The following is a 60,675-nucleotide window of genomic DNA, read 5'->3' as shown; positions in this document are numbered from 1 at the left end:
CTGTCCTGTATGACCTGAAAAATACTGAACAGAAGAGTCAACAGAAACAAAACTGCAGACAGCAAAACGATCCAAACCAGAGAAAGAGCATCTTATGAACTCGATGCGTAGCAAGAGAACAGAGCATCATATTAACTTATGATGTTGTGAACTTTTCGTGGAAACCATTCGATATTTAAAAAAAAAAACCTCTTTGTTTGGTGGAGGGGTGTGCCATCTTTCATCACCAAACTGAGCAAGTGTTCCCTGCCTCTCAACAAGAGCTCTACTCTCTCTGTCCATTACAAAGCACCCAGAGGAGCTATGTATCCCTTGGCACGGGGATTGCGGCTGTTCAGGATGTCAAACAACCTGTCAATCATCTTAAAAAAAAGCATAAGGCTCTGTTAACTGATATATCACCCATAACAGTGGTATCGTATCATGGAAATCAAATTATAATCTTTTATTTAGTACACAGCTCTGCTTGGATTTCCCTCTACAGTAAGTATAAACAGAGATGGCTTTCATGCAGAATATGCAGTGTTATATAACAATGTTTGCATGTTATGTTACCTCAATGAATTCTGCTGTTGCTTCACAGTTTTTAAACTGTGAATAACCAAGGTCCCTCAGTGTGTGCAGTGCTCCCACTACAGAGTGACTCAATGTTTGAGCAGCCAAGGACACCTTCATCTTCTGGCCATCAAATTGAACATGCTTGTTTGTTATCTTGTTGGCTGCATGCAGTCCATCTTTTGTTTGCACATTGTTGAGCTCAACGATGTATGACCAGCTGATTTCTCGAGTGGCGCTGGTTATCGGGCTGTAAGCCTGCAACATGTTGCGTGCCAGTTTCAACACGTGACAAGCGTCCATCAACACAAACACCCTGTCAGCGGTCACTGGATGTTCAAAGAAGGTTTTTAACGGCTCATGGGGGTTTCCCTTTAGCTGACACCCGAGCAGGTTGCACATGTTGACATTGGAGGCATGTCCATCCATTGTCATGCAGACCACTTTTATGCCACGTGCATGCAATTCCTCCAGAGCATGGACAACCAGGACCTTCTGTGTGTCTGGAGACAGAGACTTTGTGAGGTAGTAGGCAATTGGAGCTTTCCAATGACCCTGTATTCCTACCACCATAAAAACAAGCACCTCTGTGGCTAAATCAGTCTCATCCATGCCATTCCCCATATCCACATATCCAGACATTTTCTGGGTATGGGGATTGTACTGGACATGTTTTTTGATGGCCATGGCATCCAACATGAGGGTGTCACAGACACGTCAGGTTCCAACCTCCAATCACAATGCACGCCATCACCAGAATACTGATCACCGCCACCTGCACCTTATCATCGCACTCATCACCAGCACTATTTAACCCACACGCACACAGCACTCCATGTCCGGTCTCGTTCGCATATACCCATGTTATGCTTACCTCAAGGACTCCTCTTCGAATACTCACCTGTCTCCAGCATGTCTCCTTCCCTCTGTGTGCCTCGTCTGCTGTGTGGGTGTTTTTCCGTCAGCTCCTCAGTTCTCCAGCAATCTCCTCAGTGCTTCAGCGATCCCCAAGCTCTGACTTACATCAACCTGCAAAGAGAAAGGACAGTAACTATTCCTCATACTACCTGCTTAAAACTCCAATATAACCAGTTCACTCACCTGTGTGTGTTCACCTGCTCTACTGTGGTCAAATAAACATCCATTACCTGTGACATCTGTGTCTGTCTCCTGTATACCGTAACAGAAGACCGGACCAACACTGCAGACCCAGTATGAGCCAGCCAGACCCGTTCCAGGAACTCGTGGATGCGCTGCGGCGCACGTTATCCACTCATCATCCACCGCCATCTCCAGTTACTGTCCCTTCACCTGCACCAGCTAACACCACCAGCCATGTCAACACTCCTCCTTCACTGCCGCCGTACGCCAGTCCCATGGCCAAACCGGCGCCCTACTCAGGATCGGCGGAGGATTGCAGCGGCTTCCTGCTGCAATGCACACTGGTCCTGGAGATGCAGCCGCACCTGTACCCGAGTGACACCTCCAAAATAGCGTTCATCATATCTCAGCTCAGTGGCAAAGCATTAAAGTGGGCCGACTCCATCGGGTCCCAGCGGGGTGCTGTAACCCAATCCTACTCGGCGTTTATTTCCCACTTCCAGGAAGTGTTCGGGAAACCGATCACGGACTCTTCAGCTGGTGAGAAACCTTATAATTTGAAACAAGGATCTCTGTCTGTTTACGACTATGCTTTGCAATTCAGAACGCTTGCAGCTCTCAGCGGATGGAATGAACAAGCTCTAATAACAACGTATCGCCAAGGTTTGGAACCTCGGGTGCGGCTGCATCTCGCTGCATGCGAGGACTCCATCGGCCTCGAAAAGTTCATCCAGCTCTCCATTCGCTGCGCCACTCGCATGCAAGCGTGCATCCAAGAGCACCAGGACCAGTCCCACTCCAACATGCTCCTCTGCCGGTCCGAACCCGTCAGCACCCCAGAACCAGCCCAAACACCTATGGATGTTGAACACTCTCGTCTATCTTCTGAAGAACGCCGCCGCCGGCTGACCCTCCATCTCTGCCTCTATTGTGGTGAACCCGGGCACGCTATTGCTGCATGCCCCACACGACCGCCGCGACCACTGGTGAGTGCCATTATTCCTGCTACTCATAAATTGAAACCACTCACTACTGTCGTCAATCTTACTGCCGCCAATGTCTCCCTTTCAGTGGTCGCGCTCATCGACTCGGGGTCAGCCGGCAACTTCATCTCCGGAGCCATCTGCCGCCTCCTTCGTATCAAGACCACTCCGTCTCCTACCATCTTCACGCTCAACTCACTAACCGGCAGACCCCTGAGCCATAAGTGCGTCCGCACCGTGGCTGGACCAGTGACCATTCAAGTTGGTTTACTACACCGGGAAGAGGCTCATATGCTGGTTCTGGAGGACTCAACTGCTGACGTGGTTCTGGGGCGCCCCTGGTTGGAGCAGCATAATCCGATCATCTCCTGGAAAACGGGCGAAATCCTGAAGTGGGGCGACACTTGCTTCTCTCACTGCCTGACTGAACTTCCTGTTCCACCATCTTCCTCGCCTGACCTCGCTCTCTGCGCCACGTCCATCGAAAGTCCAGTCGAACAACGCTCCGTCGACATCCCCAAGTGTTACGCCCCCTTCAGTGATGTCTTCTGCCCGCAGCGGGCTTCCAAGCTGCCTCCACACCGGCCATGGGACTGTGCCATCGACCTGCTTCCGTCTGAACCAGTGCCAAAGGGTAAGATATACCCACTTTCCATCCCGGAGGAGAAGGCCATGGAGGATTACATCAAGGAGGCCCTCGCCCAGGGTTACATCAGGCCGTCTACTTCCCCTGCTGCTTCCAGTTTCTTCTTTGTGGCTAAAAAGGACGGAGGCTTGTGGCCCTCCATAGATTATCGCTCCCTCAACAAAATAACTGTCAAGTTCCGGTATCCCCTTCCTCTCGTCCCAGCGGCCCTGGAACATCTCCGTGGTGCCACTGTGTTTACTAAGCTGGACCTCCGCAGCGCGTACAACCTCATCCGGATACGTGAGGGGGACGAGTGGAAGACCGCCTTCATCACCCCTACTGGCCACTACGAGTACCTTGTAATGCCGTATGGACTGGTCAACGCCCCCTCCGTATTCCAGGATTTCATTCATGAGGTGCTCCGGGAGTTTCTCCACCGCTTTGTCCTAGTCTACATCGACGACATTCTCATATACTCCCGGAGCCAGGCCGAACATCGCCGACACGTTGCGGAGGTCCTCACCAAGCTTCGCCAGTACAACCTGTTCCTCAAGGCAGAGAAATGTTCATTTCACCAACCTTCCGTCTCATTCCTGGGCTACAACATCGACCACAGTGGCATCCGGATGGACGAGAGGAAGGTGGAATCCATTACCACCTGGCCAGAACCCACCACCATAAAAGAACTCCAGCGCTTCCTCGGATTCTCCAATTTCTACAGACGTTTCATCAAAGATTACAGTACCATAGCCCATCCACTCACCAGCCTGCTCCGTCATCAGCCCAAGTCTCTGTCCTGGACCCCGGCAGCCACCAACGCCTTCAACCAGCTCAAAGAAGCCTTCACCACCGCTCCTGTACTCGTACATCCAGACCCAGAGAAACAGTTCGTCGTAGAAGTGGACGCCTCGACAACTGGAGTGGGAGCGGTGTTGTCGCAGCAGCAGGGGACGCCAAGTAGACTCCATCCATGCGCCTTCTTCTCCCGCAAGCTCAGCCCGGCAGAAGTCAACTACTCCATCGGTGACAGGGAACTTCTTGCTGTTAAGCTTGCCTTGGAAGAGTGGAGTCATTGGCTGGAGGGAGCCAAACACGCGTTCTTGGTGCTGACTGACCATAAAAACCTTGAATATCTTCGATCAGCTAAGAGACTGAACCCCAGGCAAGCCCGTTGGGCGATGTTTTTCTCCCGCTTCAATTATACCCAGGCACCAAGAATGTAAAGGCCGACGCTCTCTCCCGTCTTCATGCTCCTGACGAACAAACCGAGGAACCAGAACCCATCATCCCGAGCTCTCTCATCGTAAGTCCTATTACCTGGTCAGAAGAGACCATACCCTCCTCCAATGCCTCCACGAACCCTCCGCCGGGCTGTCCACCCGGCTTGCTCTACATTCCACGGGCACGACGCACTCCCACCATCCACTCAGCTCACACGTCACTTGGCACTGGTCACCCGGGGGTCAATGAAACCCTCTCGTTACTTAAAGAACGCTTCTGGTGGCCAGGGATGGCATCGGATGTCAGAAGGTACGTGCAGGGCTGTAGGGAGTGTGCCATCTCCAAATCTCCTCGTCATCTGCCAGCTGGGAAACTCCTTCCGCTGCCCGTTCCAGATCGCCCATGGTCACACCTAGGACTCATCACTCATCACTCATCACCATGGTCATGACCACCAGGACTCTTGGAACCAGTTCCTGGGTTGGGCCGAGTACGCCCAAAACTCCCTCCGACAGTCTACAACAGGACTCACACCTTTCCAGTGCGTACTCGGCTACCAACCCCCACTGTTCCCCTGGGATGGGGAACCTTCCAACGTTCCGGCAGTGGATTACTGGTTCCGAGAGAGCGAGAGGGTCTGGGACTCAGCACACCATCAACTGCAACGAGCCCTGCGCAGACGCAGGATGGTAGCCGACCTCCGACGTTCCAACACCCCTGTCTTCCAGCCTGGTCAGTTGGTTTGGCTATCCACCCGGGACATCAGACTGCGTCTGCCCTGCAGAAAGCTGAGTCCCAGGTTCATTGGCCCATTCCCCATCGTCAAGCAGGTCAACCCAGTCACCTATCAACTCCGTCTTCCACAAGGGTATCATATACACCCCACTTTCCATGTGTCACTCCTGAAAGCTCACCACCCTTCTGTTCTTCCCACAGGACCTGACGTGGCTCCCGCCGAACCCCCCCTTCCACTCATCCTGGAGGACGGAGCTGCATATGAGGTTCGGGAAATCTTGGACTCCCGACGTCGTGGTGGTCAGCTGGAATACCTTGTGGATTGGGAAGGATACGGCCCCGAGGAACGCTCCTGGGTCCCAAGGAACGACATCTTAGACCCCAACTTACTCCAAACATTCCACGACAGTCACCCTGAAAGACCGGCACCGCGGGGAAGAGGACGACCACCACGGCGTCGGGGTCCTCGGCCCTCTGGAGCGGGCCGTGGAGGGGGGGTACTGTCACAGACACGTCAGGTTCCAACCTCCAATCACAACGCACGCCATCACCAGAATACTGATCACCGCCACCTGCACCTCATCATCGCACTCATCACCAGCACTATTTAACCCACACGCACACAGCACTCCATGTCCGGTCTCGTTCGCATATACCCATGTTATGCTTACCTCAAGGACTCCTCTTCGAATACTCACCTGTCTCCAGCGTGTCTCCTTCCCTCTGTGTGCCTCGTCTGCTGTGTGGGTGTGTTTCCGTCAGATCCTCAGTTCTCCAGCGATCTCCTCAGTGCTCCAGCGATCCCCAAGCTCCGACTTACATCAACCTGCAAAGAGAAAGGACAGTAACTATTCCTCATACTACCTGCTTAAAACTCCAATATAACCAGTTCACTCACCTGTGTGTGTTCACCTGCTCTACTGTGGTCAAATAAACATCCATTACCTGTGACATCTGTGTCTGTCTCCTGTATACCGTAACAGAGGGCCACAGAGCCATATTTAGCAGGGTCTTCTTCACGTCTTCTCTTCAACATGTCCAACATCATTGTGTTAAGCCCAGGCCTGGCATCCACTGATTGCATCCACCTTTACAAAAAGAAAATAAATAGCTATTTAAATGCTTCAACCCTTGGATCCCTATTTTGGGCACTTTTTCATTTTTTTCTATGATTGTTCTTTTTTCCAATACTTTGGAAGACATTTTCCAAAAAAAAAATAGTGAAAATAGCACATACACGCTCAAAACTTCTACATCAGTTCCCTGTTTGTTGTACATTATGTAGGGCTGAAGTGTTTTAAGTATTTTAACCAGTATGTTTAAAAAGTGTAATAAAAAAAAACATGTACTACACCGTTGCAATGTATGTGGATGTGGCAGGGGAAGATGAAGAGAATCCCTCAGGTAACTGTAGGCTTTCGGACCATGGAGGTGCAGTGTGAGGGCAAACTCTCTCTGGTCCTTGGTGTATTCATGGCCCCGCTTTGAAAAGAGGTCTACCTGAAGATCTGAAATTCAGTTAAACTAGTTAGACAAACTAGTTAGAAAGTTCCCTTGAAATAATACCTTTATAAAGTCTGACAAAGAGTGTAAACAACATACAATTCAAGGTTGTATTATCAATTTATTTTTACCAGAGTGGAAGCCAAGCCTTTCATTCAACTCTTCATTTATAAGGTCTTTTCCTTCAGATCTTCCAGAAGACTCTTTACGGTTTTCTTTGCTCTCCGTTCCCGGGTCTTTGCATTTTGCTTCTCCCGCTCTAGACTCTCCACTCTAGCCAAAGCTTCACTGAGTCTGGCCTTTAGACGAGTAGGAGAATTGGGCAATGCATAGAAGTGGTCCTAGTAGAAAGAAGGATGAAAATATTTTCAGTGATGTTTATATCATACCACTCACAGTTGTTTGGTGCATAGCACTGCATATGTGCAGGCACACATTCTTAATTTCTTACCCGTAATATCACTGCCAGCACCATGAGTATGGGAAAGAGAGAAAGGGTGCGTGTATGAGAGAATGTCAGTGAAAGAAAGTGTGTATTTATTTATAACATATACTCATACACATATAAGTGTATGAGTATTTCTGAAAAGAGTTGCAGAAAGCAAGGGAGAGATTTTGATATGACCACAGCCATGATACTCACAGCTGTATGGGACATATCAAATAGCCTACAAATACTCACATCATTGGGCTGAGGCTTACTTTCAGGAAAATGCTGAGAAAGGTCCACTGGTAGGCTCTCTTCAGCTTTCCTTGAAGTTTTTGTGTTCCTTGTCACTACAGGCTAAGATATAATAAACATAATACTTAAAAACAACTTCATTAAAAACACTTGAAAAGGTTTTAGTATCCCACAGTGTATTTTAATACACAATACATCACTAATTCCTATACATGGAGAAATATCTAACGGTTTTACCGTTTTTGTTTTACATATGAATCATAGACATCTCTGTTAGCATGTAGAGTAAAATACACCTACTCTTTGGAGATGACATGGGAAGTTGAAGACAGATGGGGTCGCACCATCTCTAAGCCTGACAATCTGACCCGTCCTGTCAAAATCATCAGGCTTGAAGTGCTCACTACAGAGCTTTGACGACTCAGTCACAACAAAACCCTCCCGTCTTATAGCAACTTCCCATTGCCTCCTCAAGCCTGTATCACTGAGAAAACCTTCAAAGTGTGAAGAGAAAAAAAACAGCAAGAGATGACATAATTTTATAAATGGTAAAATAACCTAAATCATTGTTCAATCTTACTTGTGAAATGTAATCCCATGCGATCTGGTATCAATACTGCGTCGGTTATTGCAACCGTAAGCTGCACAAAATACGGGCATAATTGCTCGCTCTCCGTTGACTCCGATTGACTCTGGTGCTAGCGTTGAGTGGAGAGACCCAACCAATATGGCGGCGATGCTGGATCACGCTCCAGCACGTCATGAGGCGTCTACGTATATATGTCTATGGCTGAAACCCGAGAGGAAATCCACTCCTGGCGACGTTTGGAATTTCTAGGATGGGAGTCCAAGATGGCGTCCTGCTAACTTAACTTTCGTTGAGCTCTGCTGACAATCTTTTATAACGGCATAAAAATCATTCCTTAAAATTACTTTTGCGCAAAATCACCCACTTATATCTTTTTTGCCTTCATTGAGATTCTAAATATGAAGTCGACTGCTGACAAAAGGAAAGAGATGTCGCGTGTTTCGCGGCAATCTGACAAGATGGATTTTCACAACTATGGATCTGTGGAAGAACCTCTGGCTGGGGCTAAAACCCCGCTTCCAGATAGCCCAGCAAAACCTCCACCCAAAAAGGGCAAGGCAGATGATGATAATTCCTCTGTTGTCTCAACGCTCTCCAATCTAATTAACACTCGTTCTGACACCATAGAGAAAATGGTGAGTGAAAATGCTTTAAAAATCGAAGGATTAAAAAAAACAGTGGATTTCGTATGTGCTGAATTAAACGACATTAAAGGCAAAGTCAGTCATGTTGAAACAAGATTGAACGCTGAAGAGAAGAAGATGGTATTCTGTGAACAACATCTCACTGACCTGGAAAGATATTCCCGTTGTTGGAATTTACGTTTACACGGTGTAACTGAGAAGGAAAGAGAGGATGTATGAGCGGAGAGCGTCCGTATCTGTGAATCCACATTCCCTGAGGGAGGAAGCAGCCTTGCCGACAAAATCGACACAGTTCATCGCGTGGGAAGGAGGCTGCAGAATAGTTCACGACCGCGGCCCATCATTATTCAGTTTTCTTCGCGAGTGACAAGGGACGGAGTGTGGAGGGCAGCGAGGACGTCAGAGTTTCTTCGTGCCAATCAACTGCGCTTCACTGAGGACCTCATCGCGTCTGATTGGGAAAGAAGACAGCTGCTTTGGCCTGCTGTAGACAAGGCTCGAAAGGAGGGAAAGAAGGCTCACTTTGTGGGAGGTCGTGCCTTTGTTGATGGATCTGAAATTCATCCACCTTAAGCATGGTAAAACTGGTTGGTTTTAGTGGGTGTAATCTTTCATTTTAAAATTTTACTAATTTGACTGAGTTAATGCCGAAGATTATATTCGTTTAACTGTTAGTCAGCTACCAATGCACTTTTATCCCTTAAGGGTTCTACTACTGTTCTTTTTTCTGTTCTATCATCTTTTATTCTTTTGAATGTCTATTTCGATTGTTTCTCTCAATGCCAGGGGGTTGCGTGATAATGTAAAGCGTTGTTTTTGTATGTTAAGTCTTTCAAAACTGACTTTTGTTTTTTCCAGGAGTCTCACTCTGTTTTCAATGACATTACTTTTTGGAAAAGACAATGGGGCAACGAGGTTTGGATGTCTCATGGGTCAGAGCATTCCGCTGGTGTTATGATAATGAAAAACCATTTTGCAGGTTCAGTGTTACAGAGTTATTTAGATCCTAAGGGGCATTATCTGTTATTGGTAATTAGTATTAATAATATTTTTGTGTTATTGATAAACATTTATGGGTATAATACCTCTCGGGAAAACGACCTGCTATTTGAAGAGTTAGGAGACAAAATTCTGTTATGGCTTAATACATTTCCTGATGCTGTAATTTGTATTGGTGGAGATTTTAACATCACTCCTGATAGCAATCTTGATAGATTTCCTCCTAGGCAATCTACTTCTACTAATTCAAAACTGAAAATGTTCATGGAGAAGTTTGATTTAATTGATATTTGGAGGGAGAAGTTCCCAAATGCTAAATCTTATACATGGGGCAACAAGAATCGCTCAAGACTTTCTCGTTTAGATTATTGGCTTGTACCGCATTCTTTTAAACATCATTATAATGTTTCAGTTAGTATCCTTCCTTCTCCCTTAACGGATCACCACACTATTCTTCTTTCTACTCCTCTTTCCTTAGGTCACTCAAATATAGGTTCTAGAATCTCTTATTGGAAAATGAACTCCTCTCTACTTAAACATGACAAATTAAAAAAAAGAATTTCCTTTCTGATTCGATACTACTGGGTGAAAGCCTCTTCTGACAAAAAATTTGGCCTAAATTGGGAGCTGCTAAAATATGAAGTAGGAATGTGCATTAGGCATTTTAGTAGCAATTTGGCAAAACAGAGGAAGCATGAAGAGAAGATGGTCATATCGAAGATCTTAACACTTCAGAGCAAAACTCAGGATGGATTGTCAGAAACTGAACTTACAGAACTGGCAGAGCTCCAACTTAAATTAGACAGTTTTTATAAATACAAGGCTGAAGGTTCCTATGTCCGCTCAAGAAGGAGATGGCTAGAACAAGGAGAACAGAGCTCTGCTTATTTCTTTAGAATGGAAAAACACAACTCTAGGAATCTTTCCATTAGTTCATTGCAAATTAATGGAATTTTGTCAGATAATTCTAAGGAAATAGCATGTTTTTGTAGTAATTTCTATTCAGAACTTTATAAATCCAATTACTGCAAGGATTCAGCCCTTCTTTTCCTTCAATCATTAAAGGAGGTTAAATCGTTATCAAAAGATGAACAGCTTGCTTGAGATAAAACCTTAACCATCACTGAAGTAATTGAGGGGATTGAGGGCCTTAAAAGTAACAAATCTCCTGGAACCGATGGCCTTACGGCCGAGTTCTACAAATGCTTTGCTGAAGAATTGGCACCATTCCTGCTAGAGATGTTTTTGGAGAGTATTCAGTCAGAAACTTTGCCTTCTAGTTTGACCCAAGGGCTTTTAACTCTGATACCTAAACCTAAAAAAGATATTACTCTGATAGATAATTGGCGACCTATTTGTCTCCTTAATAATGATTATAAAATTTTAGCTTGGGCTTTGGCCAAAAGACTCAAGTGTGTTCTAAATTCAGTTATCGATGAGACTCAATCAGGATTTATACCAAAAAGGCATATATCAAACAATATCCGACTTGTTCTGGATTTATTAGATTATAGCGAATTAGTTAATGATGATAGCTTTATTCTTTTTGTAGATTTTTACAAAGCTTTTGACTCTCTTGAACACAAGTTTATTTTTTTATCTCTTAAGAAGCTTGGGTTTGGTGATCCATTCTGCAAATTTATTAGAACTCTTTATAATAATGCCAACTGTTCCATCAACCTTAAGTCGGGTACTTCGCCTAGATTTCAGTTATCAAGAGGAGTTCGTCAGGGTTGCCCTGTATCCCCTTATTTATTTCTTGTGGCTGCACAACTTCTATCCTCTTCTCTTTTGAGTAGTCAGCTGCAAAGCATTACTATTGACAATAAACATATACTTATTAGTCAGCTAGCTGACGACACTACCCTATTTTTAAAAGATGAATCACAGATTCCAATTGCCATACATAACATACATATTTTCTCTAAAGCTTCCGGTTTAAATTTAAATCTTAATAAATGTGAGCTTTTAACTATTAAAGCCTTTTCTTCTTCCTCCCTTTATGGTATTCCAGTTAAGTCACAGGTGACCTATCTAGGTGTATCCATATGTAAGGATAATAAAGTCAGATGCAGACTGAACTTTGACCCAATTATTGTGAAAGCTAAAATGAAATTCAATTTATGGTTACAAAGAGATTTATCTCTTAGAGGACGAAATCTTATTGCTAAAGCTGAGGGTATCTCAAGAGTGACTTACCCTGCTCTCTCCTTATATGTGGATAAATCTACATGTGCAGATATTGACAGAATGCTATTTGATTTTCTGTGGAAGCATAAGAGGCATTATGTTAAAAAGTCTGTGGTTATTAATAATTATGAATGTGGTGGTCTAAACTTTCTAGATTTTACTTCCTTAAATAATACTTTCAAGATTTACATTTACATTTATTCATTTGGCAGACGCTTTTATCCAAAGCGACTTACAAGTGAGGAATACAACAAGCGAGTCGTCATGACGAGGCAAATAGACAAGAAGTGCTCATAATACAAGTTATAGGCAGTGCTCAGATTATCCTAAGATACAATAGAGAGGGATTAGAGGAAGTGAAAGGATAGGAATAAGAAGGTTTTTTTTTTTTTTTTTTGTTTTTTTTTAAGATGAGGTTAAGTGCTCACGAAAGAGATGGGTTTTCAGCTGTCTTTTGAATATTGCCAGGGATTCCGCATTCCGGATGAAGGCAGGAAGATCATTCCACCAGCAAGGGACAGTGAATGAGAATGTTCTGGAAAGTGATTTTGTGCCTCTCTGTGATGGTACCACAAGCCTTCGCTCCTTTAATGAGCGCAGGTTTCTGGTAGGAGTGTAGACTCGTAAGAGTGAGTGGAAGTAGGAGGGTGCTGAGCCTGTGGTGGATCTGTAAGCAAGCGTCAACGCCTTGAATTTGATGCGAGCAGCAAGTGGTAGCCAGTGAAGAGAGATGAAGAGAGGCGTGACGTGGGCTCTTTTGGGCTCGTTGAAGACGAGACGTGCTGCTGCATTCTGAATCATTTGCAGAGGCTTGATTGTGCATGATGGCAGTCCAGCCAGAAGTGCATTGCAGTAATCAAGCCTAGAAATGACCAGAGCCTGGACCAGAAGTTGTGTTGCATGTTCTGTTAGAAAGGGCCTGATTTTCCTGATGTTGTATAGTGCAAATCTGCATGACCGAGCTGTCTTTGCAATGTGGTCTTTGAAGGTCAGTTGATCATCAAGGATTACTCCAAGATTTCTGGCCGAATTTGATGGGGTAATTGAGGATGTGCCTAGCTGGATGCTGAAATCGTGATTTAGAGTCGGATTGGCAGGGAAGACGAGAAGCTCAGTCTTAGCCAGGTTGAGCTGTAGATGATGTTCTTTCATCCATGCCGAGATGTCCGCCAGACAGCTTGAGATTCGTGCAGCTACTGTGGGATCATCTGGTTGGAATGAAAGGAAGAGTTGTGTGTCATCAGCATAGCAATGGTAGGAGAAACCATGTGCCTGAATGATGGGACCAAGTGATGTAGTGTAAATGGAGAAGAGGAGGGTTCCAAGAACTGAACCCTGAGGAACACCCGTGGTCAGTTGATGAGCTTTGGATACCTCCCCTCTCCAGGCAACCCTGAAAGACCTTCCTGTGAGATAGGATTCAAACCAGAGAAGTGGAGTACCTGTGATGCCCAGTGATGAGAGGGTGGACAGGAGGATCTGATGATTCACCGTGTCAAAGGCAGCAGATAGATTGAGCAGAATGAGAACTGATGATTTGGAATCAGCCTTTGCAATCCGCAGGGATTCAGTGACCGACAGCAGTGCAGACTCAGTCGAGTGGCCACTCTTGAAACCAGATTGATTGACATCCAATTGGTTGCTCTGTGAGAGGAAAGATGACACCTGGTTGAAAACAACTCGTTCAAGTGTTTTTCCTATGAATGGTAGGAGAGAAACAGGTCTATAGCTGTCTACAAGAGACGTGTTTAATGTGGGTTTCTTAAGCAGTGGGGTTACCCGAGCCTGCTTGAATGTGTTAGGGAAAGTGCCAGTGTGGAGAGATGTGTTGATGATGTGTGTCAGTGCTGGTAAAAGTGTGGGAGCGATGGCTTGTAGAAGGTGTGGGGATGGGATCTACAGGGCAGGTAGTAGGATGATTGGAGAGGAGAAGTTTGGATACTTCTGTCTCAGTGAGGGGGGAGAATGAAGAGAGGAGGTGTGTGGCTGTGTGTGTGGTTGGTCTGTGTTCCTGTGTGTGTGGAGCGGAGAACTGACTGCTGATGGTAGATGTTTTGTCAGTGAAAAATGTAGCAAAATTATCAGCAGTAAGGGATGAGGTGGGTGGTGGTGGAGGGGGACAGAGGAGAGAGTTGAATGTTTTGAAAAGTGTACGTGTGTTTGAAGCGCTGTTGATTTTGTTGTGGAAATAGGAGGATTTAGCAGCATGAATTTCAGCAGAAAAGGATGAGAGCAGAGACTGATAGCTACATAGGTCAAATTGGTCTTTTGATTTGTGCCACTTCCTCTCTGCAGCCCTGAGTTTGGTCCGATGTTCACGAAGAACATCAGATAACCAGGGATTAGAGGGAGTGGCACGTGCAGGCCTGGATTACAGAGGACAGATACTATCTAGAGAAGAAGTTAATGTGGAACATAAAGTGTCTGTTGCTGTATTCACATCCAGAGATGAGAATTGTGAGGGTGAGGGAAGGGAGGATGATACAGTAGAGGAAAGATCAGAAGAAGAAAGAGAGCGCAGGTTTCGTCTGAAGGTAACTGGTAGCGGGGTTGGTGGTGAACAAATGGGGAGTTGAAGATTAAAAGTAATGAAAAAATGATCAGAAAAGTGCAGAGGTTTTACCAGAATGTTGTCGGTGATGCAGTTGCGTGTGTAAATGAGATCAAGCTGGTTGCCAGATTTGTGTGTACTTGTGGTGATGAGCCGATTAAGATCGAATGAGGCTAGAAGAGAGTGGAAGTCTGAAGCATAAGGCTTCTCTAGATGAATGTTGAAATCGCCAAAAACTACAAGTGGGCTACCATCCTCTGGGAATGAGGACAGCAGCATGTCCAGTTCCTCTACAAAGGTACCCAGTTGGCCTGGGGGGCGATAAATTACTACGATATGAATTTTGACAGGAATTGAGATTGTAATAGCATGAAACTCAAATGAATTGTAGTTGCACAGAGAGGAATGAGTCGAGTATTTCCAATTGTCAGAAATGAGAAGACCTGTGCCCCCACCCCTCCCAGATTGGCGAGGGGTATGAGAGAAAGTGAAGTTGTTAGAGAGAGAAGCAGGGGTTGCTGAGTCCTCTGGACGAATCCAGGTCTCAGTCAAGCCCAAGATATTAAGAGAAGAATTAGTAGCAAAGGCTGGAATGAAGTCAGCTTTGTTAACTGCTGACTGACAATTCCATAGACCCACAGAGACAGAGAGAGGAGTATTAGTGTTAGAAGAGGAGTAAATAGGGCGCAGGTTAGAAGCATTGCCTTTTACGTGGGTTAGTGGAGCGTTGCCGAGAGACAACAGGAATGAGTTGAAAGCACATGCTGAGGAAGAAGGAAAAGTGTGAGAGGAGGGAAGAAACTTAAGTGCCTACCGGTTTCGTTGCTCGGTGGAGTTGCGCAGGTAGAGTCGCAGGTCTTTACCCGAGTCGGTCTTCACACGAGGAGGCTGAACGCTCCCGCTGATGGCGCTCTTGCGTCCGTCACCACTGCCAGCTCGCTAGTCCTGATAATTGGTTAAAACAGTATTTAACAAACCCTGTTTCATTTTGGAATATTCTTCCTAATTTTGTTTTCTCTAAGGTGGGAGGTCTCCCTTTCTTATTGTTGTGTAATTACAACATCACTAAATTGCCTCTTAAATTATCTAATTTTCATAAACAAGACTTTTTGGCCTGGCACCTAATTTATAAACACAATTTTAGTCCTCACCGGTACTTTATTTGGAATAATTGTGATATTCTTTATAAAAATAAGTCATTGTTTTTTCCAGATTGGGTGAATAATAATTTTATTTTGGTCTCTCAATTAATCAATGCTGATGGGCACTTGTATTCATATTCAGAATTTTTGAACAAATATAACATACCTGTTACTCCACGAGATTTTTCTATAGTAATGGATGCTATTCCTCTTGGAGCAATAACTCTTCTCAGAGACTTAGCTAGATCTCACATTTCTTTGTCAGTTGCTCATCCTTTTGATACAATGATTGGAAATGTCTGTTTCTTATCCAACCCTTCTGCTCGGAATAGGAGAATTAGACAGTTATTTCAGAACGAGATTGCTTCTCTCCTTTATATTGTGTCCTACTGGAATGGCCAATTTGTTAATATCCCATGGAAGAAAGTGTGGACTTTGTCATCTAAATATTTAATAACCAATAAGGTTAAGGATGTGTCCTACAAATTACTTCATCTTTTTTATCCTGTAAAGCTTTACTTTAAAAAAATGTTTCCTGATATTGATTCTTTATGTTCCTTTTGTGGTGCTGTAGACGAATCTATTTCTCATCTCTTCTGGGAATGCGCATATACAAATTTGTTCTGGAAGGATTTCTGTATTTTTCTACGCACATTTTTATCACAAAGTTTTTCTTTATTATACAAAGATGTTTTATTTGGTTTGCACAACTTTGATAAAGATGTGAAGGACCAATATTTTTTGATAAATTTGTTTATTTTTTCAAGCGAAATTTTTCTTACATAAATGTAAATTTCAGGGTGCTAAGCCTTACTTTTTTATTTTTTATAAGGAACTTAAATCCTACATGGACACTCTTTTTACATCCAGCAACTCCAAAGCCCTTAAAACTGTCTCATTGTGTCATCTGTATGCAGGGCTTGACATTAACTTTTTTGTGGCTAGTGGTTTTCCAAAGTTACTAGCCACTCAGCATTTTCACTGGCCACAATTTTGCTGTTGGGAAATTACATTTTATTTGATTAAAGTTGACTCTGGCATGCTTAAATTACTTGATTTTGAGTCATTTTACTTGATTTACAAGATTTAAAACCCTTTCAAACTTACAAATGCAGATTGACCACCCAAATCAAGACTATAGCCTACATTGTATATATCAGGTATGTAGGCTATAGTTATTTTTATTAGGCTATGTAAAAAGAACAAAGAAGCAAATTACAAATAGTAATTTAAAAAATATATATTTTTTTTCAGATACATATGTTTATTTAGCATACATGTATACATTTATTTAACATTTTTTGATGTTTGATTAACCTTAATGACAGACAGGTATTTATTTGGGGGCTGCTGAATGCATGGACGTCATATACTGACACATATCCAGTTTTTACCCACTTAGCCGTAAGCCATAGCCGACTGTATTCACGCGAGATACTCCACACGATGCATTTTGACATTTGTGTGTGCGTGTATTCAGGCGCAAGGAGAATTGATCGCGCGCGACAGAGAAAGCGCGCACGCGAGCGCTTCTGTTGTGTCATTCAGCGCGATTCCGCCTATCCCGCCTTCACTAACCGCAAGTTAATCGATAAAGAATTGTGACTGAATTGTAATTTTGTGATACGACGATCTTGGCTATTTTTCATTTGGCTGTAGGCTGAAATTATATTCAACCCGCCAAAGTGGCTAGTGGGAGTGGCTGTCTTACCCGCCACAGCTGAAATCTACCCGCATTTGGCGGGTTGGCGGGTGTTAATGTCAAGCCCTGTCTGTATGGCATTTTCCTGATTTTGTAACACGCAATTGTACTCTCAATTGTATTTACCCCTGGCATTGTTTACGATTGTTCTTAGCAATGCAATAAAAAAAAAAGTCTGAAACCCAAAATACAAACGAAAATGAAAAGTACAAAATGAAACGTTAGCCTACATATAATATACAACTTCGTAAAAAAAAAAATTGTAAAGAGAGTACGTAAAATGAATAAAAATAGTGCGAAAACCGGAAAAAAAAGTAGTCTATATAAAAAGAGCATTTTTCTGTGCGCTTGCTGTCAGACACACACACACACACACACACACACAAAGAGGTGTTACAATATATTCGGTTCCTGAAATATTCTGTTCCACTGCAATTTTAAGCAGCGACATGATATTGACAACCAATGATTGTCAACTTACAACATTTTTCACAGTCGATCAAAATAGGCAAGTATTGTTTTAATGGCATATTTACTTGTGAATGTCCACTGAATGTCCAATGTAGTGTGATTAACAAGACTATTGAATACGGATGTCCGAATGTGCAAATATAAAACCAACTTTACCCAAGTACATATTTTTGTTGCAAAGCAACATAATTTTTTTTTTTTTTTTGTTGTTGAGTTTTTCACTTTCAACTGTTTTTCCAGCAAATTTCTTAATGTGTAAATATTTGTACAAACAAAAAGATTCAACAACTGAGACATAAACTGAACAGATTTCACAGACGTTGTGGCACCAGCTGCTTTACAGAGCATCTCATCCTCATGGACAGCACCATTTGCAACTCTTGCTGTGAGATGTTACTCCAATCTTCCATCAAGGCATTTCACATTCTCAAACATGCCTGGTGGGACTTGTGGTTACATGTGGTTTGGCACTGGAAAAACAATCAGCTGTCCTTCTGTCTCCCTGTAGCACCATCTCAAGCATCTTCATGTGTGTGTGTGATGGAGGGATTCCCACCGCTGTTTTGACTCCTTTACACATTTTAGGAACATTGCAGTTTATTGCTCTGTTCTCATCTGCAGTCCTCTTGTCTCCTGCAGCAGGACTAAGGCATGTTCGCACAGGTGATCAGAGACCCTGGGCATCATTCTTCTGGTGTTTTTCAGAGTCAATAGAAAGGTCTCTTTAGTGTCCTAAGTTATTGTAACTGTGACCTTGCTTGACCTATAGGTGTATGTGCAATAATTGAATAACATGACAAACATTGCTAAAACCCTTTCTAAAGATCTGTAAAACTTATTTGGATTGTACAAAATGATCTTTAAAATATTATCCTGAAAATGGACTTTTCTTAATTGGTGTTTTTTTTTATTTATTTATTTTATTTTTTTTACAACAAATCCAGTTGTTGTCAGGGTTCTGTCACTTCGGTCTAGTTAATTTCTTGGTTTTGTGACAGAGCTCTGACACTCCCGTTCTTGTCGTGTTTTTGTGTGAGCGTACGGTCTCGAGTGTTCTCGGGGCCGTGCGCTCTCTTGTCTGCGTGCCTTGTTTCATGTTGGGAGCGTGGCGTTCGGATCCCGGCACTCGTGTCTAGTTTGGTTTCGGTTTCGTGTCGGGATTCGGACACTCGCACTCCCAGTCCTGTCTTAATTGTGAGCGCACGGTTTGTGTGTACTTTCACTTGCCGTGCGCTCTTGTCTCATGTTTTGTGTAGCACGCGGTTTTCCACTGCCGCGTGCTTTCATGTTGTGTTTTTGTCTTGTGTTGTGTTAGCACGCAGTCCGTGTTTCACGGGCTGCGTGCTCTCATGTTGTCTTGTTTTGTGTGAACACGTGGCTTATGAGTTTTCATAGTCACGTGTTCATGTCTCGTCTTGTGTAAGCACATGGCTTGTGATTTGTCTTCATTGGCCATGTGCTTGTGTCTTTGTTTTGTTTGGTGTGAGCACATGGCTTGTCATGTGTTTCTTTGTGCCATGTGCTCTCATGTCTATTGTCTTGACCCCGCCCATCTTGTTACCTGATTATTGGTTGATTTGCCCCACCTGTCCTCCCTCGTTACCTGCCTTGTTTGCTCTCCTATTTATTCTCCTTGTGTTTGCAGTCCTGTGCTGGTTCGTTGTCGTTCTTCATCGTATGTTTCCCTCGTGTCAAGTCAAGTCAAGTCAAGTCAAGTCAAGTCTTGTTTTCCCCCTTGGGGTAGTTTTTGTTGTTTTGTTTTATTTTTATTATTAATAAAAAGCCCTCTTCCCTGCAATTGAGTCCTCGCTCCTTCCACCACCCACCAAACCTGACAGTTGTAGCCTATATAAATATTAATTACATTAAATGTTATAACAAGTACAGAAGTAATTACTCTATGAATGTAACTAAAATTGAAAAGACATTTAAAAATTCAAAACAATGTGTGAAAAGAAGCAATGCTAAATGTGAGGTTCTGAGGTAAATATTAAAACATTGGCACTCGGGAACAGCCTTCATGGATGTCCGGATCACACACTGCCAGAGCTATCCAAGTCTGAAACAGTCTGAAACAGACAGTGACTTTACAAGTTGATGAGCATAATGTGGAAACATCACAAAAGCAAAACAAAACCATATTATGACATTGGTGATGATAATAAAAAATAATGTCATCTTGTAAAGTAGCTTTTTTATTTTTTTCTGTGTATTTGTGCTGTATTACCTCACATAAATAAATTGTATTATTATTATCAGAATTATTTTATTTGACTGCTTTTTAAATTGTTTTAAATCAGATACATAAGGTTGTTTGAGTATGTGTTATTTTTGACACATTTCAGGGTTTTGTGCTGCAATATCCTGCCTTGTCAAACTTTAAATATAACGAAACTGAAATATAATTTCATAATTATATTTTAAACAAAAATAACGTTCTTTAAGTAGCTGCTGGCATGTCCAAGAAGACTGTCATCAAAGCAAAGCTCCAAAGTTTTATATTCCAAAGGAATATTTTATTACCTTTTCGAAATAATCTATTAAACATTTGCAATTTGAGGAGCGTGTATTAATATTTTCAGTTCCATTCACTTGCGCGTTGTCTCAAGGACACGCCCACAGGAGGAGGATATCATGAATATTCGCGTAAGCGCCACCCAGTGGAACAGAATATTTCAGGAACCGAATATATTGGAACAGAGGCCCTTATAAACCTTACAGAGTTGACCAATGAAATCGAGTCATGGACGTGAGTCGTCGCTGGGGGGTGTGGTTTGCAAAAAAGAAATTACAAGAGGAACACCAACACCCTGTGTGAATAAACCATCAGAGAAATTCCACAGCGCTGTGAATGTATCCACTGTCAGGTAGGCTATGCATTTCTTACTCGTTATTTTTTTAAACAATTTATGTTATGTAGGCTATTTATTATTTCAGAATTTGCTTCTAATAGTTTAATTGGCATGATACATTTTGACCTGACAAATAAAAGTTAAGTTTTGACTCATTCTGGACTCTCCTGAAATCATTATGATCAGTAGATTATGAGGGAGGCTTATTCTACCGCAAATCGGCACATCAACCCAATTAGTTTATTCAGCGTTCATGTCGCACGCTTCTGATCGGATATAATTCTTTTGACATGTGTAGGTGTCTTTTGACATACTTAAACAATATAAACAGCAGTTTCCTGTCATATAACCATCCTCATTTTCTTTGTTTTAAAAAGCAGACTTGATATTTATCTATTTTGAAAACGAAAGTACTGTGCAATAAGTGAAAGTAAAAGTGACGGTGCTGCATATCCTTTTGGACCCGGAATAGACTTTTGTCCTCTGTAATGGACATTACATTTTAGTGATTTTCTCTAACATCATACATGTCACAGTGTTATGTCTGGACGTCCTGTAAGGAGCACATTCAGGGATTTGCAGAGACACCAAATGTTTAGAGGTTTCACCATGACAACAACAACTTTGTCTTAATATGACTGAAAATGAAAATTAGCACTCTTATGGAAATATGATAATATTTTGGAATTATCATTTAAATCGGATTCATTTTCAAAGTGTTTGTCATAAATCAACATCTCAGGAAAATGTTAGCTATGGGGTTTAAATCAAAATATGACTTTCTGTTACGAAACAGGACATTGATTTCATACATGACCTCTGTAGAGGACACCAGGACTTAAAGCATGTTTATCAGGAATTTTAGGAGATACAACAAGTGAATAGGGAAAGAAATTGTATCAATATTCCTATTAATCATTAGATATTTTTATGAAAATGTTGCCAATTATTACTCCCATTATTACACTTCTTTTTTTTCATTGCATGTTGCTCAAAGAACACATTAGTATGCAAATTAGATACAGTGTATTGAATGGGAAAACCAATGTATGGCTATTTTACATATTGCATAAAGTAAAATGGTATATAAATTAATTCCATTATATCTTTCATGACATAGTTGAGAATCATCTTTATACAAAGTTTGTTTAAAAACAATCCTGAAACCTAAAAATTGATTGGTGATTTAAAAAAAAAAAAAAAAATCCCATTGTTTTTGTCATTTAAAGGTCCCGATTTTCGTGGTTTTTTGAAGCTTTGATTGTGTTTATAGTGTGCAATATAACATGTGTTCATGTTTCGCGTGTAAAAAAACACAGTATTTTTCACATAATTTACTTATCTGTATACCGCTGTTTCCACTGTCATAAAAACGGGCTGATGACTTCCTTGTTCTATGAAGTCCCTCCTTCAGAAATACGTAACGAGTTCTGATTGTGCCAGCGGTTCCTGTGTTGTGATTCGACAGCAGCTTAGCACTCCTTGCCCGGAAAGGTCACGCCTCTTACCATAACGTGGAGATGCACGCGCTCAGTGTTATTGTAAACATGTCTTTAATTTTACCCTATCAATCTGAGCTGGAATCAGACCCGGTGATTGGACTGCGGGATGAAAATAACAGCGTTTCGACGACATGGCGACAAACACACTCTACAAACGCAACTCTTGTGCATTCCTGTGGGCGGAGGTTAGTCAAAAAACTGTTTTAGTGACGTCATTAAAGAAGGAAGTAGAGGGATGTAGTCCAAACTGGCCGTTCGATGTAGGCGACTTCTGTTAAATAAAATATCTCGCTTGGCATTGAACTTTGAGCTTTAAAATTTTACAGATTTTATTTATACTCTAACAACAACATTACACACTAACTAAAGTTTGAAACATGGGATCACGAAGAACGGGACCTTTAATGTCATTTAATGCCATTTTATTTTTTAAACAACTTAGTCCTGGTGTCCACTAAAGAGGACATAGCATTACATATGAATAAAATACAATTTTTCAAAAATGTTATTTTTTCATTTGTTTCTTATGCTCTAAACAATATAATGACATAAAAAATAGTAAATTAAAAAAAAAAATTTCTGGGTCTCACGAGGATATGCTGATGATACCGTCTTAATTTATTCCATTGTGGCCCATACATATACTGAAGCAAATGAGATATATTTCGTGTTGCAGGTTGTTTTTTTAAAGTCGGTGCTTGAAGTAAAGCTGCTCTTAATTTTCATTAATAACTGCAGTGTTAAGAAATATTATACAGTGGTAATCATTTTAATTATAGACATGTAATTAATTTCATTGTATAATAGAACTAAAACAGCAGTGGCAATCCATCTGTCATTCAAGTGGCCACGCCCTTAATTATGCATAACTTTAAGGCTTAATATAATTTAAACTGATTAGTTATAAACAAAAAAAAAAAAAAAACCCTCACCCCCCTCACAGTTGTCATGAAGGGCAAAATAAGCTGTACAGACCAAAACCACTTTTTGTACCAGATTGTAAACTTTTTTTTTTTTTCTGCTGTAAAGCTGGGCATTTTAACATGGGGAGATACAAATTTGACTCCCTTTTGGAGTCTGCCTCTAGCGGCCAGTCAAGGAATTGCAGTTTTAAGTCATTTTTGTGTTGGCTTCAAGTCAAGAGAGGCAGCGGGAGGTTGCCGATGGTTTTTGCCCACCCCCCAAAACTGGAGACTTATTTTACATCTTTTTACATCAGAGGCTTATTTTATATCTTGTAAGAAGGGGCATAATGGGTGCCCTTTAAAACTTCAGTGACCAAGTCGTTTCACATAGTGGCACAGAGGCCATTCCTGAGTTTAGATGAGGAGGGAGGGAAGGAGACATTAGGAGGGACTGAGATAAAAGCAATAAAAACCACGGTGGCAAACGTTATTTATTTATTTTTCAGATTTAATAATATTCTGCTAACCAATATTTTATCTTCCAGGACAAAGACGTTGTTAAGATGGGATCCAGTAATTCTTCACCACCTCCTCCTCCAGGTAAATGATTATATTATTATTTTTTTCAGTGAAATAAAAATTAGGGTTATATATTATTCTGAAAAAAAATGATTAATGTCCACACACTGAAATTAATTCTTCCAAGAAGTTTTATTTTTATAACAGTGACTAGCGTTATTAATAGTTATTTAACAGTAAGTGACTAAGTAAATAAATAAATAAAAATTGAAAATGACTAAAAATGATTTTTGGTCAAACAGAGTATGACAGGCCATGGAGATCAATAAACTGGAGGTAAGATCTAAAAACATTTTTTTCTCTCCTGCCAGAACATGCTTTATTCGTTAACTCTTACATTTGATCTCTGAAATATTCTCATTGGTCAATTGCAGCCCAAACTGAAGTCAAATGTTTTTCCACTATAGCCAGCAAACATGCCAGTTTCATGTTTCTTGTAAAATTTTCTTCTTGCATTATTAAAGTATTATACAAATACTTAATTGATTAGAAATTCTTGGAATATTTTAAAAACATATTCTCATCTCGTATCTTGCATTTTATACTTTTATGCATATAAGACTATGTGTTATGCTCACAAAAGCGACCACCCGCTTTAAACTCCATTTCTAGTGAAGATGGACAAAAACTTTTGAAAACAGTAACCAACTTCCAACCTGGCAACCAAGAAGTCAACCCTCTCCGAATTCTTCTGCATGGACCAGTAGGTGCTGGAAAATCAAGCTTCTTCAACTCTGTGAATAGTGCTCTCCAGGGTTACATCACTACCAGAGCCCTGGCAAATTCATCATTAAATGCTGAAAAAACGTTCACTGTGCAGGTATAAGCTACAATGTTAAATGTATATATTAGATACATGTATAGATATTATATATTTATATGAAAGCCATATTTAGAAGTACTGCTGTAATTTCCATGACAGGAATGAAATCACTTTCATTTGTTATTAAATCTTTTTTCTCAGTGCAAAACATACAAAGTCAAGAATGAGAGGGCTGGCTCCTTCCTTCCTTTCGCGTTCACTGACATCGCCGGTATGGACAAAAAGTTTGGAATAAAGACTGATGACATCATCCAGTTATTAAATGGTCACATCAACGATGGTTATACTGTAAGTGCATTTAATACAAACTTCAGATTTCTCATTCAAGCACTGTATCATAAAGTCCTTTTGCATAGTGTGGAAGTAAACCTGAGCTGATTGTTCAAAAAAGTGTGATAAACTTCACTCCAGAAATGCTGGAAAACTGATTCAGTGCAAAAGAGTGCCATGCATGTGATACTACATTTTAAGTTGTCTAACTAGTCTACAGGTCAATTTTTTTTCAGTTCTATTGTTGTTGATTTCCATAATGCAAAACATTCTTGTAGTTTATTTAGTTTTCTGTCTCTTCAGTTTAACCCAGTAAAACCAATTACTGATGAAGACCCAAAGTACAACAACAATCCCATTCTGAAAGACAAGATTCACTGTCTGGTGGCTGTTCTTCCTGCTAACACTGTTTCTATGATTAATGAGGAAATGATTTGGCAAATGAGAGAAGTTCGGGAGAAAGCACGAGACTTGGGTAAGTTATAGAATAACTATGGTTATTCTCAAAAATACCATATTTGTGCACAAGTTTCATCCCTGGCTCTTAAAATATGAAATATATAAAAAAAATTGTAATAGTTCTGAGTCCCATTTGATTTGTTGGATCTCAATATCATATAGCCAATCTTAAGATAAACTCAAATGTGCAGAAAATTTACTACTCAGAGATTCATGAATAACTATAACAAAATACACAATGACCATTAAAGAAGCTATACACACAATCTTAAAAGTATAATTTGTGTAAATACAGTTTATTTTGTATTGTGGAATATACAGTATGTAATTCTTGTTCATTGTACCACAGGCATTCCTCAAGCCATAGTCATGACCAAGGTGGATGAAGCGTGTCCACTAGTTAAAAAAGACCTTAAGAAGATCTACACAAGCAAAAAAATAAAACAGAAGGTACTGGGATTTATATTTGCGACCAAGTAATACACTGAAAAAAACAATTTGGACCAACTTATAATAAAAATACCTAATTTGTTATGGGCTTTTTTTTTTTTTTTTCAAATTATATATATTTTTTGGTTTAAACTTTAGTCCAAAATATTTATTTTCCCAAAGTAAAAATAAATATTTATTGTACAGAACATAATCAGTATTTTTTTAGACACAAGCCAAAATGTTACTGTTATAATCTCAGCTCTGAGACTTGGCTGAAGATCCAAATGCAGTTTTGATGGAGGTAATCCAAAGAGTAGTCTAAAGCAGGCAAAGGTCCCAACATACAGAGATTAAGATAATTCAAGTAAAATACCAACAACCAGGTAGAAGACAAGAACACAGCTCAGACACAGTAAAATTAAAGCAATACACAAAGAATGTGCAGGAAAACACCACTTAAATAAGCCAGAGCAAACAATGTAATACACAAGTGTGCTGAATGAAGCCATAATGAGTCCAGGCAAAGGATCGTGGGCAATGTAGTCCTTAATAGTAACACAGAGACAAAAGGAGGGCCCTCTGGAGGAGCTCATGGGCACTCCAGCTGGAGGATGTGATGGTTACTTAATGTCAGTCCGTAACTTAATTTCACCATAAACAAAAGCCAAATTAGCGATATAAAACTATAAGCATTTTGTTAGTCAGCATTAAATTTCAATGTTTACTTAATATAAATATAAAGACAACTTTGAAAGACCTTAATGTTTGTGATGCCATTTTAAAATACAAAATATTTTTGTTATGTGCTAAATAAACACCAGAAGAAATAACAAAGCCCACAATAAATTCTGCAGTCAGTAAAGCCAGTATATGTTCACTCTAGTGTCAAGCAAAAATACTATTTGAACAATTTTTACCCCTTTGGGGAGTGTTTTAGGCAAAAAAAAAATAAAATAATTTTTATTACCAATATAAATATGCATTTTAAACAAATGACAGCTATCTCACTCTTTCAGTGTATGCACATTACAGTTTCTTGTACTTTCCTATTGTTTTCTATCATCTACATAGTATTTAGCAAAAAGATCATTGTTTTTTTTTTTTTTTTTTTTAAATCAATTGCCTTTTGCAGATGGAGGAGTGTTCTAACAAACTGGGAGTTCCTGTGAGCTGCATTTATCCTGTGAAAAACTACCATGAGGAAAATAATACAAACACAACAGCAGACATTCTGATTTTAGATGCACTGAAAAATATTCTCAACTTTGCCAATGACTATGTGGAGGACCAAGTGTTAAGAAATGCGACTGTCCAAGTGGACAGTTAAACTGTCAAACTATCCAAGTGGACCGTTAAAATCAGAGGTGGGCAGAGTATCCAAAAACTGTACTCAGGTAAAAGTACAAGTAGCCTACTTCTAGAAATATTTACTCAAAGTAAAAGTGAAAGTAATATTCGTGTACTGCTACATTTGAAAGATGAAAGAGAGAAAACTCTTTAGCCTACATGTGCTTGCGCTCATAACCGCTGAACTGACCACAAACAATCCTCAAATGCAAACTGACAGATGCATATGCAGATTTTCTTTTATTTGACTGTATAGGTCCAGCTGCCACTTCATTCAAGCTTCTGAGTGAGAAACCGCTTCAGACGATTCAGTGCGTGCAGGGAACTGAACAAATCATTCAAACTGATTCGCGAACCAATTTAAACCGTTTTGCCAACTTGTTTGATCAACCCTGCATCCCAATGTGCATACTATCCACCCTATCTGCCCTAAATAGTATTGAAAATTACTAATGTCACATACTATTTAGGATGGATAGTATGCATTGAGACGCAGACCAAGTCTTTTAACAGAATTGACTCAAAAGAGTTATTCATTTGTGAATGGGGCATCATACATCTTAACATGTAGCCTTCAGTATTGCATTAAAATAAAGTAACGAGAGGTACCAAAAACCCCTGTTTCTCTTAAAAAATTCATAAGAATTCTGGTCTGATCCCTATGTTTTGTGCTCAATAACTCTTTTAATGTGATGTCTTGGACCCCTGTCTCCCTCATCTTGTTCCTCATCACCTCTCTTTGTGTTTCATACCTACTACATCTCAAGACTACATGCTCTACTGACTCCTCTTCTTGGCTACTCAAGTTAAAGTACACATTTAAATCTACTCTTAAAAGTACAAATAACTTAAGTATATAACAAAGTAAATGTACTCCGTTACCCACCTCTGGTTAAAATGCTATATGAAACTTTACATATAGTAGCCTACCATAGTCTATCCATTCTGTTGGTATATATTTGCATGACATCTCTGATATCAATCTGTAGATGAAGGCAATTACATAATCACACAGGATATAATCAGTGTTAGCCAATAATCAGGGTACTGTATGTATATGGCCTAATCTATATTAGGCTATAATCATTTATAGTCATATATTTCAGTGTTACACTCAACCTGTTATTTTCAGAGGCAGGACATTTACAACTTTGACAATGATAATATCAGTAAAGATGTGTGCAGGCCTATGTGCAGTAGTTTTTTGAGATTTCCTATATCTGTGGGTGAGATTTGCTATTAAAGGGATAGTTCGCCAAAAAAAGGAAAATTCTGTCATCAGAACCAAACAGATCTTGTCCCCCATTGACTACCACAGAAGTAAAAAAAAAAAAAAAAAAATACTATGGTAGTCAATGGGGGGTGAGATCTGCTTGGTTACAAACATTCTTCCAAATATCTTCCTTCTTGGTGTACAGAACAAAGAAATTTATACAGGGTTGGAAACTTGAGGGGTAGTAAATGATGAGAGAATTTTCATTTTTGGGTGAACTATTGCTTTAAACCTTCTTTTATACATATATTTTAAGTAAGTCAGTTATGTATTTTTATTATATATTTTGGGTTTACCTTATACAATTCCCACACTACATGGATGAGTACATAGTGCATAAGTACATAGTGGATAAGTGCATAGTGTATAGTGTCATTTGGGATGCAACACATGAGTTTGTTTTTCTTTAGTCACATGTTCTCTTTTGTTCAGTTTCCCGCCACTTGTTTGTTCCCATGGTTACCCTCTTTGAGTTCATTTGTGTCTCATTATTGGTTTATGGTTTTTAATTTTTTATGTTTATCTCATTAATTATCTTGATAGCTCCCCTGTTTGTTCTTGTATTTAAACCCTGTGTTTCTCTCAGTTCTCTGTCTGTCCTTGTCCTTGTCTGGTTGTTCTGTTCCCAGTTTTATGGAGTTTTGAGTTAGTTTAAATAAAGAAAGCTGCTGCATCAAGATCCTGATTATATTAATTTGTGCTGCAACCAGCATCTGTGACAGTCGTAATTATGAGATTCCAACATGTGATTCCAACTTGTAAGCTCATAATTACGATATGGCATAAATAGGACTTGTAAGCTAATAAGCAAATATGTTTTGCATTATAATTGTTTTAATGCATTGTGGTGCTTAAGTGTGGTATCTGTTCTGTAAAGTTTTTTTGGCTTGTGAATATTGATCATAATGTTGAATGTGAAAGTCATTTGCGGACATATATTTCTAAGCGCCTGTGGCAGTAAGGACAGGTGTGATGGGCATCTTGAAACCCGCTGACACAGAATGGGATGAGGCAAAATCCACAGATGAGCCTGTAAAACAATGTAATGAAGACAGAGATACAATAAGAAATGACAGATGTGATTTTTTTTAAAGAGTCTTCCACAGTTAGACATACTAAATAAATTTATTGATTAACACTTATTTAACTGAAATTAGACTGAAGGGTGTTGTATTTGTGGTTTTCTTATTAATATCTCATGACTGCCACTTTTCTTACTATGTTGCTTACCAGAAGTGTACCCGTGATACTCTCCAAAAAAGGTCATGATGCCCAGTGTATAAAAACGGATTTCTTGTTTATCAAGATTAAATTCAAACTTTATTTTGAAAATAAAATATAAGGTAATAACCATAACTTGATGAGATATTAATAATGAAAAATTTAATTACAGTATTAGTTACCTGTGAACCGTAATGTAGGGTGGACACTTGTGAACCATTTATTAATGAGTTAGAAACAGTAATAACCTGTGAAAGTGAACCTTAATGTAAAGTGGAAACCTGTGAACCAGTGTTAATTTCGTTAACGAAAACTATGACGAAAAATGTTCGTTGACGTCCTTTTTTTCCATGACTATGAGAGACGACACCAATTTCATCTAAAACTACATGTGCAATATCGTTGACGAAAAAAGACGAGACTGAAATGTGGCTAAAAGACTAAACACTTTGCCAGAATCACTCTTTTGAAATCACTTTTTGTTTTTGTCGAATAAAGGAGACAAAACACTATATACTGTCTTTACGAGCGGTCACGCTTACGGTTGCCAGATTTCCAGAATTTAAACCCCCTATCAGAGCTCTTCTGTTAAAAGAACACGTTTTACTTCATCTTTGCAATCTGGCAACCACACACACAAGCCCTCTCTCTACACTGAGTTCATTTGAGATTTTCTACTTAAATTAAAGTGCCTATATTGCACTGCTCGTTTACTGACTAAATCTGGGACCAAAGTGCAGGCTGATATCTAGCAGTGGTTCTCAAACTGACGTGAAAAGTGCCGTTCATTTAGCCTGACTTCGTCATACTCATATTCTAGGCAGAATGTGAGTCTGATACTGCCCCATTGCACTTGAATTATGGGGCGTGTCTTAACCGAACCAGTAAAAAAAAAAAAACTCTGCACTCAATTGGATAGACCTACAACCAATCAGAGCAACGCAGTAAGTGACGTATGTTGAACTTGTACTTAAACTTTTGCCGAATCCCGGCGTAGACCACATCTTTCCCATCGACAAATGCCTTGATTGCGGTTCTTTGTTTGTCTTTTAAAATTAATGTGCTGTCGATTTCTTTTATTACAGACGTGATAGCGGAATCTAAACATCTTACTTCTCCAGCTGCAGTCATCGTTGGTGAAAACCAATTCAACCCAAGCGCTCTTTGATGACGTGGGTGGTTACGTAACCGCAGATAGCCTGTCCATCATCGATTAAAGCCCGCCCTGGCAATTTGATTGGCTCGGCCTTCTGGGAGCCGAGCATAATTACTCCACAATGGATCGAGTCCAGACCGAACTTCCCGTCCAAAAAATGTTGTGGGCGGGGTTCGGGCTGGCACCCAGGCTACCGTTCATTTTATTCTATTCATGAAAACTGAACTGTATTTCTAGCAGGCAGGGGCGCGGCTAGCAATTTTGTTCCCTATGAAAGAAAATGAGGTTGGGCCCCCTACCCAACCCATTCCGCACCAAAGATACAAGCCAACCAAAAGTCTTTGTCTACATTTACTAATACTAATTGTAAAAACTGTAAAATACTAAAACTATTACTTTTGCTTTTGGTTTTCACCACTAGGTATCAGTTTTTAGTCAGAGACCTACAATGGGTCTAGCTAGCAGATAAAGAGAATTATTAAAATGTAAATGTATTTAGACAAATACAATACAGATATTCATAGAAAATGTAACATTCTTAAACAATGGTTTACATTATATTAAACATGAACAAAGTGCAATATGAAATACACTGCAACAGTGACTTGTAATAATCAATTAGACACTAGACTAGAGCTAACATTACAGCAAAGGAAGCTCTCTCTCTATCTCTATCTCTCTCTCTATCTCTATCTCTCTCTCTCTGCCCTCGTAACCTCTCTTTTCATTTTTGACGACCTTCGTCAAACTCGAAGACATCTCTAATTTGACAGTTTACCATCTTATCTCACAAAGTGACTCTATTCCAGTGTTTCCCAACACCACAATTAAAATAAAACAAAACTGCACAAACATGCTGTCACAAACTCGGCCTCTGTGGCTCCCTCCGATCACCACCTGAGGGCACCCTCGCCCGAATACTAACCATTCCTGGACTACATTTCCCATCCCCGTACCTGGACTGATTACACTGCCACCTGAACCTTGTTTCCCCCGGACTATAAAAGACACACACACCCCATCATGCTTTGCGAAGTCTTGTTTTGCCCCGGCTACAATTCTGAGCGTTATTTCTAGTGTTTGATCTCTTGTGTTTGACCTTGGACTGCCTGTTACCCCTGTTGACTGCCCGCCGCCTGCCTACTGATATCTCTGCCTGTTTACTGTTTACCCTGTCTTGCCTGCCGCCTGTCCCGATTATCTGCCTGGTATTTGACTCTGAGTTTGTTCTGCCTCCGACACTGTCTTTGCTGGTATCTGACCCCTGCCTGTACGACTACGATTTTCTTAATAAAGCTGCAAATGGATCTCCCCGAGTCTGCCTTGTTACACATGCATTGCTTCAAATGGCATATAAAACTATTAGGCCTATATTAAAAGTAGTGCTCACATTTAATGCTAAACTTGAGCCTAAGTCAAATAAGAACACAATGATGTTAGTGATAAAACGAAAAATTTACATATCCTTGCTTTAAATTTAAAACTCGTATTTAATTAAACACTGTCATCGAAGTTGGTATTATGGCTTTATATAGCTATTATATAGAAGACTTGCACATGTCATATAATATTAACATTTTATGAAAATCAAGCTGAAATTGAGTTACAAGGTTTTTGACCAGATATTTTGTCTCTCACTGAAACAGTCGCATCAGAGGTAGTAAGTGCATCGCATTATGTTTTCATCATCGTACAGTATATAAAGTTTATTATTAATTTTGTTGAAATCTTATGATTAAAATTTCATGATATGATAAAGCGCTATGCACAGGACATTTAAAACGGTATGCTTCAACTAGACGACAAAGACATACAAAATAGAGAAGAAAAAAAAACCCATTATCCTTTATCCTTTATGTTTCTTGAGTAAAGAAAACACTGTACTTACGTAAACATCAGTTCTTTATTTACCCTCGCACTGCAAAGAAGCAGAGATCTCTGACTCCAAACTATGCACGGGCGTGGCGGAGTTATATGAGATTTGACTGACAGTTTGAGGAGCCAATGGAGTTATGAGGTTTAGTCACAACCTCTTTTAAATGCTTTTTATTGGTTAAATATTTGTAAAACCCACATAGAGACATAAAGGATGACCATAGCATTAATTTTATAAAACAATGAAGAAATAAAGAGATACAAGGTTTTGTCCGGACAGCGCAATGATTCTTATTTGTAGCATTTATTTTTTAGGAATTTTATCATTTACCACGGCACAGTTGACAAGCTGTCACGGCACATTAGTGCGCGGTGCAGTGGATGGGTTGGGAAATACTGCTCTAGAATACGTAGGACGAAACCATGCAGTGAATGGGGGGATCATTTTGCCGGAAAATGCAGAAATAAGCCGTAATTTTGTTTTATTTGTAATTATTTAGTAGATTATACATTTATAATTTCTATTAAATTACTAATAGTACTATTACTACTAAAACCGATCTCTGGGGGCCCCAAAAGTGCGTGGGCCCTTAGAATCATCCTAACATTCTCCCCCCTTAGCGGCGCCCCTGCCCATAAATATACCCATAGCTCTAACTATAAATCCAACTAACCCCATATCGCATCGACATTGACCTGCCAATCAGGGGGACAACCAAGCGGCAACCTCCGCCTGTTTCTCGTGAAGCCAATACGGAAGTGAATTAAACTGCAATTCATCGACTGGCCGCTAGGGACAGGCTGCAGAAGTGAGCAGAATCTCATTGACCATCATGTTAAATTAGCCAAGTTTACAGCAGAAAAAAACATGTTTACAGTCTGGTTCATATTGTGGTTTTGGTCTATACTGCGAATTTTGCCCTTCATGACAACTCTGAGGGGGGTGAATTTTTTTATAGCTCATCTGTTTAAATTATATTAAGCCTTAAAGTTCTGCATAATTAAGGGCGTGGTCACTTGAATGACAGTTATGCCGCTGCTGTCTGTGAGCCATCATGTTACCTCAGCAGCTCATCTCAGTCGTATTTGTGCTTTTTTCTGTATTATTTTATACAATATATGGCTTGCTGCATACTCGAGACAGATGTCAGTCTGTGTACGTGTGCTCGCATGCGGAACACACGTTGTTGGATCGTCGTGGCATTGGCTAAAAGTTTTGTTCCTGAGATTTACTACAATGACAATACCAGGAGGATATACAACTCCGACAGCACTGCTTGGATATAACTAAAACTGCTGCACTATTTTGAAAAATTATACTTTGGATACATGCTCATGTTTGAGAGAACATTTTAGAGATAACTTACATCTGGTACATATATATATTTTACCCAAGTGCCACGGATTGGATTCATCTCGCGATCTCTATTTCATTATAAAGGTATGAAATCCCATTTGATTTGTGTTATTTGCACACCCCACACAAATTAATTAGCCTATTGGTGTTGGAGCATCTATAACGTTATCGTAAAAAAATAACCGTAGATTGACAGTAATCCTTTAGTACTTTCTAATGATATTGCTATCTTTATTCATATTTTAGATAGTATCTAAGATAGATAGCTAGGGCGGGCGTGGTTTCAGCAACAAGTCGCATGGGCTCCAACTTCGTCCCGCCTCTTTGCCCATTTTCAGTTATCCGTGAGTGACGTGCGGTCATGTGCAGCTAAGATGGCCGCGGCCTCATTTACGCGTCAAAACTGCTGTTCAGAACTCTATGGGTGACGTCACGGACACTACGTCCATATTTTTTTACAGTCTATGGGGACAACACCCATAAATTCAGCCATAAAAAAACAGCCATTGACAACTACTGGCCTGCCAATCAAGGCTCACAGCACTCATAAAACATATTTGACATCCACTGACCAGTCAGCTTGAGTGACGACACACAGAAAAATTTGGGGTCATAAATTTAGCCATAAATTAGGCCATAAATCACCTTTACATAAATCACCTTATATGATACTCTACTCATTGTTTATTGCTGTTTGGACAGGAATCCCTGTTATTCAAACCTAAATAAATATATGTTACCTAAATAAATGAGAAAATATTAAATATTGGCAACATTGTATTTTGTTTATTCTAGGATGATGCAACATAATGAATGTTTTAAATCCTTCAAGGCATTTATGCAGTCATGATCAAAAACAGTAGGCCTACTTAATGTTTTAACATGCAGCATTTGAAAGTGCTATTTTCTTGGTAAATATACTGAACATAATATCTTTTTTATAAAGGAGGTAGAAAAATTATACATTAAAATTAATGACATTAATTAGTGTAACAGTTTAGATCTTTAAAACAGCATAAAGATGCTTTCACACCATGTCGTAATTACGTGATTCCAACCTGTAAACTCGTAATTATGGTAATAGGACTTTTGAGCTAATTGTTAACTAAGCAAATATGTTTTGCATTATAATTGTTTTAATGATTTAAATTAGTGGTATATGTTCTGTAATGTTTTTGGCTTGTGATTATAGATCATAATGTTGAATGTGAAAGTCATTTGCGGACATATATTCCTAAGTGCCTGTGGCAGTAAGGACAGGTGTGATGGGCATCTTGAAACCCCCTGACACAGAATGGGATGAGGCAAAATCCACAGATGAGCCTGTAAAACAATGTAATGAAGACAGAGACACAATAAGAAATGACAGATGTATTTTTTTAAAGAGTCTTCCACCGTTAACACACAATTTTTACAATAATTCACTTACCCAAGTACAGTTAATAAGAGGCACATGCCCCATGCAGCACAACCGGGTTTATATTCCACCTTTGTGATGATGCTCTTACGGCAGAACCGGCACACAGTCGCTGTTGGTGTGTCGCCCAAAACAACAACCCTCTGTGGCTGCACCACGATCACCTGAGGGGCTACAGTCCTCACCTGCTGCTGCACGAACACTTTGGTGAAAAAACGTGTGATTTTATGAAACAGTCAGCAATCATTGTTCCATTCATGCAGAACACATATTATGCATAGATAGTCCTACTTAAAAATCATTAGTCAAGTGGAGTTGTTATGCAGCAATGGATCCTTTTCATAGACTGTGATGCCGATAACCCATTATTAACACTGTAATTAACATTGGAAATCTTGTTTTATTACCTTGAGATAAAATTTGATCAAACTGGCTAGTTAATGCTGCTGTATGTGTTTCTAAGACAACGGCTGAGGGAGTCACAGCAAATTTGACATCTTTTTCTCTTCTGACCACCGTGATAAATCTCTCTTTATTTTTCCCGTTTTGGAAAGTCGTGTAAACGCTATCGTGGACATTTTATTTTGCTATTGGAGCAAAAAGGGAAAGGAAAAAAAAAGTTGTAGTTTCCATTCACAGCTGTACAAGTTTACCCAACTGTGAGGACTTGCTTCGGAGAACCCGGGAAATGTGTCAATATTTAGGTTAAAAGCATTGAATTATTATTGAATTTAACACAGCGAGGCTGTGAGGGATAAATGCACAGTGAAAAGGTCTTTATACACTGAGTAAAAACCTTTCAAATCTGTTTTATGGAGTTTTTGTCTATTGAATTTTTTTCCCCCTGGAACAACGTTTCGTCAACTAGACAATCGGTAATCTAAACTATGTACAACCTGGTACAACCAGGCTACTGTTCTGTCCCCCAAGTCATGCCTGTCAAAATCGTTTGCATCACTCTGCTTTTCTGTGCGCGTTCCAGACAGAATGTAGCCTGACTACGTCAGACTTCCTACTTCCGCTCAATTTCATTTCGCTTCTGTACTCAGTCTGATACAGCGTCAGAGCTTTCTGTTTGCCACCGGTCTGGAAACAGCCGGGCCAATCAACGAACAGAGGGCGGGCTGAGAGCCGTGACGTAGATGCTAAGCGCCGAGTTTTACATTGTAGGTTAGAGAAATCGAAAACCGAAACGACCGCGGAAATGGGAAACGAGACACGGGATGCAATTCGCTCTGTTATGGAGAACATTCAACTCTTTTTCAAACTGAAGCCAGAACAAGAAGAGTGTTTGATAAACATTTTAAGTCTTTAAATCTTTAAACAGATTTGAGTTCGATGCATGATGTCTGTGCTTCGATGCGGCTGTACAGGCGCATAACATACGTCATAACTAAACGTATCTGATTGGCTTACGGGTAACCAATGATTTTAAACTTCAGACAAGCGCCCCCTAGCGAGAGAGAAAACACTTCTCTATTATGCCATTCCAGACTCTGTCTACGAAGCAAAGTGAAGTAGCAGAGTCTGGTATTACCAGGCTAGACAGAATGTGCATTAGTGGTGGAAATTTTTCAGTCTTTCTGCAGGTTATATCATTACGCTAGTAGGTGGCAGCATTGGACTGTCCTTATTAAAATGGTTCAGAAGCACAGATTTATTGAGCACAACACTTGTTCGGAGATGCAGTTAATTTTGTGCTATGACCTCTTAGTTTTCTAGCTATTTCCGAGCACAAATACACACAGCAGGCTGACTGGCAAAGTTCCACAACATCAACTTATTATTTACTGAAAGATGAAAAACTTCCAGGTATGTCATATATTCACAGAAAAATGTGGATACTGTGCACAGTGTGCATATACCATATATATATAATAATGTAATAGGATAAATGGATGATTTAACTGTACTTACTTTGTTCTTGTCTCACCATTGCTATTTGAGGTGGCATATTGAGGACAGGATAAGGGTTTGCCCTCCTATTAGGGTTTTGAGGAATCTGAGGAATCTCTTGAAAATTATCTGTAGCGATAAAAAATGTACTTTTCTGTACTTTTATATATTATATTTAGAGATATTATATATCTATGACCTTAGCAGCTGCAACTCTTACCTGTCTCCCTGTAGGCAGGTGGCGCTGTAGCTGTGGCATATGAGGGTGGCGGTGTAGCGGGAATCTCCTCATTAAGATGGATGTCATCGTATTTGGGGGGTGGGGATGCAGGTATATTCATAATGAATCTAATGAGATAGAAGGCCTATATATTTAAAGGGACAGTTCACCCCAAAAAATCCATTACTCACCCTCATGTCCTCCAGCTATGCAATTGATAGTTTTAAAGCTTCAAAAAGTTCTTAAAAAGACCGTAAAACTAATCCATATGAACTGAGTGGTTTAGTCCAAATTTTCTGAAGAAACTGGATCACTTTATATGATGAACAGATTTAATTTAGGCTTATATTCACATATAAACATTCATCAACTCACACATCAGTTGTGGTAAACAGAAGCTCAAACATGTTTGTCTGATATGTGAGAACCAATGAGGTTCATTCTCATGTGTTACGCAGCACATTTGAGCATCCGCAAGAGGTTTGTTCTCAATGAGCTTGTTTATGTTTGCTGAACAATATTTATATGTGAATAATAGCCAAAATGAAATAAACGATTGTGTCACTTCAGAAAATTTAGACTAAACCGCTCAATTCATACGGATTGTTTTACAATCCCTTTATGAACTTTTTTGAAGCAAAAAAGATCTTCATTTGTGTTCCGAAGATGAACGAAAGTCTTACGGGTTTGGAATGGCATGAGGGTGAATAATTAATAACAACATTTTTATTTTTGGGTGAACTATCTCTTTAAGGGATTGAGAATTTAAAGAAAATTAAGGAAAATAAAATCAGTGTACATTACCTTACTTCTTTTAGAAATACTCAAATCTAGTAAATCAGTTCAGATTCAGTCATTACAAAAAAGTCTAATCTAAATAATCTATCAGTAGGAAAATAAAACTGTCTTTCTAACCAGTAGTGATCATATAGCTGAGGAAAGTGGTAACCTGTTATAATTGTTATAGATCAGTGCTTCTACACGAAGCAAGTTCAGTCCAATGTAGAACAAAGCCAAGCATGTTGAGAATATCTTGGTTGAATCAGCATTACTAAACCACAATGAGCTGTCCTGGTTTCAGTACACTTTGTAAATATATTAACATGACGCATTATGAAAGAAAAAGACTGAAAATGGGTATTAATCATAAAATAATTCACCGAGAACATTATAAAACAAGTTCTCTATACTTGGATCAAGTATAGGAATGAAAAGAGCAAGAGGAAAAAACTTGCAGTGTAAAAAAAAAAATACGTAAAATAAAGTTATGTCCTTACATAAACGACCTCATTCTTTGTTTACAAATAATAAAATATTTATTTTAGTCATCCACATGAGATATATATATATATATATATATATATATATATATATATATATATATATATATATATATATATTCCACATATTTAATTTCTAAGCCTGATATTGCAATCTCAGTTGTGAGTTTGACTGAAAAAAAAACAACTAGTCACATGACATTTAGACCTTATTTATCATGTTGGTATTGAAGCATGTGTTTAAACATTTACGCACTTTATCACATTAATGTAAACTACAGGGAAAATGGGAATCTTTGCCTGTCTTTTTGCGAATGTTCCTTCATACATGGATTATATTTCAAACAAGTTACCTTCTGAGTAATAACAGTTAACCTTATGCCATTTTAATCTGTCATACTTTGTGGTCATACTTTACTTCAAAATGCTTTTGTGTAACTCAGTGTATCACACATTAAGAGTGAATTAACTTTAAACAGGTGTATATAGCTGAATTAGTCTTACCTGCGTGTTGATACTTTGTCGAATCTTCCGTCATATAACGTCACTGCCTGACTCACTCTACCTGTTTACCTGTTCATTGTCTGTACATTCTGTTGCAATGAAGAGGAATGTGCCTTTCAGCTACATAGTTAGCATGCCTTAGGGTGAGTTAAAGCATTAATTCACAAATAAAAATTCTGTCATCAATTACTCGCCCTCAAGTCTTTCCAAACACATATAAGACTTTCATTCATTTTGGAAACACATAGATGAAGATGTTTTTAATTAAATATGAGAGCTTTCTGTCCCTCAACTGACAACCTATGCAACTGACTCTTTCATGGATAGCTTTTATGATGTCTTTTTCTGGGGCTTGAAAGTATCAGTTGCATAGCTTGTCAATGGAGGGACAGAGAAGAATATATCTTGCTGTATCTGTGTTGCTTATGAAATGAAATATTTAGAGTACAAACATGATATTTATGTTTTATCATAAATGTGGCCAAGAGACATTAATAAATGGATTCACCATCATCATAATCATTTATTTACTTTGAAAATTAAGGCCATGACATCAATAAATGCACTAAAAATCAAGGTGAAACTCACAAAAATTCCATGTTCAGGTTACATATTTTACCATAAAACAAAAAATAAAAAAGGAAATGTAATTATATTTCCCATTATTCTCAATAGTGATTAGATTCTCTCATATAGCAATACAGTAATTTGTATTATATTACATTAAAAACTAAAAAAAAATACTGTAATACAATGATGTGTAACATTTAATTCTGTATACTTTAAATAGTAAAACATACAACCGTGATATAGTGATATAATAAAAAATCCATTACAGTAATAATATTTTAGACATAAAATGTTAATAATTTTTGTTAAAAAAATAATTTTCTTAGAAATAGGCTTTGTTTTTTTTAAAAAGAGACTTCAATCCAGTCAAGTTTTCGATAATTTTGTGAGATTCACCCATATAATTTTCTGATTCTGAAGCCAAATGCTGACAGTGTCTAACGGATCCCACACCACAAAAATAAGGTGGACACACTAAACACATAATACACGTGCATGCCATCACCGTTTTCACAGATTCGTGTTTTTACAGATTACACAGAGATAACGGTATTGTTTTCAAAAACTTTCACTTTGAATCCCATTTTCAAAAGTTTTCAAAACACTGTTGTAAATGAACAGCCAAAATGCATAAAATGTTTTTTTTTTTTTTTTTTAGTTGAAAACAGTGTAAACAGCCCTTAGAGAGTATCAGTGAGGAGAAGAGACATCAAAGACTTCAGAAATAGTAGAGGAAACAACAGAGGCACAAAACAATGTAATATCAATAGTTTTAAGGTTGCGATAGATTATGACTGTCTTAGGGCATTTCTTATGCACAGGCAAACTTGAAATCAATAAGTTTATGATCAGATAAACTTATTTGTTAAAAGTAGAAATTTCAACCTCTGATGTACAGATTAAATCAAGGATATGACTAGGAGTATGAGTAAGAAAATAAAGCAATAAGCCCCAAGAAGCAGTGGTTTACAGTGAATTTATAACAGTTAAGGAGCGTAGTTAGCACAGCACAGCGTTGCCCTCAGGCAACGGAAAGTTTTCTTAAGCCCTATGTTTAGTAAATTTTTCTTTAAAGGTGCCCTAGAACTTTTTTTTAAAAGATGTAATATAAGTCTAAGGTGTCCCCTGAATGTGTCTGTGAAGTTTCAGCTCAAAATACCACATAGATTTTTTTAATTAATTTTTTTAACTGCCTATTTTGGGGCATCATTATAAATGAGCCGATTCAGGGCTGCTGGCCCTTTAATTGCTCACGCTCCCCGCCCACGGAGCTCACGCTTGCCTTAAACAACATAAAAAAAGTTCACACAGCAAATATAACCCTCAAAATGGATCTTTACAAAGTGTTCGTTATGCAGCATGTCTAATCGCGTAAGTACAGTGTTTATTTGAATGTTTACATTTGGTTATGAATGAGTTTGATAGTGCTCTGTGGCTAACGCTAACATTACACACTGTTGGAGAGATTTATAAAGAATGAAGTTGTGTTTATGAATTATACAGACTGCAAGTGTTTAAAAATGAAAATAGCGACGGCTCTTGTCTCCGTGAATACAGTAAGAAACGATGGTAACTTTAACCTCATTTAACAGTACATTAGCAACATGCTAACGAAACATTTAGAAAGACAATTTACAAATATCACTAAAAATATCATGTTATCATGGATCATGACAGTTATTATTGCTCCATCTGCCATTTTTCGCTGTTGTTATTGCTTGCTTACCTAGTCTGATGATTCGCCTGTGCACATCCAGACGTTAATACTGGCTTGTCTAATGCCTTTCATAATGCCTTGAACATGGGCTGGCATATGCAAATATTGGGGGCGTACACCCCGACTGTTACGTAACTGAGGTCTTTTAAACAAATGAGATTTATAAAAGAAGGAGGAAACAATGGAGTTTGAGACTCACTGTATGTCATTTCCATGTACTGAAATCTTGTTATTTAACTATGCCAAGGTAAATTAAATTTTTGAATCAAGGGCACCTTTAAATGATTACAACCAATTAGAAAGGTCAAGAAAGTACCAAAGAACAGTAAAGTAAGGTGTGGGAGTCACTATCAAGAACCATTTAAAGGTGGGATGTCCTGTTCTGACACATGGTCACAGGAGCACATGGTGTGAGAAGAAGGCAATATTATTTGCTTTAGTAATCTTATTTAAAATGACATGAACTGTCCATAAAAAATGTGTGTGTGTGTGTGTGTGTGTGTGTGTGTGTGTGTGTGTGTGTGTGTATGAAGGTGTAGAGAAGCCTTTTGTCAGGTTTTATGAAGTTTTTTTTTATTTTGCAAGTTCAGAAATTCAGTTTTTCTTTTTGTTGCGATAAGGGGTACTTTTTGAGGAGGTTTTGGGCAATAACTCACATTGGCAACAATGTGTTATAAGATGGGAAGATGCAAGGTTCCTGGGTGTGCAGGAACACCCAAAGTGATGTGCAAAAATTGTAACATACACCACTATTTCACAGCAGAGAAGAAGTGCTTTTTGAAGTTTCGTACGGAGTGAAATCTTATTACATGAAGTACATTATATGGCATAGCACACTACATGATACAGACCTATGCATGTATCAAATTCAATATATCAATGTCTTTCAAGTGTTTTTCCCTTTTTACTTAACGATTTCTTGAAATTTTTTTAAACATTTTTTGATTTTGATGACAATTTTCTCTATGATTCTGTACCATTGTCACACAACATTGCCCTGAGGCAATGAAAAAATATTTTGGGGTTGGGGGAGTGTGGGGGGGGGGAATTTTTTTTATCAATAAAATGTTCCCAAATGAACCAAAAAATTATGTGGAATATTTTTTTTTTCATCTGCCATCAACATGTGTGCAGTAGAGGGTTAGAATAAAACTCCCTTAGCTGTTATACATTCACTGTAAACCACGGCTTCACGGGGCTAATTGCTTTTATAAAACGGTTACCACAAAATACAAATATTAAAGCCAAAAAAAAAATTTATCAATGCAACTTTCATGAAGTAAAATCATTAAAAGCCTTCCTTCTGCTGGAAAAAATAGTTCCTGACCATGAACAGCAACAGAATATTACGCCATTAGATGGTGGCATTGAGTCACTCAGTCTTTTACATTGAAACTTGTTGTAAACATGGAACAAGATGCAAATGACAAATGCTTTGACTAGTGCTGTCAGTGTCAGCAGGGCATGGGAAAACACATTAAATGTTAAAAGGACAATATCACAGCGGACAAACTGATTTTTTATTATGAACAGAGGACTGACCTGAAAGAAAATGCTAAATCTGAATGCAGGAAATGCACTCGGTCACTTGATATCTCTTTCACAATAAGACGCGCAAATGAGGCCGCGGCCGGGGGCGGCAAGATGGCGGTCCAGGCAAGCAGCACTTTTTAAGCTCTCGTTTATTTGCCCTGAAATTTACTTGAAAACAAGGTGATTGAGTAATTAAGTTTACACGCATTTCAATGAGCAATTGACGCATTAAACAACACAGATTTAAACTTTATTCGAAGTTTTAACCGAACATGCCGAGTGGGAAGCCTGAACCTAGATTAGCCACAACCTCAGGCCAAACTAATATGGACCATAATTACCCGACGCCGATGGATGTTACAACCAGTATCGGGACCAAGAGAAAAACTTCCCCCGCTACTCCAACTAAAAGTTCTGCGCCACCTTCGAAAGTTAAGTCCTCACAGGATTCTTCTGAGGCTTCAAACGCATCTCTTGTTGATGCTATTGAAAAGCTAACTTCTAAAATTGACTCTTTTGGCGTTCAGTTAAGAGAAAATTCGGTCATGGTAGCTAATATCACCAGACTAGTAGAGCTGAATGCTACTGAAATCAAAGAGTGTAAAGTCAAGATACGAGACATGGAAAAAGAAATGCCTCGTCTCGTAAAGGAAAATTAGGAGTTGAAAGAAAGGGTCACGGAGTTGGAACGTTACAAGAGGCGCTGGAATCTTAAAATACATGGTCTGAAAGAAAGAGTTGACGAAAATACCCGAGACGTTGTCATGAGCATCCTGTCCAAGTTAGCGCCACAATGGGAGACGTCGATGGAATCGATTGTTGATGCTGTTCACCGCATCGGGAGAAAAGAAGAAGGGAAAGATCGTCAAACTATCATCCAGTTCACCATGCGATTCCACAGGGATTCCTTCTGGAAGTTATCGAAAAATTCGAGGCTCTGCAAAGACTTGGGGATTCACTTCAAACAAGACTTTTGTAAAGCTGACCGAGAAGCTCGTGCCGCTGCATGGCCGAAGATGGAGCAAGCCAGGGCAGCAGGACAAAACGTTTACTACAGAGGACATGTGGGATACATCAACGGTAAAAGGGTTACTATGGATTAGACTGTGTTTCAGGCCTAAGCAGGTCACTTAGCTCTCACTCTAACAGGTTCGAAGCTTCAAAGTCTTTACGTTAATAGATTCTCCTCCAACCTTAAAGTTGTTTTAATTGTACGTTGCTAGTTAAGTGATGTTGCTACACTAAGTTTGCTTTAATTAATTTGGAGGATAAAAAAGTGGGTAAATAATTCCCTTATTGTCTACAGCAGCACTTTTAAATCCCTTTTTTTTTTTTTTCATTTTCATTTAGATATCTTTACGTTATAAGGTCTACAGGGGGAAACGTTCAAATGGTTGGATAAGCTTTTAACCAATGTTCTTCAAGTATGAGTAGGCTAAGTTAGTTTCTTAAGTGTAAAAGAGAAAAAGAGGGAAAAAATAGCAAAAGGAAAAACTGTTATACTCAATCTGCCTGCACTTAATGTTTGAAAGGGGTTTGTACTTAACTCTAAAAAGAGAAGGAAAAAAAAAGAATCACTACACTAATTTTGTTCTATTGTTATTTCTTATTTCTCTATGTTTTCTCATGATCAGATGTTCTCTTTTGTTTCACTTAACACTAGGGGTCTAAGAGATTTTGTTAAAAGAAAATCAATTTTCCTTTTTTGTAAAAATGAAAGAGCTCAGTGTTTTCTTCTTCAAGAAACCCATTCTGTTGATTTAGATGAAAAATTCTGGTCAAACCAATGGGGAGATAAAATACTTTTTTCTCATGGCTCAAATAGGTCAGCAGGTGTTGCTATACTTCTGTATAACTTTCCTGGGAAGATCTTAACAACTGTTAGGGATACCTGTGGTCATTGGATAATTTGTGTTTTTGAAATGGATGAAAACTTTTTGATTTTAGGAAATATATATGGATATAATAGTTAGGGGTGTAACGATACGCTCAGGTCACGATACGATACGTATCTCGATACGGAGTTCACGATACGATACGTATCACGATATTTTGAACAAAATGAAACTGAAATTCAAACAAGATTTATTAAAAAAACTAATAATTAGTTAACAACAAATAATTTTCCTTGTTGTACATACAAGATCACATTTCAATAAAATAAATAAATATAAAATTTGAATAAAAACCTTCTGTATTCAAATTAACAGTTGAATAGGACTGTCTGTCACTGAAAAAAAATGTTAAATTTAACATGAACTATATCGCGTCTAAAAGCGCGTGGAAGGCGCGGCTGCACCGCTTCTCCTTCTTTCCAAAGCGCTTGCGCTCCTGTGGCGTCGGTCGTTGCTATGCAACCATGAACTGAGCTCTCCAAGAGGATCAGGATGTTTCTGCAAAGGATAAATGATTTCTAGCCCTTGCATTAGTTTTACTACGAGATATATTGATGGAGATAAGATATAAAAACCACCATGTACAGCTATGATCAGCTGTTCGGCTGAGCTTTTGATGTTTTGTTACGGAAAGGCCATAGCTGATCGGTTGATTCTTGTCACACGACCTGCGGTGCGCTTGCGGCATTCTGAGAAGTTGGGAATTGCATGCGCGTCGCGACCGCGTTGATCCAATTATGAGCGCGCCTGCCGCGCAGCTACATTTGAAAATAATAACTGACTTGCACGCGGAAAAGACGCAATATGTGAACGGGCCCACAGAACTTCTTAAAGCAAAGCATCGCAAGCGTCTTTTGCTTTTCTGTGAGCACAGCTGTTGCTGTGCACTGCGGTGAAAGAAAGCCACGACTTTTCTCACGCGACCATGCAAGAGACTGACATGAGAAACGTTTAAACCTTGCAAGATTCAATGTGTGCCCGAAACACTTACTGAACTAGAGAGCTGATTAAGACACACCATCTACGATAAATCGTTACACCCCTAATACTTATAGTAATTTAAAAATGTGGTAGCATTGGATCTGGACAGGAAGGATAACTCTGGGAGTTGGAAGGGGTGTGTCGCGATTCTGCCTTCTCACATCGCGATACAGGTTCGTGGACCTGCGTATCGCGATTTCGGTTTCATATCGCATATCGTTACAGCCCTAATAATAGTCATAACCAAAACAAAACTCTAATTGATCAGGTTACAAGGGTAGTAAAGGATTTATCTCAGAGGTATCCTACTGCAGACTTTATTTTTGGAGGGGATTTTAATATGGTGATTGACGAATGGCTTGATAGATGTCCTTCAAAATATCTGAGACATCATTATAATCCCATATTGCTTGAGTTTTGTAATGTGTTTAAATTGATAGATGTATGGCGCACTAAAAACCCTAATACTCAAGGTTCCCAGCAAGCAATAGCCGTCATTTCACCGTCTCGGTTAACTATAGACCCGATATAGTCCGGCTATGTGTAACCCACTTTTAGCCAAAATAATCTTTCATTTGGTTACATGTCGTTTTTGCCAAAATAACTTGCGAGTTGTATGTTATTGCATCATGTAAGTGAAGTCAACAGTGATTACAAGGTGTTTGGTTTCACATCTATGACATGTTATATTGTGTAGGCTGTGCGTAGCCACAATTTAGCTCGTAGTCAGACCGGCTATTTGTAGCCCACCTATAGACAATCCTGATTTATTGTAGTTTTTTGACAGGAAGTGCTTGAGATGGTTGATATCTCATCATGTTCGCAATGTCAATGATTTCTACAAGATTTAAGTGACATTTCATGACATGGTCTATATGTAGTCACGATTTAGCTCTGAATTGGATAGGCTATGTGTAGTCTGCTTTTAGTCCACCCAGCGAAATCGAGGCAATTTATAGTCTAGTTTTTACGGCTTGGCTATAGCCCTGATTCAGACCAGCAATGAGTGTAACCAAAATAGTGTTAAGTCATTTTCGACCACAAAGCTTGTGGGATTCTTGATATACTTGCATTTATACATTTATATGCAAGTATAATATACATATTTGAAACAGCATATTTTTGCTGTCACACAATCCTACATTCTACGATATCATATATATATATATATATATATATATATATATATATATATATATATATATATATATATATATATATCAGGGTATAGCCAAGCCATATATTAATTATAATTATATACCACACACATATATGACTGTATTTAATTTTAAGTTAAATAAAAATTTACAATTCTCAACCGCTAGATGGCAACTGTGGCTCTACTGAAGCATGACCACTGGCAACGCGAGACTTGAACGTTGACTCTCGATCACTGTTGCCAGATCTCGCGATAAACATTTCCGCATTTTACAACTGTTGGAGACGGAGAGCAAGCAACAGCAAATGTTAAAGCAAATTCTTTCCTGCTTTTGGTCTTGTAAGTATCTGTGTTTTTCATTTTGACATGTGTTTATTATTTATGTACATTATGTGTAGGAACCGTGACATTTTAGCGGGTAACAGTGCAGACTCAGAGTAAAACGTGGTTAGATTAACATAAACGCACATGTAGCCTACTGTAGTGTTTCCTTGTGCCCTAAAACTCTGTAATTATCTAAATACAAGGGGGTAAACATGAAACCTGTGCACCCTACTATTATTTGTTATGGAAGCCTTGTATATCTTTTAATCTTTTGATCATTATGAAATAAAAATATGAGTTTTTGATTTGGCAAGGCAAGTTTATTTTGTATAGCACATTTCAACAACAATGTTCAAGGTAATTCAGAGTGCTTTTCGTAAAACATGGAATTTATGGAACTGAAAATTAATCAGGTTGTTTTATAAACCAAAAAAATATTGTTAACATTTTTTATTTAACTTTTTTTTTTGTCAATGTTATATATTTTTATTGTTACACATTGTAATTTTCTTTTAATGTTTATTTGTATTGTATTTGTAAAATTAATTTTTTTTTATCATTGTGCATTATCTTGAGTTCTTTTTCTAAATAAAACCTTTTATATTCAATTTGTTTGGACGGATTTTCATTTATGAGAACCTGTTATATTTAAGTGAAAAGAATCCTTTAGCCATTATTTAGTTGTCTATTGCATGTATAGATGTAATCATTCATTAGTAGTGTAATTGATGACTAGTCTATTTTTAGGTTATAGATAGACGTCTATTAGATTTTCACTGACAGCCCAAATTTTGCCTTATTTTAGCCTAGACCCGTATTAACCGTCTTTTAAACATAAATATGTAGTTGTCTAATAGTCGTCTAATTGATGACTAGTCTACTCTTGGGTTATGGTTAGACGTCTATTAGATTTTCACTGACAGCCCAAATTCAGCCTTATTTTAGCCTAGATCCATATTCACCGTCTATTAGACATATATATGTAGTCGTCTAATAGTCGTCTAATTGATGACTAGTCTATTTTTGGGTTATGGTTAGACGTCTATTAGATTTTCACTGACAGCCCAAATTTTGCCTGGTTTTAGCCTAGACGGCCGGGCTATGTTTTGACGGCTATTAGACGTCTAATAGACATAAAATTGCTTGCTGGGGTTTCACTTGGTTTAGGCCAGATGGTTCATGCAAATCCAGAATAGATTTCTGGTTAGTCTCCGAGTTTAACTCTTGTCTGGAGTCAAGCTCAACAGTTTCTGCCGCACCTCTAACTGACCATTGCCTGATTAAACTTACTCTTAAACCCGTTGAATCATATCAGAGGAGAAAAGGATACTGGAAATTTAATTCAAATTTGTTAAATAGTGAACCATTTTGTGAAAAAATCATAGCTACAATTAACAACATAATTGGTGACTCAACTCTTAAAACGTATAGAGAAAAATGGGAATATATAAAATACAAGGTACGTCAGATCTCCATATTTTATGGTAAATTATTAAGCAGGAATAGGGGAAAAAAAGAATTGGAAATAATTAAAGAAATAAATAATATCTGTATTAAAACCCTTTTAACGGCTGATGACAAACAAAAACTTCTTCTCCTACAATCATCACTAGATAACATTTATGTTGATAAAGCCAAAGGAGCATATATAAGATCGAGGGCGAAGTGGATAGAGGAGGGGGAAAGGAGTTCTGCGTATTTTTGTAGACTGGAGAAAAAGAGACAAGAGCGTAATGGTGTTAAGGCTCTTTTAATCAATAATCAAGAATGTACTGATCCTAATAAGATTTCTAGGGAGATTTACTGTTTCTATAGTAAACTTTACTCCTCCTCTTATTCACACACAGATGCTGATGCTTTCTTTGATTATATTAAAGATTGGATCCCCAAAGTAGATGAGAGTTTTAAAAATTTGTGTGATGCAGATATCACAGTGGATGAAGTGGAAAAAGCCATGAAATGTTTATCATTAGACAAATCGCCCGGTTCAGATGGATTAACAAGTAACTTTTATAGACATTTTTGGGAGTACATTAAAGACCCTATTTTTCATATGTTAAAAGAAATATCTGTCTCTCATATTCTTCCACCTTCTATGAAGCAAGGAATTATCACTCTCATCCCCAAACCTGGGAAAAATCCTAAAATAATTGACAATCTTAGACCTATAACCCTGCTTAATAATGACTATAAAATCTTAACTCATATTTACGCTAACAGACTTAAAACTGGTATTTCACAGATCATTTCAGAGACACAATCAGGCTTTTTAAAGGGGCGCTCAATTCACAATAATATACGTCTTGTACTTGACTTACTGGATTATAATTGTTTGATTGAAGATGAAGGTTTTATTTTATTTTTAGATTTTTTTAAAGCTTTTGACACAGTCGAACACAATTTTATGTTTCGTACATTACAATTTTTTGGATTAGGAGAAAATTTCATTAACATGGTTAAGTTAATTTATAAAGACACTAATAGCTCTGTTATCTTACCACAGGGTACAACATCAAGATTTTTAATTGATAAAGGAATTAAACAAGGTTGTCCTATCTCTCCTCTGCTTTTTATCGCCGCTGCAGAAATGCTTGCCATTCTTATTAAAAACTCTGATTTTGAAAAATTAACAGTTTTTGGCAAACAATTAGTCATCAGTCAGCTGGCTGATGACACGACCATTTTTATGAAAAACATTAATCAAGTTCCAAAAATTCTTCAAACTGTAGAGCTTTTCTCTAAGGCATCTGGCTTGAAATTAAATCTTAAAAAATGTGAATTATTACCAATTCATAATTCCTCTCTATCAACTTTTTACAATATTCCTATAAAAGATACTGTTAAATACCTAGGAATACACATTACAAAGGATAACACCTCACTTAATAATCTTAACATTTGGAATAATCTAGAGAAATGCAAATCTTATTTAAATTTGTGGTCTCAAAGAGATATTTCTATTATTGGCCGAATTTTTCTCACAAAAATGGAATGCATCTCTAGACTTATCTACCCTGCCTACTCAATTTCCTTTTCTAAAAATGTAATAAAAGCTATAAACCAAGCCAATTTTAATTTTATCTGGAAAGGAAAAACACACTACATTAGAAAAGGAACTTTGGTCAAAGATTATGAAGAAGGAGGCTTAAAAGCAATCGACATTGAATGTATTAACACTTTGGAACTATTAAAACGAACTGGTTAAGATCTTTTTTGAAAAATGAAAATTGCTTTTGGTTTCATATCCCCAGCCAAATTTTTATGAAATTAGGAGGAATCAGTTTTCTCCTTAGATGCGATTATGACCTTAAAAGACTCCCTGTTAAATTGTCATTGTTTCATCAACAGGTTTTACTTTATTGGAAATTGATCTACAAGCATAACTTTAGTCCCCATAATATCCCTCTGTGGAATTGTAGATATGTGATTTTTAGAAATAAGTCTTTATTTTACAAAAATTGGTGGGAGAAAGGAATATGGTCTGTGATACATATTTTAGATAAAACTGGAATTATTTCTTTTGATATATTTTGTTCAAGATTTAATTTAACTGACAGGAAACAATATGATACTATTATCAAAGCAATTCCACAATCCATAATTCAGTTGTCTCTCAATTTTTCTCAAAGTAATGTAACCCCTTCTCTTCCTAAGCTTTTGGTGAATGGAGTTTCTCTCACTAATATAAATTTACCTAATACCACAATTAGAAAAGCATTCGTTAAGGAATTATATCCCTTTTCTTCAAATAAACTTTCAATTTCTCAAAACTTTTCTAAAGCTGAAGTTAAGGTCTTAAGAACAAAATACCTTAAATACCCAGTTACATCAAAAGCAAAGGAAGTCCACTTTAAAATTATTAATGGTATATATCCTTCCAGAGAGTTATTAAGATGTCGATTTGGTCTTGATGTTAACAACTGCTCTTTTTGTGATGATCAGATCGAAACAACAGAACATCTTTTCTATGACTGTAACTATGCCTGTGCCTTTTGGGAGGATGTGCATTACTGGTTATATCCAAAGATTGAAAATTTACCTGTATTAACAAAAGAAAATGTTATATTTGGTATGTTTATGGAAAAAGAAACATATGACTTGGCAATTAACACATTTATTATTCTTGGAAAATTTTTCTTGCATAAAAACAGATTTTTGAAAACACTACCAAACTTTTTCATATTTCATAAGGAATTGTGTAATTTCTTCTTTTCTTTGAAATTAATGAAGAAAAAGAATGCTGTAATCCTCTATAATTTGATAGAGGATCTCGATCTTGCAGAGGACCCTTAGTGTGTTTTTTGTTTTTTTTTGTTTTTTTATAATCATTTGTTCTTTGTTGGATGCTTGTCTGTTGTCTAAGAAATTTTCTACTTTGTACCAGGCCATTTGTGGTTGTTAAATTCTCTGTTCAATAAAGTTCTGCAAAAAAAAAAAAAAAAAAAAAAAATCTCTTTCACAATAATACAGTAAGCTTTAATGAACAAAATCTATTGAGAGCAAACATATTTTTACGTTGCTAAGAGTAGTTGCTAAGACACTCAGTGGCACAGCGATACATGTAATGCATCAGCTGTGTATTTTCGGGAATTTTACAACGGCTTTGAACGCGGCTCAACCAATCAGAATCAAGGGCCAGAACTATCCGTTTTATAATGAACATGTTGAGTCAAATTAAAACAATCAAAGACCGACAGTAGTTGAGTTGTGTGTTAGAACAGACAGTATTAACATGAATATTAAAGTCACCCAGCAGGAGGAGATGAAAATGAACAGACAAGGGTCAACAGTTCACTGAGTTCAGAAGAAGTTAGACAAAGCAGATTTAACTGTAGAAAATCATTAGGAACTTGGCAAGTTTCAGTGAGAAGAAAAATGTCAACTTTGTTGTTGCTGATAAATTAATTGAGATGAATTGGCTTTATCCGAGATGGATCGACAGTTCTGAAGAGCAAAGTGACGATGTGAGGTATTCAAATCAATGAGGTTTGCTGGACATTAACGGTGAAATAAATCAGAGAGCGGTGCATAGTATAGCCAGCAGGAAGTGAGGTAAGCTTGGACCATATCCTATAGTTGCATCAGGCATAATAAGGCATAAATAAGACCTATAGGCTAAGGAAATTGTTAACTAAACAAATATGTTTTTGCATTATAATGTTCTAATGCACTGAGGCACTTAAATTAGTGTGTATCTGTTCTATAAAGTTTTTTGGCTTGTGATTATTGATCATAATGTTGAGTGTGTGGGTGAGAGTTTGGAAAGTCATTTGCGGACATATACTCCTAAGTGCCTGTGGCAGTAAGGACAGGTGTGATGGGCATCTTGAAACCCGCTGACACAGAATGGGATGAGGCAAATTCCACAGATGAGTCTGTAAAACAATGTAATGAAGACAGAGATACAATCATAAATGACAGATGTATTTTTTTTATTTTTAAAGAGTCTTCCACAATTTTTACTATAATTCACTTACCCAAGTACAGTTAATAAGAGGCACATGCCCCATGCAGCACATCCAGGTTTATATTTCACATTAGTGATGATGCTATTATAGCAGTACTGGCACACAGTCGCTGTTGGTGTGTCACCCAAAACAACAACCCTCTGTGGCTGCACCATGATCACCTGAGGGGCTATAGTCCTCACCTGCTGCTGCACAAACACTTTGATGGTGAAAAAGAGGTGTGCTTTTATGAATCAGTCAGCAATCATTGTTCCATTCATGCAAAACATGTATACTGTGCACAGTAGGCCTACTTAAATATCATGAGTTGAGAGTTGTTATGCAGCAATGGATCCTTTTCATAGACTGTGATGCCGATAACCCATTAATAACATTGTAATTAACATAGTAAAACCTTTCGGTTACACTTTATTTTAAGGTGCAATTGTTACAGTGTAATTATATATTTAAGTATTGAATAATATTAATTAACAACATGTACTTACTATAGGGTTAGGGTAGGATTAGAGTTTGGTTGAGGGTTATTTGCATATAATTATGCATAATTACTATGGTAAGTACATGTAACATATATAACAAGGACACTGTAAAATAAAGTGTTACCAACCTTTCAAATCTGTTTTATGGAGTTTGTGTCTACTGATTGTTATTCCTCAACGTTTTGTCTACTGAACAGTTGGTGTGTAGTTAAACTCCATACGGCCCATTGATACTTCTATCCCTCACAGCCTCGTCATTTAATTCCTGTCAACAAATTTTTTTTTTTTTTTTTTTTTTTTTGCATCCTCTTCTTTTCCAGACAGACTGTGCATTAGTGTTGGAGATTTTTCAGTGAGGCTTTCTGCAGGTTATATCATTACACCAGTAGGTGGCAGCATCGGACTGTCCTTATTAAAATGGTTTAAAAACACAGATTTCCTGAGCAAAAAACTTGTTTTGAAAAAACTGTTTTGACTTCTAAAATGCTTGTTGTATACTGCACATTTTTGGAAAATGTCATCCAGGTATTTCATACATGAACATAAAAATGTGGATACTGTGCACAGTGTGCATATACAATACGTTTATAATGATGTCCTAATTTTTAGGATAAATGGATGATTTAACTGTACTTACTTTGTTCTTGTGTCATTATTGCTATTTGAGGTGGTACATTGAGGACAGGATAAGGGTTTGCATTCGTTCTGTTATGGTTTTGAGGAATCTGAGGAATCTCTTGAAAATTATCTGTAAAGATAAAAAAATATATACTGTACTTTTAATTATTATAGAAAAGACAATGCTCTAACCTCAGCTGCTGCAGCTCTTACTTATATAGGTAGGTGGCGCTGTAGCTGTGGCATGTAAGGGTGGCAGTGTAGCAGGAATCTCCTCATAAAGATGGACGTCCTCGTATTCGTGGGGTGGGGATGTGCAGCCAGATGGAGCAGTACATGCAGGAATATCCATTCTGAATCTATTGAGATAGTAGGCCTACATATATATAAAGGGATAGTTCACCCACAAATAAAAATGTTCTGTCCCTCCTAGACATACAACTGATACTCTGACACTTCAAAAAGTTCATAAAGAAATCGTAAAACTAATCCATATGAATTGAACAGTTTAGTTCAATTTTCTGAAGAGACACGATCGCTTTATATAGTGAACAGATTTAATATAGGCTTATATTCACATAAAAACATTCATTACCTCATACATCTGTTGTGATAAACAGAAGCTCATGCATGTTTGCTTGACTTGCGAGAACCAATGCAAAGGAGACAACACGGGTAATATTGTTTACATTGTTTATTGTCATTGGTAGCAGAGATCAGATAAATCAAACAAACAGGTGAGTAGATGGAATGTAGATCATTTGAAAGAATTTAACTTTAACAATCTCTGTTTGCTTGTAGAGATGGATGGGAAGCAGCCGGATGATCAGGATTAGAGCAGAGGACCTACGAGGATGCAATGACGGTGGTTAGGATGAGCTTGTTTATGTTTGCTGATGAATATTTATATGTGAATAAAAACCTAAATTTAATCTGTTTATCATATAAAGCAATCAAGTCTCTTCACAAAATTTGGACAAAACTGGATTGGATATGGATTTTTTTTTTTTACTTTTTGAAGCGTCAAAGTGGATAGCTGCAAAGCTGTCTATGGAGGGACAAAATCTTTACGATTTCATCAAAAGGTCTTCATTTCTGCTCGGAAGATGAATTTATGGGTTTGTAATGACATGAGGGTGAGTAATTAATGACAGAATTTTCATTTTTGGGTGAACCATTAGGTCATTAAAATAAAATCAATAAAATTAGTGTAAATTCCCTTCCTTCTTTTAGAAATACTCAAATCTAGTAAATACCATCAGGTATTTTCAGATTCAGTCATTACAAAAAGGTCTAATCTAAATAATCTATCAGTAGGAAAATAAAACCACTGTCTTTCTAACCAGTAGTGCTCACATACAGTTGTGGTTTGTAATTATTGGCAATCCTGGTAAATATGACCAAAGATGGCTGTAAAACTACCTTTTCTGACCCGTTTATGCTTAAGCTGGTTATGCCCTTACTCCGATAAAAGAAAATGGGTTTCCACGTTTACACGAACACATTTGTTGTTGGTTTATTAAGCATAATCGGCTTAAGAACGTGCATGTAAACGCACTCAATGAGTAAAACCAAAGAATATAGTTCTGATGTGCAGCAAAAGATTGCTGAGCTTCACAAAATAGAAAGTGGCTGCAAGAAAACAGCTGTAGCATTGAAAATCCCCATTTCCACTATCAGGGCAATAATTAAGAAGTTCCAATCAACTAAAGATTTTACAAATCTGCCTGGAAGAGGATGTGTCTAAATCGTCCTAATGCAAGGTGAGGAGAAAAGTTTGAGTGGACAAAGACTCTCCAATGATCACAGCTGGAGAACTGCAGAGATTAGTAGAGGTTTGAGTCTCAGAAAGCCTAAAAAAATGATCAAACAGCACCTACATCCCCACAAGTTGTTCAGGAGGTTTTCAAGAAAAATCCTCTGCTCTCATCCAGAAACAATCTCCAGCATATTCAGTCGTCAGACATGATTGGAACTTCAAATGGGACCGGCTTCTATGGTCAGATCAAACTAAAAAAAGAGCTTTTTGGCAGCAAACCCACCAGATGGATATGGTGCACACATGGATAAAAAGTACCCATGCCCACAGTTGAATATACTGCTGGATCTTTAATGTTGTGAGCCTATTTTTCTGCCGGAGGTCCTGGACATCTTGTTAAGATACATGGCATCATAGATTCTATCAAATACCAACAGATAAAAAATCATAACCTGACCGCTTCTGCTAGAAATCGAATAATGGGCCGTGGTTGGATCTTCCATCAGGACAATGATCCAAAACAAACATCAAAACCAACACAAAAATGTGTCACTGAGCACAAAACGAAGCTTCTGCCATGACCATCCCAGTTCCCTGATCTGAACCCTAAAGAAATGAGTGGAGTGAACTGAAAAGAAGAAGCACCAACATGGAGCTGGGAATCTGAAGGATCTGGAGAGATTCTGCATGAAGGAATGGTCTCTGATCTCTTGTCAGGTGTTCTCCAAACTCATCAGGCATTATAGGTGAAGACCCAGAGCTGTTATCTTGGGAAAAGGAGGTTGGAAAAAGTATTGAATAAAAGGGTGCCAATAATTGTGGCCAACGTGTTTTTTAGAGAAAAACATTTATTTCATAGTGTGATTTCCCCCCCAATTTCAATTCTTTTCCTTCAATGAAAGGTTAGAGTTTTGCTAATTTTATGAATTAAAGATCAAAAGCATGAACAATGTAGATTTATTTTTGCAGGAAAGGAAAAAGGAAATCTATCGCAAACGCAGACTCTCTCAAGACCCAGAAAATATAAAACTGTGTTCTCATCTCTCATGCGGCAGAAGTAGAAGTGGTTCATTCAAAATTCTGCATCTGTAACTGCATGAGAGAATAATATGAGCCGTACGTTTCCTGCTGACATGTTGCAAGCTTTATTTAACATCACAACTGACATAACATATGGAATACTCAGAGTCAGATATGGAAATGATTATTTTTGACGTCACTACAGGGTAATAAACCAATTTATTAATATGCGGTTTACTTGCATTGTCAGTTAACTAGTTTGCTTGTAAAATGGGGAAAACTGGTTATTTTGATGAGCTGATGTGCATGTAAATGTGCTCATTGTGATGAATGATTAAGGGAATTTGGCCTTTGTGTTTCCTCATATTTGTACTCCTGTGGAACAGGAAGTCATGGCTGGACAATTTCATGTTCATGATCACCCTGGTGTGCTAAAAAAAGTGAAAATGTAAATGGAAATATACTTCAGAGATATTTTACTCATAAAAAATTATATGGTGCCAGTAATTGTGGCCGATGTGTTTTGGAGAAAAACATTTATTTCATAATGTGATTTCCCCCCCACTTTCAATTCTTTTCCTTCAATGAAAGGTTAGATTTTTGTTAATTTTATAAATTAAAGATCAAAAGGATAAACAATGCAGATTTATTTTTACAGTCATCTTTGATCATATTTACCAAGGGTGCCAATAATTATGACCACAACTGTAACTTAGAATTGTTATAGATCAGTGCTTCTACACCAAAGCAAGTTTAGTCCAATGTAGAACAAAGCCAAGCATGTTGAGAATAACCTGGTTGAATCAGCATTACTAAACCACTATGAGTTGTCCTGGTTTCAGTACACCTTGTAAATATATTAACATGATGCATTATGAAAGAAAAAGACTGAAAACGGGTATTAATAATAAAATAATTCACCCTACATTAGAAAACATGTTCTCTATACTTGTGTTTGTCTTCATTTAATCTTTCAGGTTTCATTCTGGATCAAGTATAATAGGAATGAAAAGAGCAAGAGGAAAAAACTTGCACTGCAAAAAAAGTAAAGTAAGTTATGTCCTTACATAAATGACCTCATTCTTTTTTTTACAAATACATAATATTTATTTTATTCATCCAATATATCATTCCACATATTTGATTTCTAAGCCTGAAATGGAAATCTCAGATATGAACTTGGATCAACAAAAAAAAAACTAGTCACATGACATTCAGACCAGATTTATCATGTTGGTACTAAAGATTTACGCACTTTATCAATTTATTAATTGTGTTTCATACGAGTTACCCTGAAAGTAATAACACAGATCACCTCATGCCAATTTACTCTTTCATACTTTGTGTCACCATGCTTCAAAAAGCTTTGTGTAACTCAGTGTATCATACATTAAGAGTGAATTAACTTTAAACAGGTGTATATAGTTTTAAACAGCTGTTTATAAATTATTCTTACCTGCGTGTTGATACTTTGTAGAATCTTCCTTAGAACATCACTGCCTGACTCACTCTACCTGTTTACCTGTTCACGGTTTATCTATGCCTGTGCATTTGAGGAATGTGCCTGTCAGCATAGTGAGCCTGTCAGTGAGCGCGCCTTAGAGTAAGTTAAATGGTTAGTTCTAGCAAAAATGAAAATTCTATCATCATTTACTCACCCTCATGTCGTTCCAACTCATTTTCGGAACAAAAACGTTTTAATCAAATCTGAGAGCTTTCTGTCCCTCCACTGGCAGCCTTACTTCGAGTGAATGACATTTATTCACAATCCTTCATGCTTTTTAAGATCACAAAAATCTGGACTTCTGGTTGATATCTAAGTCCACTAAAGGAGGGAGAGTGTTTTCACATTTGGCTCCTAAACTCTGGAATAGCCTTCCTGATAATGTTCACCCATCACCCATTTTAAATCTAGATTAAAGACGCATCTCTTTAGCCAAGCATTCACATAATGCATCTCATATCAGATCAATTGCACATGACTATCTTTGCTTAATGTTATGAACAGCAGCTACGCTAATTATTCTTCATTTGCTTTTCTGTTTTTCCTCGGGACGCCCGTCATGAGAAGAAAATATCTTGCTGTAGCTGTGTTGCTTATGAAATGATATACAGACACCTCGAACATTTCATTCCTTAATACAGTTTATTCACTCTAGTTGAAAAAAAATGGTAATAAAATATAACAAGATCTCAGAGTTAAACTGTGTCAGAAAAAAAAATGATCTTAATTATGTAAGATAACACTTAAGCAAAACATGGTCAGGTCAAAGTGTCTGAATAATTTTTGGTTCCAAATTTTATCAATTTTTAAAAGAATTCTTGGCAATAGTATTTCACAGTTTACTTTATTTTGCTATCCTCACTTACATAAATGAACTAGTGTCCTGCACCCATTAGTAAAAATATATCAAAAATATCAAAAATGTCTGAATAATTTTTGGTTTTTGGTATTTAGAGTTGTCACAGTCACCGTCATCCAGAGGCGAGACACTCTCCTTCGTCCCGCATCCAGAGGCGAGACACTCTCCTTCGTCCCGCGTCCAGAGGCGAGACACTCTCCTTCGTCCCGCGTCCAGAGGCGAGACACTCTCCTTCGTCCCGCGTCCAGAGGCGAGACTCTCTCCTTCGTCCCGCATCCAGAGGCGAGACTCTCTCCTTCGTCCCATGTCTAGAGGTGACTCCCGTCCTCGTCCCAAGATGGCTTCAGCTCCAGGCTCCATTCCAGCCCACGAGCCCGCTCAAGTGTCTGGGGTCTGTGCCAATGCCACAGAACCTGAAGGGCCTGGCCTGTCTCACCTTCCCCGGACTCCATTTCCCAGCATCCCTCTGGTTCCTCACCTGCTCTCACTCACCAATCACCTGCACCTGCAAGCTATCACCATTGTTAATGCTCAGCACACCACTACATAAGCCCCATGATCACTCCACCACGTTGTCTGGTATCGTCAATGGAAAGCACTATGCCTCACGTACCTGGACTCCTTACCTGTTACTCACCTGCCACCTGTAACCACAGTCCCCCTCATCCACTCCTGTCACCATGATCTCCACGCTTGAACCTCCAGTATTCCCTCGAGATACTGACCTGATAACTAAAGTAAGGGACCCTTTCCTTTCTGTTCGAACTACTTTACTGAAGTTCCCTTTTCGCCCCACCTGAGCCCTCAGTCAAGATGGCTGCCGCCATGCTTGAGCTCTCAGTTAAGATGGCTGCTGGCACAGCTATGAATCTCTTCCTCATCCAGGATTCGGTCCCTGACCTCAGTCCAGTGATGATTCCAGTCCCTTACCGCAGTCCAGAGGCGACTCTCTCCATCCCGCGTCCGGAGGCGACTCTTTCCTTCGTCCCATGTCCAGAGGCGAGAATCTCTCCTTCGTCCCACATCCAGAGGCGAGACTCACTCCTTTGTCCCGCGTCCAGAGGCAAGACTCTCTAATTCATCCTGCGTCCAGAGGCAACTCTCTGTCTCCTTCGTCCCGTGTCCAGTGGCAACTTTCTGTCTCCTTCGTCCCGTGTCCAGTGGCAACTTTCTGTCTCCTTCGTAACGTGTCCAGTGGCAACTTTCTGTCTCCTTCGTAACGTGTCCAGTGGCAACTTTCTGTCTTCTTCGTCCCGTGTCCAGAAGCGACTCTCTCTCTCCTTCATCCCGCGTCCAGAGGCGACTCTTTCTTTCCTTCGTCCCGTGTCCAGAGGCGAGACATTCTCCTTCGTCCAGTGTCCAGAGGCAACTCTCTCTCTCCTTCATCCCGCGTCCAGAGGCGACTCTTTCTTTCCTTCATCCAGTGTCCAGAGGCGAGACATTCTCCTTCGTCCAGTGTCCAGAGGCGACTCTCTCTCTCCTTCATCCCGCGTCCAGAGGCGACTCTTTCTTTCCTTCGTCCTGTGTCCAGAGGCAAGACATTCTCCTTCGTACTGCGTCCAGAGGCGACTCTCTGTCTCCTTCGTCCCGCATCCAGAGGCGACTCTTTCTCTCCTTCATCCCGCGTCCAGAGGCGACTCTTTCTTTCCTTCGTAACGTGTCCAGTGGCAACTTTCTGTCTCCTTCGTCCCGTGTCCAGAGGCGACTCTCTCTCTCCTTCATCCC

The 60,675-nt window shown here is 38.7% G+C and overlaps 3 protein-coding genes across 5 annotated transcripts; 1 reads left to right on the top strand and 2 right to left on the bottom strand.

Moving 5' to 3' along the window:
* The first annotated feature begins 20,460 nt into the window (after positions 1-20,460).
* On the top strand, positions 20,461-27,480 carry ifi44b (interferon induced protein 44b). Of its 2 annotated transcripts, none has more exons than XM_048197843.1 (8): positions 20,461-20,563; positions 23,501-23,555; positions 23,777-23,810; positions 24,147-24,354; positions 24,499-24,645; positions 24,931-25,102; positions 25,436-25,536; positions 26,651-27,480. In XM_048197843.1, exons 2-8 carry the CDS (start codon positions 23,519-23,521, stop codon positions 26,843-26,845), a joined length of 894 nt encoding a protein of 297 aa, XP_048053800.1. In that variant the 5' UTR covers positions 20,461-20,563; positions 23,501-23,518; the 3' UTR covers positions 26,846-27,480. The 2 variants fall into 2 exon arrangements, with proteins under 2 accessions (XP_048053800.1, XP_048053801.1); XM_048197844.1 differs by having other exon boundaries at positions 20,467-20,563; positions 23,501-23,549; positions 23,774-23,810.
* A 7,031-nt stretch (positions 27,481-34,511) lies between these two features.
* LOC125272749 (lipopolysaccharide-induced tumor necrosis factor-alpha factor homolog) lies at positions 34,512-44,863 on the bottom strand. 2 transcript variants are annotated; one of them, XM_048197842.1, is made up of 5 exons: positions 43,636-44,863; positions 37,281-37,408; positions 37,082-37,189; positions 35,177-35,366; positions 34,512-35,070 (listed from the first exon to the last, which is right to left on the bottom strand). In XM_048197842.1, the coding sequence occupies exons 2-5, from the start codon at positions 37,399-37,401 to the stop codon at positions 34,962-34,964; spliced, it is 528 nt and encodes a 175-aa protein (XP_048053799.1). In that variant the 5' UTR covers positions 37,402-37,408; positions 43,636-44,863; the 3' UTR covers positions 34,512-34,961. The 2 variants fall into 2 exon arrangements, with proteins under 2 accessions (XP_048053799.1, XP_048053797.1); XM_048197840.1 differs by lacking the exon at positions 43,636-44,863 and adding an exon at positions 39,065-39,164.
* A 6,658-nt stretch (positions 44,864-51,521) lies between these two features.
* On the bottom strand, positions 51,522-58,363 carry LOC125272748 (lipopolysaccharide-induced tumor necrosis factor-alpha factor homolog). Its single transcript, XM_048197839.1, has 5 exons — positions 58,044-58,363; positions 54,022-54,167; positions 53,828-53,938; positions 52,721-52,910; positions 51,522-52,618 (listed from the first exon to the last, which is right to left on the bottom strand). The coding sequence occupies exons 2-5, from the start codon at positions 54,158-54,160 to the stop codon at positions 52,510-52,512; spliced, it is 549 nt and encodes a 182-aa protein (XP_048053796.1). The 5' UTR covers positions 54,161-54,167; positions 58,044-58,363; the 3' UTR covers positions 51,522-52,509.
* Between the last annotated feature and the right edge of the window lie 2,312 nt (positions 58,364-60,675).

This window comes from Megalobrama amblycephala, linkage group LG7 (genome assembly GCF_018812025.1).
Source record: "Megalobrama amblycephala isolate DHTTF-2021 linkage group LG7, ASM1881202v1, whole genome shotgun sequence".
In the NCBI taxonomy this organism is placed as follows: Eukaryota; Metazoa; Chordata; class Actinopteri; order Cypriniformes; family Xenocyprididae; genus Megalobrama; species Megalobrama amblycephala.
This window is presented reverse-complemented; position numbering and strand designations above follow the sequence as displayed.

Excerpts from the sequence above, each read along its gene's own strand:
- LOC125272749 (XM_048197842.1), bottom strand. The coding sequence starts at position 37,401 with ATGAATATACCTGCATCCCCACCCCCCAAATACGATGACATCCATCTT. Across the intron at positions 37,190-37,280 it reads ACCTGCCTACAGGGAGACAG|ATAATTTTCAAGAGATTCCT; the intron begins GTAAGAGTTGCA and ends TTATCGCTACAG. Across the intron at positions 35,367-37,081 it reads AATGGTGAGACAAGAACAAA|TGTTCGTGCAGCAGCAGGTG; the intron begins GTAAGTACAGTT and ends TTTTCACCAAAG.
- ifi44b (XM_048197843.1), top strand. The coding sequence starts at position 23,519 with ATGGGATCCAGTAATTCTTCACCACCTCCTCCTCCAG. Across the intron at positions 23,811-24,146 it reads TGGAGATCAATAAACTGGAG|TGAAGATGGACAAAAACTTT; the intron begins GTAAGATCTAAA and ends CTCCATTTCTAG. Across the intron at positions 25,103-25,435 it reads GGAGAAAGCACGAGACTTGG|GCATTCCTCAAGCCATAGTC; the intron begins GTAAGTTATAGA and ends ATTGTACCACAG.
- LOC125272748 (XM_048197839.1), bottom strand. The coding sequence starts at position 54,160 with ATGGATATTCCTGCATGTACTGCTCCATCTGGCTGCACATCCCCACCC. Across the intron at positions 53,939-54,021 it reads AGCGCCACCTACCTATATAA|ATAATTTTCAAGAGATTCCT; the intron begins GTAAGAGCTGCA and ends TTATCTTTACAG. Across the intron at positions 52,619-52,720 it reads CTCTTATTAACTGTACTTGG|ACTCATCTGTGGAATTTGCC; the intron begins GTAAGTGAATTA and ends ATTGTTTTACAG.